General features: G+C 36.0%; 7 protein-coding genes and 1 long non-coding RNA gene across 13 annotated transcripts in view; 5 read left to right on the forward strand and 3 right to left on the reverse strand.

Moving 5' to 3' along the window:
* The window catches only part of LOC135643121 (proline-rich receptor-like protein kinase PERK1), a 4,176-nt gene extending 1,694 nt beyond the window's left edge, over positions 1-2,482 (forward strand). Inside the window, exons 3-8 of the mRNA XM_065159727.1 lie at positions 1-49; positions 166-236; positions 1,010-1,086; positions 1,353-1,500; positions 1,578-1,739; positions 2,023-2,482. The exon at positions 1-49 is cut by the window's left edge and continues 38 nt beyond it. Of these exons, the coding sequence (XP_065015799.1) occupies positions 1-49; positions 166-236; positions 1,010-1,086; positions 1,353-1,500; positions 1,578-1,739; positions 2,023-2,313 (798 nt within the window). The 3' untranslated portion in view covers positions 2,314-2,482. The remainder of the gene's footprint in view (positions 50-165; positions 237-1,009; positions 1,087-1,352; positions 1,501-1,577; positions 1,740-2,022) is intronic.
* A 499-nt stretch (positions 2,483-2,981) lies between these two features.
* LOC135642323 (ras-related protein Rab7) lies at positions 2,982-7,057 on the forward strand. Its single transcript, XM_065158375.1, has 7 exons — positions 2,982-3,145; positions 3,240-3,266; positions 3,362-3,461; positions 5,705-5,851; positions 5,946-6,026; positions 6,271-6,416; positions 6,721-7,057. The coding sequence occupies exons 1-7, from the start codon at positions 3,093-3,095 to the stop codon at positions 6,788-6,790; spliced, it is 624 nt and encodes a 207-aa protein (XP_065014447.1). The 5' UTR covers positions 2,982-3,092; the 3' UTR covers positions 6,791-7,057.
* Positions 7,058-8,330: 1,273 nt separating this feature from the next.
* Positions 8,331-12,015, reverse strand: LOC135642621 (rhomboid-like protein 11, chloroplastic). Of its 2 annotated transcripts, none has more exons than XM_065158915.1 (7): positions 11,790-12,015; positions 10,811-10,935; positions 10,129-10,214; positions 9,914-9,954; positions 9,654-9,820; positions 9,512-9,574; positions 8,331-8,610 (listed from the first exon to the last, which is right to left on the reverse strand). In XM_065158915.1, the coding sequence occupies exons 1-7, from the start codon at positions 11,998-12,000 to the stop codon at positions 8,434-8,436; spliced, it is 870 nt and encodes a 289-aa protein (XP_065014987.1). In that variant the 5' UTR covers positions 12,001-12,015; the 3' UTR covers positions 8,331-8,433. The 2 variants fall into 2 exon arrangements, with proteins under 2 accessions (XP_065014987.1, XP_065014988.1); XM_065158916.1 differs by having other exon boundaries at positions 11,696-11,974.
* A 538-nt stretch (positions 12,016-12,553) lies between these two features.
* LOC135643504 (uncharacterized) lies at positions 12,554-15,922 on the reverse strand. Of its 2 annotated transcripts, none has more exons than XM_065160536.1 (3): positions 14,869-15,922; positions 13,759-13,944; positions 12,554-13,082 (listed from the first exon to the last, which is right to left on the reverse strand). In XM_065160536.1, the coding sequence occupies exons 1-3, from the start codon at positions 15,334-15,336 to the stop codon at positions 12,810-12,812; spliced, it is 927 nt and encodes a 308-aa protein (XP_065016608.1). In that variant the 5' UTR covers positions 15,337-15,922; the 3' UTR covers positions 12,554-12,809. The 2 variants fall into 2 exon arrangements, with proteins under 2 accessions (XP_065016608.1, XP_065016606.1); XM_065160534.1 differs by having other exon boundaries at positions 12,554-13,088.
* A 175-nt stretch (positions 15,923-16,097) lies between these two features.
* Positions 16,098-17,123, forward strand: LOC135643506 (uncharacterized). The gene is made up of 3 exons (XR_010498283.1): positions 16,098-16,252; positions 16,425-16,511; positions 16,942-17,123. It is a non-coding gene; the product is annotated as an uncharacterized LOC135643506 (long non-coding RNA).
* Positions 17,124-17,234: 111 nt separating this feature from the next.
* On the forward strand, positions 17,235-18,826 carry LOC135643505 (uncharacterized). The gene is made up of 2 exons (XM_065160537.1): positions 17,235-18,371; positions 18,501-18,826. Exons 1-2 carry the CDS (start codon positions 18,234-18,236, stop codon positions 18,642-18,644), a joined length of 282 nt encoding a protein of 93 aa, XP_065016609.1. The 5' UTR covers positions 17,235-18,233; the 3' UTR covers positions 18,645-18,826.
* A 6,530-nt stretch (positions 18,827-25,356) lies between these two features.
* LOC103991664 (peroxisomal fatty acid beta-oxidation multifunctional protein) lies at positions 25,357-40,825 on the forward strand. The gene is made up of 18 exons (XM_009411183.3): positions 25,357-25,597; positions 25,776-25,847; positions 26,879-26,941; positions 27,042-27,098; positions 27,257-27,324; positions 27,421-27,502; positions 27,593-27,648; positions 29,338-29,640; positions 30,668-30,754; positions 31,454-31,628; positions 31,875-31,996; positions 35,129-35,292; positions 36,512-36,766; positions 38,750-38,871; positions 38,950-39,071; positions 39,685-39,833; positions 40,223-40,361; positions 40,635-40,825. The coding sequence occupies exons 1-18, from the start codon at positions 25,504-25,506 to the stop codon at positions 40,680-40,682; spliced, it is 2,178 nt and encodes a 725-aa protein (XP_009409458.2). The 5' UTR covers positions 25,357-25,503; the 3' UTR covers positions 40,683-40,825.
* An 18,289-nt stretch (positions 40,826-59,114) lies between these two features.
* LOC135642360 (transcription factor bHLH68-like) lies at positions 59,115-63,309 on the reverse strand. 4 transcript variants are annotated; one of them, XM_065158460.1, is made up of 9 exons: positions 62,901-63,309; positions 62,302-62,623; positions 62,121-62,195; positions 61,935-62,000; positions 61,716-61,781; positions 61,428-61,481; positions 59,900-59,944; positions 59,658-59,702; positions 59,115-59,572 (listed from the first exon to the last, which is right to left on the reverse strand). In XM_065158460.1, the coding sequence occupies exons 1-9, from the start codon at positions 63,125-63,127 to the stop codon at positions 59,441-59,443; spliced, it is 1,032 nt and encodes a 343-aa protein (XP_065014532.1). In that variant the 5' UTR covers positions 63,128-63,309; the 3' UTR covers positions 59,115-59,440. The 4 variants fall into 4 exon arrangements, with proteins under 4 accessions (XP_065014532.1, XP_065014531.1, XP_065014534.1 ...); XM_065158459.1 differs by having other exon boundaries at positions 62,898-63,309; XM_065158462.1 differs by lacking the exons at positions 59,115-59,572; positions 59,658-59,702; positions 59,900-59,944 and adding an exon at positions 59,999-60,133 and having other exon boundaries at positions 62,898-63,278.
* Positions 63,310-70,807: the final 7,498 nt, after the last annotated feature.

Below are 70,807 nucleotides of genomic sequence, written 5' to 3' on the forward strand. Positions count from 1 at the left end.
AAAATTGCATTAGGTTCTGCAAAGGGTCTAGCATATCTTCATGAGGACTGTGAGTTGTTTCTTGTATTTTATACCTTGTCATTTTTAAATGTTTTTTTATCATGTTGATTCCCATAACTGAAGTTGATTGGTTTTGGTCCTAATAAGGAGTATTTTCATTTGCAGGCCACCCTAAAATTATTCACCGTGACATTAAGTCAGCCAACATCCTTCTTGATTATAAGTTTGTGCCAAAGGTAAGCAAACATCTCTTGTAGTTGATCACAATTTACATAAAACACTCATCCAATCTTGTGTGCTTAATCACTTGAAACCTGGTTTATTGCATCAGTTTGTAATTTGGTGTTTGTCTGGCCAGACTAAGACTAAAAATCCAAATGGTGCAGACATGTGATCTGAGCTTGATCAGAATTGATTGGCCTTTGTTCGGATGAAATAGTCAAGTTGACGAAAATAATGACAGTCAAGCTGGCAATCCATGTAATATGCATTGTATTAAAATGAAACAACTAAGACTCTAGGTAATCAAAGAGGGATGACATCTCTCTTTGTGCAACTGACTCGCACGGTATCATCAGACAAAGACTTCATCTAATGAATTTTAGGAGCATTGTGACTGTGCTAATATTTTCACATCCTTTGACTCTTAAGTCAAGGCAATGTCCACTAATAGTTTTTTACTTTTTTTGTTCCATGTGAGTCGTACCCTTTTTTGAAATTTCAGCTTGATGTTTTATTTATTGTTTCCTTCAGCAAATGATGCCTTAATATAATAAGAAATCTCCCGAACATTTCTTCATGCCATTAGGTGAGAATCTATTTGAGTAAAAAGAAGAAATAGCTGGCTGTTTTTACCCTCTTTTGCCAGCCTTTAGATGTCAATCATGCTTTTGGTTGAATCCATCCTAATCAACCAGCATTTATTTTGCATGGTAGTTTTCTGTTAACTGCTTGCTAATTTATCTATAACTGTATTTGATTGATTCAAATGTATGTTCTGATTTTGCAGGTCGCAGATTTTGGGCTTGCAAAGTTTGCTTCTGATAATAAAACCCATGTTTCAACAAGAGTTATGGGAACATTTGGGTAAGCTTCAGTTCTTGTTACATTTTGCCTTGGCCTGAACTAGTTTGTTAAGTAGACTCAATGGATTGTCCTTCTAGGAACTTACTTTGTGATGGTTTGGGTCTTCAGTTCATGTGTTAGTGTTTGCACTATGATTAAGGATGTTCCTTTGATTATATTCCAAAATTGTAGTTTTTTGAATTCCTGGTATCGAGTGAGGTTTTCATGCTCTTGATTTCTTTGTCCCTTTAGTTTAACCTGTAGCCTCTGATTTTTTTTTTTTGCAGTTACCTGGCACCTGAATATGCATCTTCGGGCAAACTCACTGACAGATCAGATGTCTTTTCATTTGGTGTCATGCTTCTGGAGCTAATCACCGGACGGCGACCTGTTGATTCATCCCAATCTTTCATGGATGATAGCTTAGTTGACTGGGTTAGTATTTTGTATCAACCATTTTCTTCTTCTGCTTACCTTTCACACTTGACTCTTAAATTTTCTTGTAACTTCAGGCAAGGCCGTTGCTTACACGAGCTCTTGAGGATGGCAACTACGATGCCCTTGTTGATCCAAAGTTGGGAGAGAATTTTAACCCTAATGAGATGGCTCACATGATTGCCTGTGCAGCTGCATGTTTGCGTCACTTAGCACGGCGACGGCCAAGGATGGGCCAGGTACTGTCTCTATGTCTTTCTTCTTTAGCCGTTAAATAATTATCGTCATTTCCTCAAAATGTTTTTTCTGTTGTATCGTTGGTTTCATGATTTTGAAGTGATTATTTCCTACCAAACTTGGGACACTGGTAAATGAAATGCCTTTTTTGGTAGCTTGCATCTATATCTTGTTTGCTTTCTTTAAATCCAAATATTGAACTCATATCAGCCTTCATTGTACTATGAATGTTGATCACTATCTCTACATCCAGCTGACACTAAACTAATGATCGAAACTGAGCAGATCGTCCGTGCCTTAGAAGGAGATGTGTCTCTCGAAGATTTGAACGAGGGCAACAGACCAGGTCACAGCAGGTTGTACAGTTCGTATGGCAGCTCAGGCTCTGATTCTGGGCGGTATAACGAGGTTATGAAGAAGTTCAGAAAAATGGCATTGACGGCACAGGAATACGCCAGCAGCGAGTACAATGCACCGACCAGCCAGTATGCTCAGAATCCGTCAGCATCGAGTGGTGAAGATCAACACACACAGGAAACGGAGATGGGGAAGAAAGAAAGACCACCATGGTTATGACTTATGGTAGCAGCTTGTGAGGAACCTTGATTCTAATGTAAAGCAAAGCAAAAGAGATGGATGATATGATGTTCGTCATTTAACTATAGTTTCTGAATTTTTTTTTACAGATTCTTTTCGGTATATGTTTGTAAGTTTTGATCGAATAATGATGAAGTAACCGATTCATTTTACGGCAAATAACCAGTTAGATCAAATGAATAATCATGAATGACTTATATTGTATCTCGATATATCAGGCCATATAATTGCTTTAAATAATAATAAAAATAAATATCAATTAACATATCGATTTGTAAGCTCCATCTGATATGCTGAATTCATTGATATAAGCATAAATTACAGTATTGTTTTATCGAATTTGAAATGGATCCGAATAACAAAGTGAAGTTATTCGGGTCGGGCGTGAAGTTTGAATGCCCGAGTCATAATTAGCCATCATCGTCAACCTCACATCATTAACGTTATCATCACCAATATTGCAATCTCTATTTTAATCCCCTTCTATCTCTTGGCTACAACGAGAAGAGTTGCTCACGTTGCGACTGACGGCACAACTTACTTCACGTACGTCACACCCATCCACCAGCGCGCGACGTCCGTCTGTCGTAACCGATGTCGTTACTTAACTTCTCCTTTGCTATATATTAGATGTCCCGTCTCCTGAGGCCGGGCAGAAAATTCTAGGGCACGACCTCGTGGTGCGAAAACACCAAATCGTAGATCGCCAGGCCTCGAGGAGTTCGATTCGTGTCGGGATCGCTTCGGGGCTCGAATCCATGGCGTCTCGAAGACGAATGCTTCTCAAAGTCATCATCCTCGGGGACAGCGGGTGAGATTTCTATCCCGTTTGCGAGTAAAGAAAAAGAGTTCCTTTTGCCTATGTTTTTGGATCTTTGCTCAGTTGTAATTGCGTTTGTTGATAGGGTTGGGAAGACATCTCTGATGAATCAGTACGCTACTGGCCCTTCAGCTTTTGTTATTTTTTTTTTTCGGTTATGATTGATTTGTTGTTGTGGGCGATTTGGGGCTGAATTGTATTGGGTAGGTATGTGAACAAGAAGTTCAGTAACCAGTATAAGGCGACGATTGGAGCTGATTTCTTGACCAAAGAAGTCCAGATGGATGACAGATTGTTCACATTACAGGTTATTACACTTATATCCTCCTGTTTGGATCAGTTCCCTAGCACAACACTTAACAGAATTATAGGATTCCTTTTCTTTGATGTTCTGGTTTTTGTCCGACCTAGATTCCAGTTTTCAATCATGGTTGGTATTTTGAAAAATAATTAACGTTTGCAGAAGTTAGCCCTCCTGTTGAAACTAAAAGAACGTTTTTCAAGGCTTAATTTCCCACTACAGGTGGTAGACTCCAAGTTTAAACATTTTCTCTCGTCTTTGGGGATACTGTTTTTGTTTTTGTTTTGTACTTTATCCGAAAGGATGAGCTTTAATGTCATGGTAATGTGGCTTCTTTATGACTTGGGCAACTAAGCTTCAAATCACGAAAATAATCTTTTCACTTGTGGGGGTAATAATGTGTAGGTTGACCCTCCCTAATCCTTATACTTGCAAAACCTTAATGATGGTGTTACCCTCTTTGAGATTTTTACTATATATCATACTGGAATCACATGTTGTGCGCTAAGGCCCGAAAGCAACAAGTTTATTTCGAAAAATGTATTTTTGTGTGTCTTGGAACAATTAAATTAGTGTAAAGAGCATTAGATCCTCTAAATACTACCTAAACTTACAAAAGTACGTATATAATTACGAAAATAATGTTCCATTATGATTTCAGACCAGCTTCATCTTGATAAAAATAAGCCTGATTATCTTGCTTTGTGATCTTGGTAAATAAGAATTTTCAATTGATGAAGCATGAAAGGACCTCATCTCAGTGAGGCTTAGTTTATGAAGCTTCATGAAATATATGTATATTCTGAGAATCTAGCTTCCAGTTCATGTCAAGTGGGTAAACATGTGTTTTCTTTCGTCTTTTATAGTATACTTCAGTGTGCCAATTCCAGCTACTCTTTACTATGCTCAGGCTGTATATTGGTTTGTTTCGGCTGGTACACGCTGTATCATATTGACAAAATATTGATGCTCTCCCTGTTGCCTATGTTATGGCATTGACTGCAAGATTCATACATTCAAGAATGTTCAAACAATATTGATTGTATTTAAATGGTGATGAAGATGTTGTGATGTATCCGCTGGGATGCATTGATTATATGTACATCAGTGGCTGGTAGGACTAGCCTGGGTCTACTTTGTTTAATGGTCTAGAGTTTATTATGTCTTGAATGAATTCTTAAAGTAGATTTAAGAGAGGTCGGTATTTAGTTGATGTGCATAAGAAGAGTAAGCTTTTAAAGAAATCTACATGTAATTGACATTTGTCATCAAAGGATGTTTTTTCATTGGTGACATGGCCATACAAGAAAGTGAAAGTCAATTATTTAGTTTCTGAAAGTTATTCTTGACTAATTGCTGATGGCAGTTCATTGGTTAGTGATGGCTTTGAATCAGTTTTGATTCATTATTTCGTTGTTTTTTATTAGTTATTTGTTTTATTTATGGTGGGAAATAGTTCATGTAATTCATCTCAACTGGTGGGAAAAGAGGTTGCGTTTGTGTCCTTGCACTATTCCCTTAAAGTCCTTTATGATTTATGAGTGACCATCTGCTACCAGTTATGGAAATTGGAGTACCAAGTGCACTCTATAGGAATGCATTTAATTCCATTAATCAGCAGGCACATTTCTGTTTATTGGTCATCCCCGCAACTTACCTGTTATATCGTGAGTGTTCCTCACATTAAAGAAATAATAAATTTAATATCAGACAAATCTTAGGATTTCAGAGGATGCTGTCATGATTATCAGGATAGCATAGTTAGTTTACTTGTCTCAGTTATCTTTAACGAATTATGAGTACCAGTTTACAATATGAGAATAGGGTGGGAAACAGGCACTAGTTAGTTTACTTGTCTCAGTTATCTTTAACGAATTATGAGTACCAGTTTACAATATGGGAATAGGGTGGGAAACAGGCACTAGTTAGTTTACTTGTCTTAGTTATCTTTGACGAATTATGAGTACCAGTTTACAATATGAGAATAGGGTGGGAAACGGGCACTAGTGAAATTTGACCACTCTGCCATTCGGGATCAGGTATTTTGTCAAGCTCAAGTACGTGATATGATATATAATCAAATGATGTCCTATAAACAGAGAGGATATTTTGTTTTTGTGTGCAGCTATAGGCATTTGTTGATGACACTGTTTGATAAAATCATTGCTTAACATTTTTATTAAATTGTATTGTGTTCTTTCAGCCTAGTGTAATTCAATAGGCTGACTGTCTACTGTTATCTCTTTCAGATTTGGGACACGGCAGGGCAGGAAAGGTTCCAGAGTCTTGGTGTGGCTTTCTACCGTGGAGCTGATTGTTGTGTCCTTGTGTATGATGTTAATGTTATGAAATCATTTGACAATCTAAATAATTGGCGTGAGGAATTTCTTATTCAGGTAAATGATATTCAATTGTCTTAATTGATCTTTAGTGACACTCATAAATGAACATGTGATTATATAATATCCGCATTTGTCATCTAATTTTCAGGCTAGCCCATCTGATCCGGAGAACTTCCCTTTTATAGTGCTGGGCAACAAGATAGACATTGATGGTGGCAACAGCCGAGTGGTATGACACTAGTATTTTCCTTCTAATATGTATTGGAATTAAACAAAAATAGCAGAATGGTTGAAGCACTGTTTCATTCTCGTTATCCTTTGAGCCCAGACAAATTAGTTGAGGGAAAAGGAAAAGATTGGTTCAGCTAACTACTGTTAGATGATAAGACCTGAGTGGCTTGGGTTGTGGCGTGGAACCCTGCTAAGTGGTACCGTATATCTTACTATGCTTCTATCCCTTTCTGGGTTTTCAGGTTTCTGAGAAGAAAGCAAAGGCATGGTGTGCATCAAAGGGGAACATCCCCTATTTTGAGACATCTGCTAAAGAAGGATTCAATGTAGAAGCTGCTTTCCAATGTATCGCTAGGAATGCCCTGAAGAATGAACCAGAAGAAGATATGTAAGTATCTCTTGTGTTGTTTTAGTTTGGTTTGTGTGTTTATATATCGGCACATGTCTGACTGCTATCAAACTGGCCTAAAGTTACTTCCCTTAGAGTTCTTAAGCTGCTTGACACCCATGCCCAAAATCAAATATTTCAATAAAAAAAAACTAATTTCATAGGCAACTCACAAGGTTTGTAGCTTGCTATTTGCTGTGTGAATTTCTAGTAACTTCTTGTTTATCTCTCTCCCTTTTTCGTTTGGACTTGTTTTCTTTCTTTCTTGGTGTTAATTTCTCATTGCCATCTTCTTATGGTGAAGATATCTTCCCGATACGATTGATGTGGCTGGCGGTGCAAGACAGCAGCAGTCATCTGGTTGTGAATGCTAGATGGAGTCTACTTGTGTCGTTCCCTTCCAAGTTGGTTACCTTGCCAAATTAGTACTACTACCTCTATAACCTGTGCCATAATTCCTCGGTGATTGTTACTAGTTCATGTTGGGGTGTTCTTCCTCCCGGTTGTTGGTCTTGTTGGCTTCACAAGGAATTGATCTGTTATAGGATGAAATTTACTGTGGAACAGTGTGTAATAATTTCTGCTTTGTACCATAGCAACATCATTGCAGTGTTATACCAGCTTTTGTGCCATGTTTTGCACCCATCCAGTGTGATGTGAACCTTTATTTCCTTCCTCATTGCTTGCAACTGCAGATTTAACCTACATGAATCAGTTGTCCTTAGCAGATTAAGGTGTTTTAGAATATGATTAACCAACATGTTAACTAATGGATTATGATAAGTTGAACTGGATTTTGCTTTTTTGTTTTCTACCATGAAAGAAGTTAAAGAATATATTTGTATTAGGATCGAAAGTTAATTATTTTTTTTCAACTTTTTATCGACCTCGAAAGGTATAAAATGTCTCACTTCAATTGTCCATTTTCATTGAGTATTAACTTTCCATAGAACTTTATACATATTTATGAGATCTATGGAATTCCATTTACTTTTATTACTTTAAATTGAGGATCGACATCCCTCCTTCCTTCGGATTGAAATTTTATATGAAGTAAATGTGGAGGACAACGATACCTCCAAATCTGAGATACTTTGACCTCTTGAGCAAACTGTGCAAGTCAATTGGCAATACGATCACTCTCAAAATATGATCAAATTTATATTCCAAAAAATTCTCAACTAAATTTAGAATTTCTTTAGCAAAAACCACGGTAAGCTTGATAATAATTTTCGGGTCTGATTCAACTTTTATTCTTTATATTTCCAATGATAATGCATGCTCAATTCCAACTTTGGTAGCCAAAAGTTTAGCATTCCACACACATTTTGATCTGGTATGAATTTGCTTTACGGACAATGAATGAGGTAATCTTTGGAACATTTATTGTCTTCTCCATTATATCAATTTTGAAAGAATTTAAAGTTGGTATCAAATTGTGATTCTAATGTATTAGGACAAGAAAAGAACAAGTGCTTTTGTTCAGGAAACTCATCCTCACAAAGATAGCAACCATAAGAAGGACAAATGTTTAACTTGGCAAGTCTCACAAAAGTGGAGAGCCGATGGTGAAGAAGTTTCCACAAGAAAAAACACAAAGGATGAACCCTAAGAATCACAAGCGTTTTGAAACAATGCAATGTTGGTGTTGTTGTTCAGCATTCTGCTCAGAAGATCCAAAAACAATGTTCTAGTTCTCCGATAACTAAGATTGACAAATCACAACTCTTAAACTAGTCACGCTTCCACATGGCTTAAAAAGTAAAAAGAAATCTATCTTCGAGCAAAGATAAAGCTTCTTCATTACCCTGTATAGATGTTTCAGTGAACAAATGAACAGCTACTATCAGCAGCCTATTTTAACTCAAACATGAGGAACTGGGATGCCCAGACACAATGTTGGAGCTCAATAAGGGAGAAAACACCTGTGTTTTTGTGATTTACATTAACATACATCAATTACAGACAATTACAATGAAGGTTCTGGTAAATATAAAATGTTTTTCTAAGCGATACATCAACTTCTTTTGTTCTTGTCATCTTGGCCTGAAGGTTGGGAAGGAATGCGACTTACGAGCAATACCAAAGCAGCACCAATCAGAGCACCAGAGATATGAGCAATGTGATTAACAGCCATCAAGCCTCTTCCATATGTACCTGTCAGACTCGTCGAAGCTTGCGCCGCCTCCATGACCTATTAGAATTGCCAGTAAAATGATCAACACCGATGACAGAGGTCCCAAGCAATGTGTCGTTTGATGATCAAAGTAAGCACATCATGCTACAATGATTCGTGGGAAGAAACAACTTTTGCTGCGGTAACAAAAAAAGAGTGTCATTTTGCCCTGATGCAGTCTGTGTGTATGTCTCAGGCGCTCTTTTGAACTCATTCGACTAGAAGTACATCTTATAACTCACAACTCATCTGCTTGTGTGGCACAATTGATGCACATACTTCGGTCAACAACAAGAACTACCTAGAGAATGAGCAACACAATTCAGATTCAATGTTACATCAGGAAAATTGATGTCTTAAATTATCAACTAGCCATGGGTGGTGATAGGACAGGTAATCGCTAATCTGACCAAGCCAGACCTTTTTGCCCTGGTCTGTGAATGTCACAGACATGTAATATTATCTACCTTGGTATATCTTTCCTTGTATCATGCACCAATGATAGAGAAGTCGAAGAGTTGTGCACTAAGTCATAGAGAATTAGTAGAGTTGACCCGAAACGTCTAACTGCTTTCTCTAACTTGTATGACATCTAACTAGCTTTGAATTTCTAGAGTGCACAAAAGTTCTAGTATACCAGAAGTGAAATGAGATCAAAACATAATTTATATTAAAAGCAGTTGATGAAATTTACCATGGCTCACATAAACTTGGCCAGAAATTTAAGATCAACATTGAGAATTGAAGTCAGGTTGGTGATGGATCATAAATTTTGTAAATTGTTTTATGAAGCCTTGTCAACTTTATTTAGAGTTCTATGCCTGAACACATAATGATGGAAAAGTACTTCCACTACTTCACTAATCAGTATTGTAGTGCTTAAATAGCATTAACATTCTTTCAGAATCTCATTGTTTACCTTCTCAATTACAAACTGGCCGAGGATAAGAACCTCTATAATTTTTCTCCAATCCCACGACATCTGCAGCAATCAGGTCCACGCATTAGTTATATCTTAAAACTCCCAGGAACTGCTTCATGCAAGTAGTAATATATGTTACCTTCACCAGGACACTTATAACAAACAATCCAAAGACTGCACCAGATGCTCCCACAGACACTGCAGATTTTGGGAGAAGTAACCATGAGACAAGGTTAGCACCAGCACCAGCAAGAATGTATGAGATCCACAATGCAAAGTTCCCTTGTTCCTCTTCAACTAATTTTCCTGTTCAAGAAAAAGGATATATAAGTTAGAAATTGATAGAGAAACACCATGAGGAAATTATATAACATTTTAAACGAAGTCACAGACTCTTACCAAAAATATACAAAAAAAATAGGTTGCTGGAAAGATGGTTCCTGTAAAGTTTGAAAAGTAAGGCCTACAGTAAAAACAATTATTTTGATGTCATCATAATTAAAAAAGAAAACAGAACCATCTTATCAGCCAGGAAGACAACATAGCTTATGCACCTTGAGAATAACAGGCTCATAAAAAAAAATTGTTTCCCTATGCAGTATCGGAGAACTAACCAGTTAGCGTGACAGAATGTTGCCGTCACAAACTGGTACCACACTGGACAGATGTGGTACAGATAGAGGGATTTGATCTCCTGAAGCTGAAAAGGAAATTAAATTTTCAAACATTATAATTAATAAGTCTAAGTTCAAGAGATCAGGTATCATTCACATATCGCAAATGTATCATGCTATCCAACTAGCAAGGAAATAACTACTAAGAAAAGAGACAAGGAAACACTTGCACTTTCTAGATAAACATAAATCTTATTTACAACAACAACAACGAAGTCGTAAGTCTCAACTGTTTGAGATCGGTTACATGGATCTTTTATCATCATTGAGATTTGTAAAAAGTCATATATTTGGTTAGGTTCAGAATATTTAAATTTTTATTTACAGTTACTATTAAAGTCTTTTAAGGCCTTCCTCTACCTCTCCTCGTACCACTAACAGTAATCATTTCACCTCTTTTGACTATCGCATTTGGAGGCCTCGTAAACATAATCCAAAATCTTTAATGCAAAACACTATTAGCTCTTATAAAAAAATTATTAGTACCTAATAACTATTAGCTAATGCCATTTGAGAATCCCAAGATAGTACCGGACATTTACAAAATGATTTTGATGCACATTACTCAAGACCACAATAACAAGCCATAGATTCCAACTATAGGATTAAGAAGTATAGGTACCCGAAGTATGTGATCTGCCACATAAATGCCAAGGTTTAGTAGTAGTATCCAAAATACACCATTCACATTATGGTTTGGTCTTCTCTTCCCATCAAACTTCGCAAGCTCCAAGTCTGACGTTATATCTAATAGAAACCATTACAAATAGGCTAAATGAGCTGCTATAGAACAAGTTAGTGAAAAGAAGATAAAATTGTCCTTAACATCTGCCAAATAATATCATAGTCATAACAAGAGAAGGAAGGCCTGAAAATAAAGAAATCAAAAAAGAAGACTTGTGACTGATTTCTTTAGTGTAGTTAGCAAGCTATTCAACTGATGCACTCCAAAACTTTGTAAAATATGAACACAATGTATTAGTATGACAACATCAAAGCATCAATTAAAATTTATCATTGATAAACCTTATCCAGAAGATGTCTCTTAACAATTCCAGGTAGCACAAATTGTGACTATAATGTTAGAAAAGGTTCGCAAATCAAAGCCTGTTTTACATAAACTCAACCCAAGTAGTTATCTTCTCACACACAAGTATTTATTTGTCAATCCAAAGAAAACGTATGTAGAAGCAACATAATCATCTAGTCGTTCGTGGTATAGCCTCCTCCTCCTCCTCCACGGGTTTCCACTATTCTTATCATCGAGTGCAGCCAAAATAAATAGAGAGAAAATAACCCACTAAAAACCACCGGAAACGTAGGAGCTCACTCAAGGTCAAAGAACTATATCTTTCCAAGAACGTAAAGATATAGAATGCAAACGTGCTCCAACACGAAAAAGAACCAAAACCAATCGAAAGGAGCGCACTTTAGGGAGCCCAACAAATAGATCAAGGCAACGCTTCGAAAACGCCACCGTATCAACAGAAACATGATCGAACAAGACCTGAACCGGATCCTTTCATTCTGCAGCAGAAAGGGCGACGCCGGGCGGCGAAAAGAGCCACCTTTAGTCGAGAGGGGAAGCTACGGCGACCCACCGGGTAGAGGTCGAAGGCGGCGGCCGCGACGGCGGGAGGGCGCCACGCGGAGACACGGGGCGGGGCGAGGAGGCCGACCGCGGGCATCGGCGCGAGGGCGAGCAGGTAGCCCATCTCTTCCACTCCTTGGAGCGGCACAGCGGGGGCTTCGGCGCGGGTCGGCCTTATTTGGGCTTGAGGCGTATCGGATACCGGGCCATGATCCAATCATGAAGCTTGCTTGAGGATGGAGTTTGCACGATTCTTAACGTGTGATGACGCCCCCCCAAGAATCATATGCTGCCCAAAAAAAAGTTGCAGTGTCACGTGCAGCTCACATGCTTCTCTTTTTTTTCTTTTAATTTTTGAGGAAATTTGGGCAATGATATTAAGGAATGAATTAATTATACACGTTGAGAATTTATACTTTATCTCCAAAATCCACCATAGGAATTACCTGTTCATGCAGGTTTTATCACCTTTGATTTCAATAAAAATTTAGAAATGATTATATTTTGATTACATAATTATTTATCCCAAGAGTTTTAAAAAATGGATATATATATTTATAAACTCTAATATTTATTCCCTTTCACGTTGTAGGACAGTTTATGCAGTATTATATAAAATATTAATTAAACAACAAATATGTTCTAATACCATGAACAGGATTTTGAAGGAGTAATCATTTATCTCAAAATTTTGGTTCATAAGCATGAATACCATTAAAGGATTAGGCATTGTGTGTGATACTGTAAAATAGAATACATGATGGATCAACACAGTGCACCAAAATGCTGGTACCATTCTCCTTGATGGTGGTGACCAACTAAAAGAAATGTACTGTGAACTTTGAAATGAACATTACAACCAGACATAAACAAGGTGTTGACGACGAATAGTATTTTCTTGGACTAACAAATATGATCAACGGATCGATAGAACCACAATTGAGATGGATGAAACACTCTTTCTTCCTCTTGTTTCCATGACAGTGAGTGTAGAGGTTTCTGCAAGTTCCTGTGCCATCATGAACATTACTCATGTATAGGTGCATGAACGCTGGGCGAACTTTATCGGTTTGTTTTTACTGGAATCGGCCACAAGAAGACAGGTGATGTGCTTTCGGTGCTTCACCCTCACCAGCTTTCCGATCACATATCCCCGTGAAATGATATCAAAATCCAGGGCTAAAGGGACCTCCCCACCAGTGCTGGAGAGAGCCAAGCCTGCACCGGCACCATACAATGGCACCCTTTCTCCATGCAAGACAACTGACACTGTCCTATGGCTCTTCCTAGGTTGGTAATATTTCTGCAGCTGCAATTAGATAGAAAACAATGCATATTAGATTGATTCCCCAAAATACTATAGTTGTCAAAATCAAACTTTCTAACCTTTTAGCATATCGTTTTCTACATGATCAAGGCTTACAATCTGATACATGCATCTGTTAGTCGGTAGGTGTCAGCGAAGAAAGATACATAGCCATGAACCACAGGAATTGGGCTCTATGATGCTATCCATTGCATATTAATAACAGGGTATATTGAACTAGGACAGTTGACATGAAAGCATCACAGCATGAGGTATTTAAAACAAATAAATTCTACACATTGCAATTCGGTTTTAGCAGCCTTAAGAGTATCATTAAACATGTAACCATTCATCAATTCATAATAAGGCTAACAATTCTGAGCCGGCAACAAGGATGAACATGTGCAGGTCGATATGGAAAGTAATACTATGTGTCACTTCCATAACAAGAAAAATCTAATATTGCAACAGACTGTCAGCATCCGATAACAAGTGGAAAAAATGAATTGCCATATCATAGGATTAAAGGCAACAAGCACAGTCCTAGGCCAATTTCTTGTATTTCAAATGATGTTCTCCAAAGTTTTCTTTTTTCCTTCTTTTTTTCTATGGAGAAATTGGAAGAATTCTAAGTTTACTACTTCTGAAGCACAAAACAGATATATAAACTTGCCTGCCCGGTAGAGATTGTGATTTCTGAAAACATGAGATTGATCGGGCTTGAAGTTACATGAATGCCAAACATTGCAGCCGTATTGTACACACTTATCTTCAATGAACAGTTCACTGTGACCATCTTGGTTGGGACACCGGTGCTGTCGGTACCCTCTCCGGCGTAAAAATCATCCATCGACAAACTCTGGTGTCAAGAGAGTCGTTAAGTGAAGTATGTCGCCATGTAGCAGGCTCTAAGTTGCTATTTCTATGAAAAGTTTTACAAACACATATAGAATTTGATTTTTATTGTTGAAGGACATTATTTTGCATATACTTCAAATTAAAGTTTTATAAACAAGATGCACAAAAACATTTCTCGAAAAAATTAATACATGCAGCGGAAGACGACGATGAGGCATTGGAAACAAAGAACTGACCATAAAAGAGAATCCCTTGCTGATATACAAGCTAATTATTGCCAGCAAAATCATATATACAAACACCAACATAATAATTTGAAGCTCGATAAAGAAGAAAACCAAGGCCATAATTAAAGCCTCAACCAGACCATGAATTTCTCATATAAACCATATCGTGTTCCTCATCCACTAGAACTGATAATAATCAATCGCTTTGACAACCAATTTGAGACTTGTCTTATCAGATTCCAGTTATCAAAGCACCAAGCTCAACGATCTAGTCAGTTCCTGTAAGAACTAATCCTCCTTGGAATTCATAAGTCATCTAGTTATCGATCGACTCTGACCTTTTTCGACATGAGTAACAAATACTTCGATACTCAACTTCCAAAATAAGCTTCATTCTCTATCAGTACCAAATCATAAAAATCACAAATCCTTAGATTTGTAGCACAGCAGAGTAGTCACTGTGGTGGGAGACCTCCATTTCCTTGCTAATTTCAAGCAAATGGGAGCATCACTTCCTATGAATTACCCAATAGCTTCAAAGTAGTCCCTAAAAGGTTACTCTAGGAAGCACAAGAAGAAATGGAACTGTAAACAACAAACTTCAAACATTTGAGTCTCCTTCCTTGCATACAAAATGCTATAAGAAATAGTAAAGCAGCAAGAGAGACTACATCGATCATGAAGCCGATCGAGTATACCTTCACAATGACATCCGGCTTGTACGGCCGTGCGGCGCCCCATATGATAAGAGAAAAGACTGTGAACAGCAGGATGAAGCCGAGGAGCGCGAGAATGATCTGGCAACGGCGCGACAGCCCCTTGTCCTCGTCGAGATCATCATAAGACCCTTCTTCCTGTATGACATTGCACTCAGGCCACCCCATATCGTTCACCCTCTTCCTGTGTCCCTTCCGGCCCGACGAGGACCGGAAGGGCCCGGAGAACCGGCTCGCCGACGAGGTCCGCGAGTGGCGCCCGAAGGAAGGGTGTGAGGGGGACTCCATGGGGCTATTGTAAACAGGGGTAGCATGCATGGACGACGACTTGTCACCATCGTGAGAGTCCCGGGACGGGCTCTGCACGTAATAAGTCGGTCTCTTTGGAGACCGAGGCGGCGACGATGGGGCTAAGCTGGTAACGTCTGATTCAGACTTGGAATGCATCATCTTGTCCAAGAAGAATTCCTCTACTGGATTACTTCGAGTTGTACGAATGCGGCAAGACTACCTTAGATTTTGATCCAAGTTGCAGAGAGATGCCAAAGTTTCGAACTTTTAGCAGGAATTGACAAATTGACGAGCGTAGGATAAATGGAACAGAAACTTTCCTGAAATCTTTCGACTCGGAACGCCAAGAAACTTGAGAATTGCCGGGTGAATTCCTCGAAGCAGCAGAATTGGCGTCAGAGGCGCCTATAAATCATCAATCGCATGGAGTCGAGCCTTAAAAACTAGAGAAAGATCACAAATATCTAAGCTTTCATGAGAAACATAGGAGCAAAAGAACGTTCGAGATCAGGTGAACGCGGATTCGCAATTCGTAATACTGATCTTTGTGGAAACCAGGAATTCCGCTCGAAAGATGCGAACTTTGCCGCGCACGCGAGACCAGAGTAGAGTAGAGACAGGAAAGCTTGGGTGCTGTGGAAAGGCAAAAGCCCCGCTCGCGGCTAAAGACGGACCGACAAGCGTAGGAGAGACGCTCAGACGCGAAAGGATCTGAAGTTCATTGTCGGTCACAGTACAGTCAATCCAGTGGATTACATTTCTGTGGGACCCACTTAGTTCAGATAACTAACCAGCAGAAACGTGACACATCACCATATATAGAAGTTGGCTGCTTGGTGAGATGTAGGTGACTCGTGAAGTGGCGGTGGTTGTCAAAGCTCTCGGGAGTGGCTGGGAATTAGAAGCGTCGGCAGGATAATGGCTTCGCCTCTGTTTCCTCGTGTTCTTATTTCTCATTCATCTCTCCTTTGGCTTCTTCTGATCATTTCTTGCAGGGAGATATAATTTAATGGAAGCAAGCAAGATCGATGATTAGTCTCAAACAGATTACAAGTTTCATTTTGGTGGAGAAGAGGTAACCATTAGAATCACGCATTGTGGATATGATTCTAGAATGATCAGAAATCTATCACTAAATTACATGAACTATAACTGAAATCTCCGACCAAGCACTCATGCTTGTTAATTTGATTATGTTCCTGCTGTTCTTGCCATCAGTTAGTGCTAATGAAGAGGTCATTGTGCAGTGCAGAACACATACATGCAGGTGGTAGTTTGATCAAATCAAGTTTGCAGCGTGTGGAGTGAAGCTTTTTCTTGGAAATTTTGATGAGGTTGGTATGCAAATCTTCTCATAGTATGATTAAGCTGAATACTTCCTCTCATCATCACCTTGCAGTGTTGACCATCTGCTCCAAAAGGCATGCACTTATTTAGGATATACCTTTATGGTGTCATCATGAACTTTTATGTGAGATGAAGCTTATGATCCTCAGATGCATTCATTCACAAAAAGCATCTGGTTGGTTCACCTGTCCTTTTTATTTTTCTTGCAACATTATGCTAACTGGGAGACCAGAAGAAGTACCAGGAATCATCAAGCCAAAGGCTTGAGATGAAAAAGACACAACAACTACTTAGTGAAAGTATAAAGATCTTAATTATTGGCGTATTTTAATCACTAAACACTGTTACATGCATTGTTTGTGAGTTCAACGGTAGTGAGTTCACAGGTATAACTTGACCTAACTTTTAACATTGCAGGGCTTTTAACATTTAGCAGATCAGTAAGCTGGAGAGAAGGCATGACGTGCCCAAAGAAGACAGGTCAACTACTGCCTTCAAATGATGAACTCCTGCAAGAGGCATTGACCATGACACACCACCTATTGTGAAACACGAGGAACTGTAGCCATCTTTACTTGGGGCCACAGGAGACAAAGGTACCTGTCAGAAATAAGACCTGCAATTGCATGCTCATTTTAAATGCAGGAAATCTATGCAACAATCACCACCACAACAAACAGATCTTACACATTTAATAGTCTCAGTGGACCTGTAATTCTGAGTGGGTTAAAGTTTCATTCTATCATTTTTACACCCTGGTATTCCTCAACATGAAATCCATCTTGTGATCTTTAGCAGGTAAAAAAGGTCAGCAAGGACAAGGATAGAACCTGGAAGTCTGGAATTAGAGAATTGCATTGATTCAAAAAGTCCTGATGATGAATTTTATTTACTTAATTTGTTTATGTTCCTGTGATCTTTGGTGGAGATGTTATTATGTGATCAATCACATGTTATGCAAGAGTGATTTGTGGTAAACTTGAGTCTCCCTTCCATTTTAGTTCAAGATATATCTAGGAACTTACTAAAGATAGCCTCTTATAGGGTTGGGACTAAGCCAAGGAGAAATCTAACTTGAATACAAATCTTAATGTCTAGTGTAATATAAATGCCTTGGAAGTGCAGCTTTCACTGAGAACAGTAGAAAATAGAGGCCATGTATCACAAGGGATTCAAACCAACAAGCCTACAAAAGGACATTGAGTGTCTTAATTGTCCAAGTTAATGAGCATAGACATGAGTGCATCATTCTAAAGTTATCAATGTGTCCATGGGGAAAAGACTTCCTAGTTGGTAGGACAATTTGCAGAGTGATGGAGAAGGAAGAAGATTGAAGACTACAGCCTACCATCAATCTCCCCTTCAAGTGTAGAATCTTTGCATCCAGATGCATCACTTGACCCCCTCTAAGTTACATGTTGGTACCCCAACATAATCTGCCAGTGTCATCTTGTAATGCCTTCACTAGAAACAAACTAGAGAAAATGAATCATGCAATGAAAACTGTTGAATGAGTCCTATGGCACTGTTATTGTGAAGCATTTCTCTTATAAAACAACATTTATTCATGCAATTATGTAAATATAAGATTGTTGGTGCCCTGCTTTGTGCTGGGCAAGTCAGCATTAAGTGTGTTGGAGACTGCCAAGTTTGGAAGACCATACTGCAATTGGCTGGGGGGAGGGGAGGGAGGAAGAAGGGGAGTGAGAATGTTGGAGGGTAAGGCAATGATCCAGGACACAGACATGCCTGTGAAGATGCAGCTCCAAGCCATGTCCTCTGCCTCTCAGGCTCTTGACCTCTTTGATGTCCTAGACTGCAACAACACGGCTTGCTACATCAAGAAGGTATCTGTCTCCCTCTTCATTACCTCTCTGAAGTCTAAAAACCATATGAAAAAGGAAATCCCTACAGGCATCAGCATCATGATTCCCTTTCTGTTATTACTCTTTCACTTTGGGTGGTTCTTGTGCTAGGAGTTTGATCTAAGGTATGGGTTTGGATGGCAATGTGTGGTTGGCTCCAACTTTGGGTGCTGCTTCACTCACACAAAGGGCACCTTCATTTACTTCTGCTTGGAGACACTCCACTTCCTCATCTTCAAATGTTCTGCTGCTTGAGCCACCTATCAAACAGTCAAAATAGTTGGAATCCAATTGGGATAAAAAATGGAGATATCTGTGATGTGGGGCCAGTCTCTTCTTCCTCTAGCTCACACCTCAGGCAAGGATTTCATGCTTTAGGTCATCCATACATGTAACCAAGTTAAGGAGTACTAAAGTTTCTATCAAATTCAGAACCAGCTCATTACACCAATTTGGTTTCAATAATGTTCTGTAATTTCCAATAAGTTCACTTAGCCTTACTGTAACACAATCCAGATTTCTCCTCTTTTTATCTTGTGAAATGCACACTCTCAGGCACCAACAATTCTCACCTAATAGTTCTTACACAGTCAACAACATGACCTCACTGTCATCACTCCTTTGAATCACCAAATGATTAAGATAAACATTAATTAATTGGAACCCATTCTACCTATTCATCCATCATCCTCGGATGCCTTAGTGATAATCTCAATATATCTTGTCCAACTTTGTATGTGAATAATCATGAATTGCAATTGCAATATATTATCATGCACAAATACTAATTGGATTAGATAGAAAAAAAGAACAAACATGACAATTCCACAGAAAGAATTTTATGGAGCTGTTTCATGTATATTATGACATGGAACGCTATGCCAATGCATCCTTACTAGCAAATGCAAGATTTTCTTATTTATTTCGATCAGAAAGTATGAGAAATCATACCTGCAATAAATCTTGCTAAAACACAGAAATAATGAGTTTCTCGATGCAAGAAAAAGAAGCCCACCTCTTCCAGGTAACCATGGAGCTTCATAAACAACTCCAAGAAGGTGATAGAATGATAGCTCAATATCCTGCCATTTCAACTATATAACAACCCCAGATGCAATCTCTGATGAAGACCATCAGGCTTATGATGCTCAATTTTCAGTCTCTACAAAATGAAGGTGTCAATGCACTTGACTTACCAAATTCTTTCATCTTTCCATCATGAAATCCAGCAGATTAGTTCTACATGGTCATTATCTAGTAGGTTCTCAGAGCTGGCAAAAGTGCACAGAAAAACTAAATGAAGGTGTCAATGCACTTGACTGACCAAATTCTTTCAGCTGCTATTCATTTCATGAAATCCAGCAGAACAGTTCTACATGGTCATTATCTAATATGTTCTCAGAGCTGGCAAACGGAAAAAGTAAATCAACAGAAGTAAAAATACAAGAAGAAATATAACAATTTTTCAGTAGGTTGTGTTTTATGGTATCTGAATTTCTCTCAATTGCACAGAAGACCACAACAGGTCATGTACCTCGCACCTGCTGGAAGCCTTTACATGCCAGGCAGATAACCGCTAGTTGCTGTCATAAAGGCATTGAGATGCCTGCAAAAATTTAAAAGAGTAAGTGCCAGTAATTTGATCAAATACTGTGTGAACATGTGAAAAGCAAAAATGTCAGAATAGATAACTGTATGATCTGGTACACAATACTTGTGTCACTAGAGAAAATTTAGATTTTTGAGACAACCACAATGTGCTCTAATCATTGAGTAGTTGCAAAAATTAAAAACCATGTTTCACTTTCCCAAAAGAAGTCTTCACGACCAGACTTGCGAAACCTTTTTCCTTCAAATGATTCCAGGCTTGTTTGATACTAAGAGAAATTGAATGGGCAGTGTAATGATCCACCGGTATTAAGACTAAATTTTCAGTATCAATAGGCATCTCATGATGATAATAAACAATAAACTAATCAACCTATAACTGTTAGGCTTATCAAATTATCTACCACGTATGGAAGTAATTCAACAATAGACAGAATCAAATCCACCATCAATTTTGCTAAAGGGGATACCCTAACAAGCCAGAAGCCAAATGTAGTTCCTAGTCCCTGTCAACAGCAACACTAGCATCCACAGTAGGAATAACAGCTAAAGAATCTCCATTTGATCAGATCCCATGATTTGACAAAACTTTGGGACCTAGCTAAAAGGACTCTAAGCCTTCGGACAAGCAGTTAAATTGAAGGAAGCAGTGCCACCACATGTTGAGCAGCTTGTCAAACATTTGACAAACTTATATCTAGTAACATAGAATCATGAAAATCTGTGATCCAAATCAGGATTTTAACAACATTAAGCATGAAAAGTGCACAATGTACTTGAAGCAGTGTATGGTCAGTCAATTAATAACTTGGGCCATTTCACTTATAAGTCGACTAATCAACACTAACAGAAAAAGCTCAGATATGCCAGCCTGATGACATGTAGATAAAGAAGTTAAGAAAGATTAAACTGCAAATAATTGTTTTAAATAACAAGAGATGATAAACAACTATCAAATAAACCTTTCATGGCTGCATTCTTATGTGGACTAGTGACAAAAACAAAATACTAGAGCAAAAATAGAATCTTTATATGGAAGTACAAACAATAGCATATTATTTTCATAAGTAGAATTAAAATGTATAGCACCAGGAGCATCTCTCACAAGACATTGGTTGATCAGCATCAAGGAAAAAGAGAAAAAAAAAAGAGAGAAGAAAATTCCATACTAGTGAACTTGTTCTATCTATCGAAGAAAATGTTAAGTTTATACCACATTCTATAAGACATTCATTATTATTGCTATGAATCAACCGCCAAATCACATCACTAAACAAGAAATCGCTGTATGATTTAGCATTCTGCTGGTGTACTTCCCAAAGATATAAGCAAAGGATAATGCAACGTCAAAGTAGCATTAGATAATTACGAAGTTTTAACAAATGCAAGAAAAAATTTTCGTAACTCCAATAAATTTAGCATCTAATGCGAACATTTCAGTTAGAAATTTAAAGAGGCTTCAAGAATCTGGGAAAAAGGTACAGAGAAACTGAACACCTTGTGGAACTAATCCCCATCGTTGGGACTCCGCGGCGAGAACCGAACGCAGACGAGCGGAGGCAATCGCGCTGTGGAGAGGCAGCATCGACACCAAGCAATGCGAACTCACCGGTAATCTTCACAACCAACAACAGCCGTGCACGCGTGAAAATAAAATCTTTCCCAATCCCCAGAAAGAAACCTGTAGAAAATCAGATAAAGCAGAAAATGCCGCACCTTGGAGTGCAAGAACTGCGCCTCCTCAACGACGCGACCTGCCGCATCGATGGAGATGCCTCCGATTCGGTAATTTGCTTCTTCGAGGGCCTCAGCGCCATCAAAATCGTCCGAGCCGAAACCCTAGATCGCACCACGAAAGAGAAGGCCACCATTTTTCGTGTCAGCCTCCTCCGCCACGGAGCCTCGCGCACAAGGGGCGAAGTCTTGGGCTTCCCATTTCGTGATGTAGAATCTTGTCCGTCGATTTAGTGTAATCTCGATCACAATGGCCGGATGAGATAACTAGGTCGATTCTTCCTTGACCTTGTGGAGTCATGCGGCATCTATATGTGATGATGATGATGATTATTATTATTATTATTTTATTTATTTATTATTATTATTATTTATTTATTTATGAAACTAGGAACCAAAATTGAATCTCTCAGGTTTCGGTTCTCGAATTGAACCGGAAGCATCAATTCGTGTTCCGGTTCGATTTGAAATTTATTTTTTTATTTTTAAATTAAAAATAATTTAAAAATATAAAAATATAATTTTAGAAAAAGTAAAAAAATAGATGTATAACTATAATGACTATAATAATATTTAAAAAAAGTTCATAAAAAATAAAATTAAATATGTCTCTCAAGATTCAAACCCACGTTACATAACTATAAACTAAAATTTAACAATTATAAATTATATATGTGATTTATATTTATTTTTATCATATTTAATCTATTTGAAATTGGAACCAAAACTATCCGTTTCGATTTTTCAGAAATAGAAACTAAAATCGAACCATTGATTTTGGTTCTAATTTGATTTGAATGGAACTAATGTATTCAACCTAATGGGATCAGCTGATATCAGTGGTTATGGATCAATGTCTAGAATGTCTACGAGACATTCTAATCTCTATTCATGATGTTTTTGTTTGCAACCATGTGTGTCAATCACTGGCACGTCATCATAAAGTGTGACTCAGATTGTATGACGTTGCCATGTCACGGTGCGAGTCTTCGTTTACTCTGATGCTTTCAGATATGGTTGGAGGATGAGTCTTTCTTTGCGCACCATTGTCTTGAGCTTTCAATAACCAGCATGCATCACATTCCATGGAAAATGCTTATTGTAAGACCACATCACAAAAATTCAATGTGACACTTTTGTGGTCTCTACCATACACATTACCAAAGCAGATTCAAAAGTGGACTTTGACTACACTTGATTGTGGGTTCAGAAACTTCACTCGAAAGGGCAATGAACCTTCACAAGAAATCTCTTACCCACCTCCTCTTCAAAGACAAGGGACATGAGGAAGACATTGATCACTTTCTGAATTCAGTCAACATTTCTTATGAAGTTTCACATGATATTTCAGGTGTTCGCTAATAATAATCTGTACCGACTTTTTTTTTTCTTTCTTAGAAGATAGTTGATAACATAATTTAATCCAACATCTTGAATCTTAATAATATCTTTGTCAGCTAAAATAATTAATATAAGAAAAAATCTGTGAATCAATCCGATGTGATCCTGACCCGTGAAGTACAGACGTATCCACATTGACTCTTAGGTGGAAGTGTCGAGCTATCGAGTAATTCCAATATAAGAAATTTTTTTTTGATTTGATTCTTTTGACACTCAAGTTAACGATCAACGTTTCTTAATGGATGTGAATTTTTCTTAGAAAATGCATCTCTAGTGAGCACTGAGGATTAACTTTTATACTTAGTCTTAGAGAAAATAATCTATAACTATCTCAATGCCCTTCTCTTGCCGCTTTATTCGTATAAGTGAGTAGATAATTTTGAACGTTCTATTTTAACTTTTGTTTACGCGAGTAAATGAGTAGAGAATGATATAGATATTTTCTTTCTATGATAGTTTTCACATGATAATTACATGACGGATAATGGTTGACCGTTAATATATTATCTATCCGTTAATATATTTAAAATATAAATAAATTTAATATATGCTCACTAAATAAATATTTAATAAATTAAAAAAATATATTAAATATAATACTAAAAAAATAATTTAATATACAAAGGCATCATTATGGTAATCAAGCACCGTTATATGAGTTTAATCCTTAGCCTTTTCTATCTTATTTTGTAAATGAATTCTTTTGTAACTCTTTCATAATTTTAAATTCTTTTACTTGCTTAATTATATGAGTTTGAAACTTAGTCTTTTTTTCTATCTTATTTCACATATGAACTCTTATCATTCTTCCATCTTTCAATTGCACCTTTCAAGCACTAATTATTGGGTTGCTTTTGACTCTTTAGTCACTTGTCATATGGGTCCAATCCCTGTACTTCATTTCATCTCACACATCAAAGACTATAACGTTACATAATAAGTAAGACAAAAATAGTACATGATATCATTTATTAAGATAAACACATTTGTTATTAGGAAAAAAATGGAATAATTTTTCTTTCTTGTTTTACTTGATCATAATCATACTATCTATGTCTGTATACTTTTTCTTGTTTACAAACAAAATGTATGGTTATAATTTCCTTTTTTTTTCTATTATCTCACATTCTCAGTCCTATACTCCACCATCACCCCTAATTATAGGGACATACTCGTCTATTGCTAATTACAATTGGCCTTCTTATCTGTCATATTAGTAAGAAATGATTCTTAGATTTTATATAAACTTTTACTTTCATCCATGTAATCCAATGAATTGTTGTTTAAATCTCGAAAACAAGTTTTTTTTTTTTTGTTACCCATTTCAAAGGAAAAAAAAGATAAAATTACATCTACACATGTCCCTCTAAAGTCTGTGATTTCTATAATTAACCCTTTAAATTTGATTTCAGCATATATATATATATACAATTAAAAATTATGTAAATTAAGTTTAACATTTAAGTTGAAATTTTAATACATATGATATAAAAAGTATTTGTTAAATAAAATCAATATTTAATTATGAATAGTAATTTTCCAACGAATGTTATAAAAGAAAAGGATATTTTATATATATTACATTTATAAATGGAAAAAGAAATAGCATCATGTGACTTTACAAAGATGTAATCCATACTATAAAAGAAAAATCATGTCGAAGTCTTAAGTGAATCCAAAATGTTTGGTTGAGTCAATCTCATATGTAAATGTTATCCAATGTTAGCATGTCTTCTCGGAAATTGGCAAGCTCATCCCTGACATCACTGGGTCGTTTTCTTCCTGCACACTTCGAACAAATCATAACACCACACACGGCCTTATCCAATCATTTTCTGCCACATCATATCCAGCATGACTCAAAATGTATACGCTATTCGACACCGACAGCTGATTGGTTACCGATCCCCTCGTGTTGCGTGTTCCTCCTGAGTAGACCCTTCCTCATCTCCGCCGTTGAAACGTGCAGAAGATGTCATCGCACGGCCGAGATCGATCCTGGGCCATCGTATTGCGCTATGGCGTGCGACTTACCCCACGTGAGAAATGCTTTGTTCCCATTACGTTCTCTAGGTGAACCTTTCGCTAACCAGTACCGTCTACGTGGCTTAAAATTTGATCCAGTAACTCAATGCCACGTAAAAACTGTAACTTTATTAATTCTTTTTCGAGGTGGACAGTACCATCGTCCGGTGGCCCGATAAGTATCGCCGGGCGCCCGCATTTGAGGCGCGTTCTCAGGCTCTCTCGTTCTTGCTTCTCTTTGTTGATCGCTCTCGATCGCGTCTACGGCTCGACCTTCAATCCGGTCGGCGGAATTCCCAGAAGTGAAGTCGGAGGACTCTAGGTTCTTGATCCTCTTCTCGATCCGATGGCGGCCGTTCGGGTGACGATGGAGATTGGGAGTGATGGGGTGGCGGTCATCACCATCTGCAACCCTCCCGTTAACGCTTTGGCCCCCTCGAGTAGATCCCCGTCCTTTCTCTCTTGCTTTTCGTTTCTTGAGTTTTACCTGTTGATTTTCGTCAAAATTTCAAGGTTGGCAAGTCTTGAGGATTTACATGTTCTCGATCTGGTGAGGTAAAGAATTTACCTGCTTGTATACTGGAATTTTTTTTTTTCATCTTGGTTGGGTTCTTGTAGTTATTGCTGGGTTGAAGGAGAAGTACACGGAAGCGATGAATAGGAGTGACGTCAAAGCAATAGTGTTAACCGGTGAGGCTCTAATTTCATTTTTCATTTTTCATTTTGTTTTATGCGTTATGCATATGAAAAGTTCGTTGCAGATACAATCGGTGCCGTGTTAATTCGTTGAATGTGCTTTTGGGTTTTGCATGATCACGTTCTCTTTGTTACCGGTTGGGTTATTTTCTTCAATAAATACATTAAGTAGCTAGTAGGATGGCAAAATAGTTATGGAACTTGTAACCTTGAAGGGTTAGGAGCTTAGATAATACTCTGATCACAAGGCATGTAGGGAGGTGAGCAACCCCTTGACAATCATATTATCCTCCTTGTTGAATATGATTACTGTCCAAATCTTGCGAAATCCCAGTTTATCATCAGCAGAGTACCCAGGTTGATCAAACATATTTTCTGTGTCAATCTTAATCTTGTGATGGTGCCTGATATCACTACTTGATAGTGATTTCTCTAATTGTGTGTTTTCTCACCAAGTTGGATTTGCAGTTTGATGTTGGCGGATCAGCATCTATCATGTGTTAAATTTTTTCCAGATCACACGAAAGGTTTCTTATAAATACCATATCTGGTGCCAGAAATACTAGTTGGAGACGGGATTTGTGAACTCTGCACATTAAAAGATATAATTAAAAAAAAAATCTGTCCTCGTTCCGTGAATTTATGCCTTCAATCACCAGAAAATTTGGTTTAAGGAATTTCATGACCTGTCTTGTGAAGGAATGGAAAGAATATATTATGTATTTTGTTATTTGGTCAGTTTACTGATTGTTTCATAGGTTTAAAATGAAGAGGCAGATGAACTTCATGGGTCTCAAAATGTAACGAGCTATATCATCACTGTATCTCTGGATTTTGTTCATTTCCAGCCAAGTTTAAGTTGGAATTTTCTGATAAGTATGACATTTGATACTCTGTGTGCCATATTGGTGTATTTATAGGCATTGTTAGTCGTTGGGCCTTATAGAGTATTACAATATGCTCTTACATAATTTTCTTCCCTTTGTATGTGGATCTGATGCTGTATCCGATTCCTTTTCTGACAGGTGATGGTGGCAAGTTCTCTGGTGGTTTTGATATCAATGTTTTTACTGAAATTCATAAAACAGGTATTGATGAATAAAGGACATGAAACTAGTTATTTATCTTTGTTGGACAATCTATCTGATAACAAAACAGTGTTTTGACTAGTAAAACTGTGACTTGTAGGAAATCTATCGCTTCTACCAGATGTATCCGTCGAACTTGTGGTCAATACCATTGAAGGTTTGTTACTTCTACCACTATTTATTTGTTTAGAATTTTGCATACGTTGTTTGTTAGAACTTATAAAAAATTCTGAAGCACTCAGATCAGACATTTGTCTACAGTTGATGATTAGCTACTTTAAGGGCTTGCACTTTGATATTTTATTGGTTTTACAGATGCTCCAAAGCCTTCTGTTGCAGCTATCCAAGGTCTTGCACTTGGTGGTGGTCTGGAGATAGCAATGGTTTGTGCTTTTTTTAGGATTTAAAGTTTAATTATCTTGTCTTTCTAATGATCATCATATCTCTATCATTAAATGCTGTGTGTTAAATTTATTCAGGGTTGCCATGCACGAGTTTCTACGCCGGAAGCTCAACTTGGATTGCCAGAACTTAGCCTTGGGGTTATTCCTGGATTTGGAGGTAACAGATTTATGTCTTCCTCAAATTTTCTTGTGTTTTATTTGTATATTCTACTTCTCATGGTCTCACTAGTTTTTTGTTGCTTAAAAGGCACACAACGTCTTCCAAGGCTTGTGGGATTGCCAAAAGCTCTGGATATGATGCTGGTGAGTTGATGGATTTTCATGAAATATGATAATGTGGTTATTCAATGTGTGCAACTTAACCTTGATTTTGTTAGTGAAAACTTAGTATGTTTGACTATAGCTTTTTCCAATCCAATTTCTTTTGGTGATCTTAACTCTATCCAATCCAACTTGTTTTGGTTAACTTGGTAAACATATAAAATACTGTCAATAAATGAGCCTGAGATTGATGCAAGAAAATAGTTTTTAGTCCTCTTATAGTGCAAATTCTCGAGGAGGCTCTATGATCGGTTTACTTTTAGCTCATATTAGCACTATTGAATTTTGAAAATAAATAACTCACTACATTGGATTATAGATGAGTTTTAACTTGATCCATAAAGTTGACCAATGGTAGTATTTGTGACGAAGTAAAATTTGTGCGCTGGGTTTAAATTTTACGAGTAATAGGTGAGTTGAACCAAGATGAGGTGATACTGATACTGGTACTATTTAAAATCTGAAAATAAAGTCACCAAATTGAATTTCTTGATTTAAGCTCGAGATACTGGGTTTAACTTTTACAAGAACTAGGTGGGTTGAACGAAGAAGAGGTGTTAATCTTTAGTTTTGCATTGACCTCATAACTCTGCTGTCTAGATTTGCATCTCTACTTTTTATGAGAATCATAGCATGGATGAGTTTAACATTGGTTTTTGGAGTTCTCATGATGTTAGCTGCAAGCCAATCTACACATAAATCTAAAGGAACTAGCGCCTATTAAGCTTAAAGGATTGGGCCCATATAATTTTGGCCATTCTGATTTCTTATGCTGAGCAGATTAGACTAAACTAGAATTTCTCTCACTGACACTTCTATTAGATAGCTATTTTAGTTCAGTGTATTTCCACATTTCTTCTTCATCCATTTGTTGGAGTGTGGCTGCTTTATGTATTTTTCACCATAACTATTAGTGCTGCTTTTCTTTTGTTACTTAGCAACTAGAAGGATGATAGAATCTATTTTTCTTGCCTTCAAGCGTGCCCTTCTTTTTAACTAAGGGATGGTGTTTGAGGCTAAGTTCATATTTTTAAGATTTTGGGAGAAAACCGGAGGCCAAAATTGACAGATGTAAGAGATTAAAGAAAAGGGGAAATGGTTGAAAAAATAGTAAATACTCAGCAACTATTGATGCTTAAATGATGTTATATCTGTTAAAGAAATGTTTGGATGTAGTAAATACTGTCATTTAAATTTATGATTTATCAATTTGGAATGGTCTTTGTAAATATACGAAAGAAAAATTGAAAGGTGCATTACTTGTGTATTCTATGTCTATAGTTTAGTTATTTACGTTTTCTATATTAGTATTAACAGTTTGTTAAATTGGGCCTCCTGCACAAGAAACTGTCTTGTGCTCCTTTGACTAGATAATGGGTGAAGTCATTGCTATCTTTAAAAAATACTTGTATGCCATCATGAACCCCTTTCACAAAGGTAAACACCATGTGACTTAACTATATTTGATGTTATATCTGTAAACTCATAGATCTTTGTTGCTTTGTTTTTGACAACCATGATTTTATGAGTTGTGATATTATATGATTTTTCAAATGTAATGTTTTCCGAAATTGTTGAACTTTATATTATAAGCATTTCATAATAATTGTATTAAATTTTAGGTTACTTGTCATAGCTAGCTAAGAGCTAATTGTTGACATTCTAATGCAGCAATCAAAATCAATCATCGCTAAGGAAGGCGAAAAATATGGCCTTATTGATGCTATTGTTTCACCGGAGGATTTGCTCAAAATATCCCGATGCTGGGCTTTGGATATTGCTGAACGGCGTAAACCATGGATTAGTTCTCTTCGTCGGACTGATCGACTTGGTTCTCTTTCTGAAGCTTATGAAATTTTAAAGGCTGCTAGGCAACAGGTTAACAGGATTGCTCCAAATATGCCTCAGCACAAGGAATGCCTTGATTCAGTTGAGGAGGGTGTAAATTTTGGAGGATATGCTGGGGTGCTGAAGGTATGCATGTGATATTTTTGGGATAATCATTATACTATATATGGCTACTAAACACTATGCTGAGTCTGGTGCAAGAAACTTGATCGCTGGTTGCCAGTCTGTTGTCACTAAAACTTAAAACCTATTATGTTGTTTGTATTTCCTGTAGATCTTACCTAGAAACCTGAGAACAGTGCAGAATTTGGTGCCTTTATCTCCTTTTTCTTCTCTATTGCTTCTTAACTCTGGTGATATGGAAAGTATTTTCCTCCAAAAATTGTGAAAAATCCATTCCCTCTTTCCAGCAATGTGGCCACAGAGGATCTATGGACCTCCAACAGTCCCTCAGCCTCTGGGATAATTGTTGATAGGTTCCCTATTCTCTAGGTTCTCTGATGCAAGAAAATTTTGAATGCCAATGCTTTTCAAATGATGATGAAAAGCCCCCTCATCATCTATTTTTCTTAGAGAATATATTTTCTATAATGATCAGAAACACCAGTCTGATGTAATGCCAGAGAGCCCTATTTTGTATTCTTTACATGCCAGGAAATGCTTACTGGCACATGATGTGAGCAAATTGTCCACTCTCTATGTGGAATAGTTTACAGCAGAACCACAATGTTTGAAAAATGTGTTTGGGGGATGGGAGCTAGTTTAGGAAATCTCCATTAATTTTATCTTGCACAGTGACCAATCGTATCCACTGATGAGGCTGATGGGCATAAATTTTGTCCTATATTTTGCAATAATGATGTTCAGACATTGGAAGCTGCTTAATTGATTAGAACCTAGCATTTATTAGTCATTTTTAAGGTTTTTTTAGGTTTCGGTTAACTTAAACAAAATAACAATCTTTGTATTAACATGAAAAAACTCCAGGAACTTATGTTGTTGCTAAAACACGTTTTCCTTGTTTGAAGGGAAAAAAGGTTCTACCAATTATCACAAGATAATCAAACAGAGATGTCATCCTTCTTGAATTTGTTTATTTGATGTTCAATTTATGCTTAAAATATTGTTTCTAAGGTCAATATCTTAACTTCAGGAAGCAAAAGTTTTTAAGGAGTTGGTGCTTTCAAGTACTTCAAGAGGCCTTGTTCATGTCTTTTTTGCTCAACGGGCAACTTCAAAGGTAATTCTACTACATGTTCTGAATATTCTGTCTCTTATTTTGATATTTCTGCTTGTGAGTTAGGGATATGTTGCCTCTTTGAAATGAATAAGCTTCCTTGCTTCATGTTTTTTACTTGAGTCTCAGATTTCGAACAAAAACCTGAATGCTTTTAGACAAATTTCATCCTGAACGAGGTGTATATTTATCCTTCCTGATGCTTCTGCATTTACTTTATGCAGTAGAAGATTAGACAGCTTGAGCAGGACTTTAACATTATTACCTTATCTCCTTAGAGAGCCACCTTCTGATGTCTTGTTAAATTGTAACTGACTGCACGGATGAATATACTTCTTTCCTGGAAATTTTTTTCTGAATGTTTTCGCTATAATTTAAACACCAGGATTTTCTCTTCACATTCGTTGGTTGTCTGGAGTTAGGACAGTTTTTAAAGTCTTGGATGACTTTTAGTTTACAGTATGGATGTATACTCAAATGTTGTACTGGTTGTGATGTGTTTTATTAACATGAGTACGTTAAGGAGATCCAAATAGCAGAGTACTTCACATTCTACATCAATTTAACTTTTTCCCATTTTCTTATGCAACTTTGTTTAATTCTGTATCTGCATATATTCTTGGTTGAACTCTAGCATGTATCTGAAGTTCAACTTAATTTTTTTATTATTCTTAATCTTTCTTATTTAACTGTCTTGTGCAGGTACATAGTGTTACTGATGTTGGGCTTAGACCAAGGAAAATCAAAAGAGTTGCTGTAATTGGTGGTGGTTTGATGGGTTCTGGAATAGCTACTGCCCTGATCTTAAGTAATACGTCTGTCATCCTCAAGGAAATTGATTCCAACCTTTTGCAGAAGGGACTGAAAATGATACGGGGTAAGCATTTAAAATGATTAATCTTTCTTCTTAACTCCTGACTTTTTTTTTTTCTTTTTTCTCTAAATATGGGGGAATCTGCTAATAATTAATAATCACATAATTAATCTATTTATTTATTTTTGTTAGGGATCACTTAATGATTATGTTTTAGTACATGATGCAAATATTTTTTGTCTTTTGAGGTAAAATACATATTTTTGTTATATGATTCTAAGAAAATTGTTCTTTCACTTCTTGTGACAGCTAATCTTGAAGGCCTTGTGAAGAAAGGGTCGTTGACTCAGGACAAGATGAACAAGGCATTGTCACTTCTTAAGGGTGTATTGGATTACTCAGAGTTCAAGCATGTTGATATGGTTATAGAGGCGAGTCTCTAACTCCTAAACATATTTTGGCTAGTATACTGTAAATTAAAAACTTATAAGGTTTAAAATATCATACCGTACCGTCGTTTCGTCATTCGCTCAGTACGGTACGATACTATATACCGAGCGGTATACCGTTTGGTATTATATATATATATACAATATTTATATATAAAAGATTTTTTATATATAAAATATTTTTATAAAAGGTAACATCGTGTCGCCTTGGGGTGACGTCGTCGAGGCGACGCGACGTCGCCTTTATATATATATATATATATATATATATATATATATACTGTTCGGTAACGGATGGTCCGTGTATCGATCAACTGATAGACTGGTACGTACCGTCCGGTACAAGCGGTATTATTCGGAATTGTATACTTTGATTTGTTGCAGATGGATCTTGGACTTTTGTCTGAGATTTGCTGCAATTACTTGTTTTAGATTGTACAATTACCTTTTGGCCACAAAAAAGAAAAAGAAAAAATAAAGAAAGCAAGAAACTGCAGTGGTGCGCAATCCTTAGTCATCCTAGTGTTTCTGACAGGTATACTGTAATTATTTTTGTTCAAACATCAGGCAACACCTTTCCTTCCACTTATACACAACATTGCAGTCTCTCTTAGAAGTAGCATGCGACTCCTCTATCTTGTGTTCATTTTGATTTTCCTAGGAGTCCTGCTTTCTAGTTCTGTCTGCCTATTGTTACCTCAAAGAACAAAAAAATCTTGCCATTTGAACTTTCACTGTTACCTGGTATCCTCTCCAATTCCTCCTTATTTGCTACTATTATCATTTTCCTAATGTTTTCCTGCTCTCTTTTCCACCTTATAACTGCCTGCTTATGGCACTGCTGGAAACCTTACGTATGTTGTTACATTAGCAACCTTATGATGCTTAGGATATGCATTTCTGAATGTGAATGGCTTCATAATCCTTATTCAAAATATTTTGTTGTTGAATTAATTAATTTAGATGTAGATTACCATGGATTGTAGTGCTTTTTGTTAATTTTAAATAAACTTCCAGAATTTGAAAAGAATACAGATGAATATTAGGTATCCTTACCACTCTCCTTATATTTCAAAAACTAGCTCATCACCTACCTGTTCATTATAGGCTTTTCCCATGAGACACAAAGACTAGGGGAATACTGTGACTTTCCAGGGAGAAGAACATATACTTTGAACTGAGACTGAAGTGAATCAATCAGAACTAAAATTGATTTGGTCATGATGGATCTAAGTACATCTTGCATAGACTTGGTCCCTTTAAATGAAAAAATATTTAAAAAACATTTGAGATTAAGTGATTGAATTTCAAGAAGAATCCAAGCAGGGTTTTTAATTTTGAATAATACCACCTAGTACGGGCAGTACGTACCGTTCGATAGCATATCGATACGCAGACTGCTCGCTACCAGGCAAAACGCTCAATAACGCCCCGTATCGGATGATACAGGAGTATATCGGGTGGTAATAGTCGAAATTTCAACCATTACCGCCCCGCACAACTCAATAACGATTGATTTCGATCGTTACCGCTCGACACAGCTCGGTAACGATCGAAATCGATCGTTATTGATATGTGACAATACTCCAATGGTCAAAATGACCGTTGGAGCCCCTTTTCATGGGTTTTTAAACTCATCTTCTCCCATATTTCACTCTTACACTCTCTTAAACTACCGCAAACTCATTTTCTCACATTTTCACTCTCTTAAACTATACAAAGCAACGATTTATGAATTGAATCAAGACTAATTTGGGAAGAATAAGAGGAAGAACTTTTTAATCAAGAGGTATGCATTTTACACATAGACCGAGGAGCAATATTTTACACATGTCACCCAAGATTCAGATCATGGAACTCGATAAGGTACTGGTCAAGTTTATGCATGGAAGGGGAAGGGGAAGAGGAAGGGGAAGACTGTAGATAAATTTGAACAGATGCAACATAGTCTATATGATGTAGACACAGAACAAAGCTCATCGTATTCATAGCCGTCGTATTATAAAGAATCATGCGACCAACAGCAATACGGTGATAATTGGTCATACTTCTTCGAGCAACAGTATTATACAAAGCAGCATATCAGTAACAAAAAAAGAAGCTCAAACATTCACCAATTTATGCCTCAGGAGCTGCCTCGGACAAATATGATTCATGACGATCAACCTACGATCATCACCATATTGACGCACTAATGTATACGGTGTATCAATACTCTATGTCGTGAGATCAATTTCATGATTGAGTCCAACAAATATATCATATTGATTTGTAGATTTATAGGATCGAGGACCCCGATCCACCACCCGTGGAGACTTGTCGTTGGTTTTGGTGGTAGAATTAGGTATATCTACATATATGATTATTTAATTCATTTGAATTTTAAAATTTATATTGTAACAAAATAATCTAACAATTCAAATGATTTTTCTATAAATATTTTAATATTTACGGAAGGACAATCCGTAACGGACCGAAATACGAACCTTGCACAAGGTTGTTCCTTAAAGTTCGAAAAAGATATGTGATACTATTCTTACCTAATTTACATTGATTTTACTAAACTTATACTATTAATATATTTATTTTTAACTTAAAAAACCTATCCTAACTTTTTTTTTTTAGGTATTTTTTGAGGATTTTACACATAAATTAGGTGTATCGCTTGGTACGCCTTAGCATACCACTCGGTATACAGTACCGAACCATACCGAGCGAAGCTCGAAACTCCGGTACGGTACGAAATTTCAATCCTTGGATCCAAGTACATCATGCATAGACTTGGTCATGCCTTTCATAGCAGTCCGAAGTTTTTCGGTGCTGTTGCAGTCTTGTAATTCTGATATAGGATCAGTCAGTTTGGGCCTAGATCAGTTAGTTTGAAAAATGATGCTTTGCAGATATCTTGGCCTAGTTCAGCTAATGTTAGGGATCACTTAAGTCTGTTTCTTTAGATGTTGATACATTCAAGCTAGAATTTTCTAACCAACCAGTGTTTTTATTCTTTTGTTAGTGCAGTTAAAAAAATTACATCTTCAGAAACTTTGATTATTTTATTTTCTTATATGAGTTTCTTTTTTAGGATTGCTATAACAATTTTTCTTGTTTTTCTAGGCTGTTATTGAAAAGGTTTCACTGAAACAGTCAATATTTGCTGATCTTGAAAAAGCTTGTCCTCCACATTGCATTTTGGCAAGCAACACATCCACTATTGATCTTAATATTGTTGGTGAGAAGACTCGTTCGCAAGACCGAATCATTGGGGCTCATTTTTTCAGGTCTGTGACAAATATTCCTGCATTAATATGAGGAAAATTATCACTGGGGCTCATTAATATGTACATAATAGAGAGGATGGTTAAGGGCATTGTTATTCAAAACAAATATGCGAAAATTATCAATGAAAAACATAAGAGGAACAATTCTGAACATTTTTGAGAAATAATAATTTGTAAATTTATTTTACCTTTTTTGTTATGCGTTGAAGGGTAATTTTACTAAGGCATTTGTAGTTTATTTATGTTTATGCTATTGTTGGAACTGTGGGGAAGTAGTAGGTTCCAATATCAACTCCAACAGCTTTTGTTGCCAGATGCACCCAAGCAAGGTTTAAATATTTGGACCAGTACCAGCATCTGAACTTGGCAGGACCAATGTACTTGTTGGATGGATTACTGATACTGGCTTTACAGACCTTTAATAGTATATGTTTTTTGTATATCATTGATAAATTGTGTTACTGTTGCACATTTACCTGGTTGAACTGGTATGTAATGCTTAGTCTACCATGATATCTTTTTATATGCAATCAAGATTCAAGAACATCAAGATAGGCAAGTATTAGGAGACACTAACTACTCTTGTTAGACGTGATACATGAACGTCCATTTAATACAGTCAATGTAATGTTCAATGAAATTTCAACTAAATTAGCAAACATAAGGGAATGATGTTTTTATGCATTAATGTGTTATTTTGGTTGAAAGCCTTGAGAATATTATTTAGTTTGGCATTAAGGTCTGTTTGGTTGCAAGAAAAAGGGTGAAAATTTTTTTGTAAGATTTTTTTTTCATGATAAGTTTAAATCGTATGTAAAGGAAATTTATTGTCGGTGAAAGCATACATGCCACCATTTGGAGTCAAAAACTACTGTTAAGATATATTGTATGTGAATAAATGACAAATAACATAAAATTCTTTGCAAATATGTGTATACACATACGCGTGCACACACACACACACACACACACACTATAAATAAATAAATAAATAAATAAATATATATATATATATATATATATATATATATATATATATATATATAGTGTCTGTGTTTCTTAGCATTGCCAATCTGCATAAGATTCATATTCATGATCATGGTTTGTCTTCTCCATTTAATATTTACTTGGATAGCCTTCTAATATTTACTATATCTTGCTACATTTCACAGGATTGAAAATTTTATATTGTTTTCTTATCATGTTATATATTGTGCAGTCCTGCTCATGTGATGCCTCTGCTAGAAATTGTCCGGACAGACAAGACATCTCCACAAGTAATCCTTGATCTCATGACCATTGGGAAGGCTATAAGAAAGGTTCCTGTTGTGGTGGGCAACTGCACTGGCTTTGCAGTTAACCGAACATTCTTCCCTTATACCCAAGGGGCACAATTGTTAGTCCATCTAGGTGTGGATGTGTTCAGAATTGATAGGGTTGTCAGCAGTTTTGGCATGCCAATGGGCCCTTTTCAGTAAGCTTATTTCTCCATACTGCTATAAACTATTTTTTAAACTTGAAATTCAATGAATTACCATAATTCATAAATAGTGATAGTAAGGGATCCATACTTGGTTCTTTTGTGAGGTTGGTTTCTTTATTTATTATCCAGATTGTGCTAGCGGTAAGGTCTTCTCCTTTTGTAACTGTCATAGGAATTCAATCACAAGTATATATATATATATATATATATATATATATATATATATATATATATATATATATATATATATGCACATCTAGCTCCACATACACACATATATTTGTATCCATGTTTTTATAATTGCTGTGTATGAGTTTATATATGAAATTATCTTATCTTCATTGGCAGTTACAATATCTACTGCAGCGTACAGTTTTGACTGTTCCAACACAACATATAGCAACTGTAGAAAGTGATAGGTTAGCAGAAATAAGTATAAAAGTGTTGCCTACTAATTGCATCTCTATTTACATTGTAGACTTCAGACATGTTATTTTCTTATAGTCACCACTTGCCTGCTTTTCAAGAATTTGTACCTATAGAACTGAGGGTTTCTTGTCAGCTTGGTTTGGATTGTGTACTTACCTATCGAACTTTGTAACCTCTCATCTTACTTGGTTGTCATGAGTTTGATAGTGAGTTTGAGTGTTAGAAAATTGGCTTAAGGAGATAACAAAATGGAGAAAAGATATAGCACCATTCTTTTCATTAACAATTTATAAGATAATCGATACACAGACTCTAAAGAAGCTTCCATATACAGAGCATTAGACTCAAAACTTTATAAGGCTTCCTAAAAGTAAACAAAAATTTACAATCATGTTTAGCACATTCATGTCTTGTCTGATCACAATGGAGATGTATCTTACTATCTTTGCTTCCTTTATCTTTGGTTGGACTGGCCTTTGATCTTCTTTTCATGCCTACTATTCCAAAGTTTTGATCCTAGGAGGATACTTGGAAGAGAATGATTCCCTTGTTCAGGCAAATTATGTTTTCTTATGGATGCTTATACTTTATGGTTTCTTTTATATACAATGACTCCCCATGTATAAAGCCAGTATGCAAGCAGAGCATGTGATTTATCAGTATCTATTCCTTTCTCCTATGTGTTGAGCCTTACAATCCATTTCAGATCACATGAATTTGTCACGAGTGCTTTCTTCAATATGCTTTCCTCCTCTTTACTACATCATCATTCTTAGAATTGTGCTTCTTGAGTTTGATTTGTTCATGCAAGACTTCAATCCAAAATTTACTTCCTATTGCATTTGAAATTTTGATATGCTCTGTCTCAGTTACAAAATTTATTTATCCTCTTCTATCTGTCGCATTCTTTTTAATTTATGTGACTTGTTCTCCCAAAGCATCTGATCATTCCTGGCTCTAGAGAGTGTTGTATTTCTTCTTAAAATTGTATCACCTGACTTCAAATCTGAACAAAGGTCAATATCATCAACTATAACAGGACTCTTTTAACAGCACTTTAAACTCTATTAATCTCAAATCACAACACAATTATTTTTAAATCGATTAAAATATTCTAAGCTCCTAATGAATAATGATCAGCTAAACTAAATTCTAATCTACCTAAAGTAATTTTTAAATAATAATCTCGAATCGATAGAATAAGACCTATCAGTCATTAACTGTAGAAATACCCCATCTAAGAGCATCCTAGACATAAAATCAAGTTGAACTAACATAGGACTCACCTGTATTCACTGAACTCATCATGCACAAAGTTGAAACTAATATTTGCAAAGGGCTACATCAGGTAGCAGTGTATTTAACATCTTGATAGACCATACTAACTTCTCTACTGTGGTTTGGGATGTTTAGGATTTCAAGAATTTCACAGTTATTACAAGAATTCCAGTAGGATATCCAGTTCTTATAAAAGAACATTAAGTGGTGTTTTTTTAAGTTTACAACTTTCCACTAATTTGAGTTGTTGTGATGCCATTTGAGCAGACTTCAAGATGTGGCCGGATATGGGGTGGCTTTGGCAGTGAAGGATATATATGATTCTGCCTTCCGGGGTCGAACATTTCAGTCACAACTGGTTGAGTTGATGGTAAAAAGTGGCAGAAATGGTATCAATCAGTCTCATTCACATTATTTCATTTGATAATGTCATCGCTTTGGCATTTCATTGAGCTTTTTGCTGACAGGCAAGAATAATGGAAAGGGATACTACATATATGAAAAGGGACAGAAGCCAAAGCCTGATCCTAGCATCCAAGCCATCATAGAGGAATCTAGAAGGCTTGCCAATGTTATGCCTGGTGGAAAGGTACACACTAAAATAAGCCCTCATCTATCTTTTATATGAGATTTTCCCAAGAATTTGTCATATATATATATATATATATATATATATATATATATATATATATATATATATATATATATATATATACACATATTCAAATCAAATGGATCTGCAATTCAGAGCATTCATGTTTATATACCATGTAGAGTGTAACAGGTTTGAGGCCTCGACTTGTTATACTAGAATTCTGTATAAGTTCTTATATTCCAAATTGACGTGAATTGAACTCTTGTATGCATGAGAATATAACGTGTATTCTGAAGAAGCTAAGAATCGAGGTAGATAGCAGGGTATGCAATCCAAATATGATATCGAATTGGATTGAAGAATTAGTCAAGATGGATACTGAAGTGGCCTTGATGGTAACAAGGGCAGTTTACAAAGAAACCAAAACAGATTTGTGATACGGATTGCAAATCCACTTTTTCTTACACATGGTAGATTGATGTATGGGTATTTATGTGGTTGTGTATGTCATCCATGTAGGTGGTATACTGGTACGTCTTGGTGGCTATGCTCAACTTGAATATTTAGGTGGATACATAAGAATTAATTTTGATTGTTCTCTTTGTAGCCTATTACTATCAATGATCAAGAAGTTCTGGAGATGATATTCTTTCCAGTGGTGAACGAGGCTTGCAGGGTCATGGATGAAGGTGTTGTAATTCGAGCTTCAGACCTTGATATTTCATCCGTTCTTGGTATGGGTTTTCCCAGATACAGGTGAGTACGTTTAAATGCAGTTACATGCTCCGGCCATGCTTATATATGTATTTGCACTGATTTGCACACAATGATCCATGCCTATATTGTAGATGCATATTTTGTAATACTTGAGCTTTTGCAAACTTTTCCTAACTCAATATAAATCAATATGCCATCATGTACTGCATTCTTAAATCGGTGTTGTACTTGTAAATAAGAAAAGTGGAACCGAAAAACATGAAATTACTCTTGTACGTAGGCTTTTATTATGTAGGATTAACATTATATGCTTCTATTAACATGATAATATTGGTTTATTTTGATGGTTCTTCTAATCTGATTTGCACACGGTGACTTAAAGTTTATACCGTGAATTAACATCCTGATTATTTGGTTTTTATTTGAAGGGGTGGAATTATATTTTGGGCTGACACTATTGGGTCTGGTTACATATATGCGAAGCTCAACAAATGGGCTAATTCATATGGTAACTTCTTCAAACCCTCAGCATACCTGGAAGAAAGAGCCACCAAAGGACTTCCATTGGTAAGAAACTAAACCATCTTAAATACATATTTGCATGGGTTACATATTTTTGTGCTGAATCCTGAAGAATAATTCTCTTAATAATTTTTTATATATATAAGTATGCTCACTCCATTTGCAAAATGCCAAGAAGAATTGAAAACGCAAGTCATCATTTTTTGATGGTCATCTGAATTCGGATATTATGTGATTTATCGGGAGGCATTCATCTTGTTCTTATTCCAGCTCTCACTTAATTCTGGAATATCATTTTTTTGTCCTTTTTGTCTGCAGAGCATGGTAAATGTGTCGGGGTCACAACAGTGGAGGTCTCGTATGTGATCCTCTTTGCGTACCAACCATTCCTTTCGCATCCAAATGTTGCAGTTAGCCGAAGTGCAGCAAATAAGATATTGTTGACTTGTTTTAGTTTAATAATACTGTTTAAATATTTTGTTTATCGAATCTGGAAAATTTTCATGCTACTTCACCAGTTTCTTGATGTCATGTTGACCTGCACCGGTATTCTCCGTCGTAGCCGGGTCAAAGGGGTTTGCAAGGATGAATGTGCACCCGTGTATTGCTAAGAAAATTTTGATGTTTCTACAGCTATGACAAGTTCGTTAGGAAATCAAAAGAATCGCCCGACACTTGCCATCCAATCATGTATCTGCTCCTTCGCTCCTTCCCCCCCGGCGTGATTGGTCTCCGACACGAATTGCCTGTCTTGCTATTGTTCGCAACCAGAGATATGTGGAGCGTTAACGAGGCAAAATGTAATCAGAATAAAAGAAAAACTAAAATGATGTGAATGTCAGTTGGGTCGCGTCAGTGAAGACCAAATCTCCTCTTGAATCGGACTTCTGATACGAGTCATATTATGTCGTTCAGCTATAGCGGCGAGAGAAAGGGGGTGGGGTGAGACCAAACGAGGAGAGCGAACGCATCATCCCGAGGCGGCCCCGCTCATAGTCCTCGGTGAGTTACCAATCTTGACTTACCCAAAGAATATCAATTTTTCATCCTGAAGTTACTGTCCCTGTTTATTTCATCATCAGACACATCTTATAATGGCAAATTTATTTCATATTCTATTATTTTATTTTATTTTTTGAAACTCGAATCTGAAATCCATAGCGAAGAGCATGACTAATCAATGTAGTCTATGTTCTCTTATTCAGGTGCAAAATACGTGTTGACACCGGTAAGTAATACAATCAAAATATGAGATTCTTGATAGCAACGATACATTGATGATGCATATAAATTATACTAAAGGAGCAATATCTATCTATGAGTCTAATTACCTCATATAACAAGATACTGCCAAGCATAGCTACAAGACACCGTCCATACGTATTTCACTTGTATATTCTCTAAGTTACTGTGTCAGAAATGCTAAGTCTCGTAATAAAGTCACAGGTATGCAGCATGAACACCGATTCCTTCTTATGAGATGAATCCTTTTTCGATGATTTTTCTTTTTTAGCTTCTGCTCCTTGGACCACTCTTTTACTAAGCCTAATTCACATTACAAGTTCTGTTTCTCGAGCTTCTCCAACTCATTACAGGGGACTTAATTTCTCGAACCTTTTCTCCATCTAACCAATCTAATAATAATGTACCTGTCAATTGACAACCCTCCGAAGAACTTGTTTCATTTAGAATCACACTTGTATTCTCTTCTCTTTGCTTATTGCTCACTTCAGTGAAATGATCTGTCATTTCGAGATCACTCTCCTTCCACTCATTTCCAAGCAAATGGAAACCCTAAACCTTTCGGCTTTCCACTAACCTCACCTTTGATTGACATCTACAACTTCGAAGCATGTAAACACAAAGATCACCGAACCCCCAGTTTATCACAATTTCTTCAAACATTTGCTACTTTAGTTACCAGTGATCATCACTGATTACCCATCACAAGATTTGCTACATTCAGACCAGTACATGCCTTCTTTTTGCTCCATTGCTCCTCCTCCATGGCACCGCCCTTCTATCATGCCTATTCTAGGTTTTCCCTTCGCCTCTGTTTCTTTTCCCGGGCCATGTAAATGCAATACCCTAGACCTCTCAGCTTTCCTGAATCTCGACTCCAACATCTACGACCCGGAAGCAGGTCAGCCCAACAATCATCGGAACCCTTATTGTTCAGAGTCAAACCCCCTTGATTCTTGAGGTGCAACAAGTCCATCGCCAACCCCAATGGTCGGCGAAAGGCGGACACCGCACCATGGCCAACAACTTTCAAGAAACAGAACAAGACACCTCTCAGCTCTCTTGAACCCGGACTATGCACGACGATCGCCGAAACCCTACATCTCCACAAGCAAATTCGTTCAAAGAAAGGTGATCGCACCACGATAAAAAAACCCACGAGCCACAGAAGAAAACGTGAGGGGGAGGCGGATAATGATTGAGAATTGATTTATAATAGTTATGCATGAAAGTTATTATATTCTAGATAGTTATAAGCATGTTAAAAAAAAAATGACTCATCATCTAGAAGTTATGGTACCTAACTCAATCATGATGGAATGAGATAATTACTTCTATGTTTTATAAATAAGATCATAGTTCATGAAGTAAGAATATCTTATAAGTGTTCTTGTCTTATCTCTTATTTAAATACTACAACGGTTTTTTTAATTATATTATAATATTATATCTTTATCGTTTTCTTGCTTTTTCATCCCCAACATTTGTGGTATCAGAGTTAAGTTTCAATCTGAACTAGACATTATGGCATTTAATGATAATTCCATGTCACAACCCCTTATTCCCATCAAATGTTATGAATTTTGGAGTATCTATTCAAGTCTCAAGATCTTTGGGACTTAATAGAGAATGAATACCAGATGAAGAAATCAGGCTGAGGGAGAATAGAAAGAATGACTCAAAGACATTGTTCTTCATTCAACAAGTTGTAAACGAAACAATCTTATCAAGAATTGTAGCAATGACAACCTCAAAGCAAGTTTAGTTGATACTTCAAAATGAATTTCAATACTCAACAAGGGTGATTACGGTAAAACTTCAAACCCTTCGTCGTGAGTTTGAAATTTTGTTTATGAAAAGCAATGAATCGGTGCAATATTTTCTTTCTCGAGTGACTGAAATTATTAGTCAAATGAAATCTTATGGTGAACACCTTCCTGATCATATAATTATTGTAAAAGTTTTGAAAAGTTTAACTCTGAAATTTGATCATGTTGTTCCCGTAATTGAGGAGTCGAAAGATTTATCTATATTTCGAAGTTAAGGAGAGTCTTTTATTTTAAAAGAAGATAAAAAATCAACAGGAAGAGGATGTGACAGAGGAGGATTTCGTGGTAGAGGAAATGGAGGAGGAAGAGGACACTTTGATTGACTTGATGAACAAAAACAATCAAATTATGATAAAAAAAAATTATAAGAGTGGAATTCAATGTCACTATTGTAAAAAGTTTGATCACACGAAGGTAGATTACTAGAAAAGAGAAAAGTAAGTAAGCTATACGGAGGAAAATAAAAAAAATAATAAGTTATTTATGACTCATTCATAAGTTAATAATATCTCAAATGATATTTGGTTTCTAGATAGTGGAAGTTCTAATCATATGTGAGCCATAAAATCAATATTTAGAAATATTGATAAAACTCATAAGTTGAAAGTTAGACTTGGAGATAACAAGCAAATCCAACTAGAAGGGAAAGGAACAATTGAGGTGAAGACAAATCAAGGGAAAGTAAAATACCTTGATAATATTTTCTATGTTCCTAGTTTATCGCATAACTTGTTGAGTATTGGCCAATTGATAGATGATGGATATTCAGTTATATTTGATGATGGTTCATGCACTATTAAAGATAAAAAATCTGGTTTGATTACGGTAAATGTTTGTATGACACAAAATAAGATGTTTCCACTTATATTTCAAATATTGAAAAGCATGCTCTTATCTAAACTCAAAAGAATGAGTTTAATTTATGACATTTAAGATATGAACACCTTAATATTAAGGGTTTAAGATTGTTAAATAAAAAAGAAATGGTTTTCAGATTGCCTAAAATTAATACGTTTAATATATGTGAATGATGCATTTATGACAAACAAAATAAAAAAATATTTTCTATTGGAAAAGCATCTAATTGTCTTGAATTAATTCATGTTGACTTACATGGATGTATGAATATAAAATCATTTGGTGGAAGTCAATATTTCCTATTATTTACTGATGATTAGAGTCATGAGTTGTGTATATTTTCTAGAACCGAAATATGAAATATTTGATAATTTGTAAAAATTTAAGGCACTTGTAGAAAGGCAAAAAGGTAGATACATAAAGACACTTCAGACAAATAGAGATGGTGAATTTTTATCTAATGAGTTTAATTTTTTTTGTAAAGAAAATAATATTCGTAGAGAATTGATAGCACTATATATACTGTAGCAAAATGGTGTAGCTAAACATAAGAATCGAACTATTATTGAAATGACAAGAAGTTTGCTTAAAGAAAAACACATTCCAAATTAGTTTTGGGCAGAAGTAGTTGGAACAGTAATTTATTTGTTGAATATTTCACCAACAAATGATATTATGAATCAAACTCTATTTAAGATTTGGTATTGGTATAAAACCCAAGTTTCAGTCATCTAAGAATTTTTTATTGTATTGTTTATGCTTTGGTGAATTTACAAAACCATCACAAGTTTGATGAAAAATACATCTTAATTAGTTATTCCTTACAATCCAAAGCCTATCAATTATATAATCATGTTAGTAGCAAAGTTAATATTAACAAAAATATTATGTTTGATGGAATGGCAAGTTGGAATTGGGAGATCAATAAAGGTGGAACACAAATTCATATTCTAGTAGAACTGGACACTCCACATAATCAAATGACAGATCCTACTCTAACAAGTTCATTGTTAACCTCACCCAATAGTAGTTCAAATTCTGATTCCTCATATGAAACCCCTCCAAGAAATTTCAGATCACTAATAGAAATTTATGACTCAACATTTGTTTTGTTTATTTTAGATCCTATAACTTTTGAGGAAGCAATTGAAAAAGAGGAGTGACAAAAATCAATCAAATGAGGAAATCAAGTTAATTGAGAAGAATGAAACTTGGGAGCTAAAGGATCTACTGAAAGAAAAGAAAGCTATTAGATTAAAATAGGTGCTCAAAATAAAGTTTAATACAGATGGAAGTATCCAAAAGCATAAGGCTCTGTTTGTAACAAAAGGATATTTATAGCAATAAGGTATTGATTTTGATGATACATTTTCTCGAAACTGTGAGAACTTTCTTGGCTTTAGTTGCTCAATTGAGTTGGGCTGTTTATCAATTTGATGTGAAATCTATATTTTTTAAATGGAGATTTACACGAAGAGATTTTTCTTACTCAACCTTAAGGTTTTTTGGTTAAAGGACATGAATAAAAGGTGTATAAGATAAAGAAAGCTCTTTATGAGCTTAAACAAGCTCCAAGGGCATGATATAGTAAAATTGATTATTATTTTCATCAAAATAGATTTAAGAGGAGCTATAATGAACTTACTCTTTATCTAAAGAAGGAAGATGAATATAATATTTTAATGATTTGCCTTTATGTTGATGATATTATATATATTGGTTCATCTAACTCTTTTATGACAGAATTAAAAAAATACATGATTAATAAGTTTGAAATGTCAAATCTAGGTCTACTACATTATTTTCTTGGGTTACAACATCAATAGCAACAACTGTGTTATCGACATCTGAAGTAGAATATGTAGCTGCAACATCAATAGCTTGTTAAGTAATATGGCTTAGAAGACTTCTAGAAGATCTTCATCAAGAACAAAAAGAAGCAACGAAAATATTTTGTGACAATAAAGCCACAATTGCAATGACGAAGAATCCAACATTTCATAGAACAACGAAGCATATAGAGATACGCTATCATTTCATCCGGAATCTTGTAGCAAATAGAGTCATAGCAATGAAATACTGTGGAACATATGAACAAGTTACAGATATCTTCACCAAGTCGCTTCCAGTTCAAAAGCATATTTATTTCATATCACAAATTGGTGTATGTAACTATAAATCAAGGAGGAGTGTTGAGAATTGATTCATAGTAGTTATTTAGAAAGTTACCATATTCTAGATAGTTATATGCATGTTTTAATAAATGACCCATGATCAAAACGTTATAGGGTAGTTTCTACACCTAACTCAATCATGAGTGACATGATGGAGTGAGGTAGTTATCTCTAGGTCCTATAAATAGAACAACAATTCATGAAGCAAGATATAGTGTATACACTTAGGAGTATCTTGTAAGTGTTCTTGTCATACCTCTTATTTAAATACTATAATGGTTTTCTTGATCGAAATAATTTTTTTTAATTATATCGTAATATTATATCTTTATCGTTTCCTTGATCCTCCATCCCCAATATTGTGAATGGTTTTGGGGGCTATGGAACGAGGTGGATCTGGCTCGCGTCGACAACCCAGGAGGGGCATTCTTGAGCTCGGAGCTCTAAACTTCATATTTCGCTCCTCCACATCGAATCAGATCTCGACGATCATCCTTCGCACATCGCTCCTCGAATGGCTGCCCATCGCGAAGAGAAGTGAAGGTGAATAGAGAGAGAGGGAGCTTTTATAGTTGGTAAGTGGCGCCTCCTTATGCAATAGACGATCAGGATCGCTATCTTATTAGAGAGAGTAGATCTCTTCGATTGATTTAAGTAGGGGCTAAGGAATCCCAAATATAATATTCGTCAATTTTAAGTACTAAATTTTGATGGATTTTTTTTTTCTAATTTAGAAAAAGTAATTTATGCTCTTAATTTTAACATATACAAGTCAAGGTTAGAAATCATTTATATTTTTAATTATTTATACTTCTGCAGTAATTTGTATATATTACACAAAGCTAAAAAGAAAGAGAAAATTGAGAATCATTATTCTACCAAATTCCAAGTAGCCAATCTATATCTTCAGTACGCCTCTGAACACTGAAGGACATTTTTATCCAACATAAACATCAAAGCATGGTAAACAGTAGAAAAAGCTCAGAAGAAATAGCGTTATTTAGACAGTAGCCGCAACAAAGGGGATTCCAACATCATCAAGAAGGTATCACAACCATATTGTATCACCCTGTAACGATGCTAGGCTGATACTTATGCTAGAAATAACAGCAAATTGTGGTGAACCCAAATGCTACCAGAGAGCCATGAGGATCTCATCAGCAGCACCAGATATGGTAAATTCTCCACCTTCTTCAATGTTTGCAACCTTCACCACAAGGTCGTCAGCGAGGAGAGGAAACCTCCTCGATCGAGTTCCCAGTCCTTTATCCGAGAGATCCAGTTCCAAGCAAGAGCCCGAGTGTCGGTGCCAGAGCCATCAAGCTAGGAACCTCGGATGCTTGTTCTCGGTAAACGTCTTCGCCCATGCCTTCATCACCAAGGGATCGTTAACTGCATGAAATTTGCATAGCAACAAGTTTAAGAAAGAGTATAATGGTTTTAGTGAAGCAGAACAATAATGTATCGGTCTTCCAACTCAATTACACAATGTATTTATTATGTCTGTGATGTGAAGAATGCTTAATCTTGTTATACAATATGCTTATCAGCCTTCTTCGATAACTTGATTGCTTAACACAGAAAATGGTATTCTTTCTCGCAAATGCAATGTGGTGAGGATGGGATTTCATCCTTGGACCAGCTATCAAATAGTTGTAAGCATAAAAACTGTTATAATGTATATATAACGAGAAAACACTTTTATGCAATGATTGAAACCAAATAACATTAGATCAGTTTTACAATACGTATCTTTAGATGTTATATGAAAAAGGAGAACTAATCTGCAAAGAGAACTAGACTCTCATTCCCCTCTCTTCCTATCCTTTCATAGGACCACTTAGATTAATGATTAATGGAGATTGAGAGAGAAATTATAATTTCTCAATTGTGTCCTCTATATTATACGTTATTTAGTCCCTAGAGGTCATGTCTATTTATAAGTGAGAGCAGAGGGTCTATGATAAGTTATTATGAGAGTTCCTCCCATCAAAGACATCTCCTAAGGAATCCTAAGTAAGAAATCACACGAATCTAATCAGGATTGGTGATTATGTAGACTAAAAAAAACTCGCTGAATCAGAGTTCGGATACGTCCAATCGTGATCAACTTTATTTGATATGAAATCTGGGTTCAAGAAAGAGGTTCTGACATGGTTTTAATTTTCTTTTTTTATTACCAGCTCCTTGAGTAGTAGTCATAAAATTATATAAGCTTCTTACCTTAATCTCAATTTTTCTTGAATACATATACTAATTAACTCGTTCAAGTCTTACTTATTCTTATTTATATTATAATGAATCTTGAATGGGTCAAACTAAGAAGGTAGAGAATTAAGAATGAACTACATGAAGAAAGACTCATCAACATTTATGCATAATGCTTCAAGTTTTATAGTTTTATCATCCATATTGAGGATATGATCTTGAATTCCTTGAGTGCCATCATATTGAGTCATAGTTAATTCTTTCATTAATGTGCTAGCCAATGACTTGTCAACATATTTAAATATCTTTAATAACCTTTAAATATTCCTGTGCGCTAGTTCAAATCGATAATTAAGTCTTTATATTATTTACAATCATCATTCTTATGAACATTAAACTAAGTTTATCAGATCTTTCCCAAGCTTTCATTTCATTAACTTATTCCACAATACTTTCATCAATCAAGTTTACGGGCTTTTCAGCAAGCTAAGTCAAGATCTAATACGCCTATGTGAATTACACATGCTCTAACTATTCTGAATAATTTAATCTAAAGAGTACAGGAATACTAGAAGCATAAGAATATATGGATGGAAGAACCACTGCAAAATATAAAATAAATTAGATGAACTGTTGATATCATCCATACTTCACCTTTGGGTGAAATATTGATATGTCTAGTGTTCACTCAAGATCATTTATAGAGAACTGATATCATCCTTGTGGAATAGAGTTGCCACCTTCAGGTATGCAACCATAAACTGTAAAGATATCCAAAATAATATCATCCTACTCCATCACGTAATTATTTAAAGTAGATTCTCTTTTGGGATTATCTAAATCTCATAATTATATATGTCACTGTGAATATTATTTCCTTATCATTTAGGACTAATTTCTTAATGTAATTTTATAAGTTATTGGTCTAAGTTACTTTAGTGGCTACAATACTAATACAATAATATGAAATACAGTTTAAAATATCCTATAAATGATAAGACTTTTATTATAATTCATATCCCAAAAGTTTATCATCTCAGGCAACTTTAGCAGCTACAAGTCAAATAAAACTTAGGAAGATGAGCTACAAATAATATTCATCAAATTTTTTAATTTAATTTATGTTAAACAATTCAATAATAGAATAACAACCATAATAATTATTGAATATTAATCAATAAAAGAAAAAAAACTCATATGATACTCATGATAATATGCTTATGAAAGATTGAAAGATAGATGTTATTTCACAATTTCAAAGAAATATCCAAGAACAATTATTGGATTTTATTTACCATATGTAAAATGTAATCAATAAGTCATATGAGAAAACTATAAAAGAAAATCATAATTTATATTTTTAATCTAAAATTAAATTCAATCAAATAATCAAAATATAATCATGATCAAATTCAATCATAATTATTATATTTATTAATTTTATAATTAAGGATATAAATTAAAAATTTTTAATTTCATAAGGGAAAATCTATAATTTTATTGAAAGGATATAAGGTGAACTTATGATATTTCTAAAGGGAAAAACTATCAAAATACTAAAAGACATTAATAAAATGCACAAGAGCAAAATTATAATTTGACTGAAAGAAAATCCTAAGATAAAATTATAATTTTATCAAAAACCCTAATCTGCTTGCGTCATCGCCTACACGGTTGTTGCTTGTGTGCGGTTGTTGGCTATACGACTAAGGTCGGTGCAGCCCTCGCTTATGCACAACTGCCCCTCTACACTACCAACCTAGCGCGCGACCATCGTTTGAGCGTGGTCATTGCCTGGGCACGGCTTGTGCCCGCGCGCGATCACCACTTAGGCGCGGCTTGCCCACGTATGGCTATCACCTGGGTACAGCTTGTGTTGGGCTAAAAGCCCATGAATTCAGCCCATAGTAGGCTTTAAAAGCCCACAACCCACCCCCCCTTTCAAGTCAAACCCTAGATCAAATTAGGGGGGTGTGGTGGCTACGAAAAAGAGGGTAAAAAACTACAGAAACGAGGTAGATTTTGGCAGCAACTATGTGATTCCAAAAATTAAGAGAAAAGGGCAGAAAAATTAGAAAAAGAAAGAAAATAAAATAAGGACAACACAAAGAGGCTATTCTTAATCATCCAGACATTATTCTCATCTCAAGTTAGATCAGATCTATAGTAAATTCTTGCTGTGATTACTTGAGGTGAATTTAGATATTATGCACAGTGATGTGATCCTTGTATCTTAGTTATTCTCTTATGATTGTTGCTAGGGTTTTGGGCAAGAGATTGAGATTTGTATATTCATTATTCTTATAGTGGATTATCTCTAGTTTGCCCCATGATTTTTACTCTTCACATTAGAGGGGTTTTTCACGTAAATCTTGGTGTTCTTTTTTATTATGATTCTATTTAATTCTACTGCGTGTTATGGTCTGCTAATATTTATTCATATACAAAAGTTTGTTTCTCTTTATATCCACATCAAAGCAAAGTTTTGGTGATTTAATTTTTGTGTTTGAACATGGAGATCAGTAGTGTTTCTCGTATGATTAGCTTGAATGAAAACAATTGGACGATATGGAAACTTAGAATGAATAATCTTTTGTATTGCAAAGATTTGTATAGACCTTTGCAGGGGGATACTACAAAGCCAGCAATTATGATAAATGATAAGTGGAAGAGGTTAGATCAAAAAATAGTTGGGTTTATTCGATAGTAGCACGATGACAGTATCTTTCACCATATTTCTATTGAAAGTTCTGCATATTCTTTTTGAAAAAAGTTAGAATGTCTCTATGAAAGAAAAATAACTGGCAACAAAGCTTTCTTGATTAGAAAACTTATGAATCTGAAATATAAAGAGGGTGCTTCTATTGCTGAGCATTTGAATGAAATGTAGAGTATCACTAACCAGTTATCCTCTATGAAAATGTCTCTTGATAATGAGTTGTAAACATTGTTACTTCTCAGTTCTTTACTAGAAAGTTGGGAGACACTAGTAGTTTCCCTAAGTAATTCTGCGCTAGATGGTGTTGTCACTATGAGTCAAGTAACAAACAGTTTGTTGAATGAGGAGTTGAGAAGAAAGAATTCAATAATATCTTAGAATGATTCACAAGCACTTATCTCAGAGAACAGAGGAAGGTCAAAGTCTAAGGATAGAAACAGTTCATGCATGGGTAGAAGCAAGTCAAGATCAAAAAAAGATATTATTTACTATAACTATAGTGGTGAGAAAGGACATTACAAGAATCAATGTAAGCAACCTAAGAAGAGCAAGAAAAAGGGAAAAGAAGTGGAGTCTACAAAGTCAAAAGATAATACTACAGCTATAGTGCAGGGTGGTGATTATTTGATTTTGTCTCCTACTGATGATATTTTTTTTTATATGTGTTAGGATCTTGAGTTGGTGATTGACACATGTGCTTCTTATCATGTTACACCACGGAGGAAGTTTTTGGCTACATACATGTTTGGAAATTTTAATATTATCAAGATAGGTAACTATGACACGATAGACATCATTGGCATAGGTGATATCCATATAAAGACCAAACTTAGTTGCAAGTTGGCGCTTAAGGATATGAGGTATGTGATTGACTTGAGGCTAAATTTAATTTCAGTTAGAAGACTATATGATTAAGACTATAATAGCAAATTTCATAAAGGGTAATGAAAGCTCAGTAAGGGTTCTCTTATTATGGCTAGTGGAAAGAAATATCACACTTTGTACAAGTTGTGGGCCAAAGCTTGTGGTGAGCAGTTAAATACTACTGAGAAAGACTTCAATATGGAGTTATGGCATAGGCGATTGGGAATACATGAGCGAGAAGGGACTACAAGCTCTTTTCAAGAGAGAGATACTACTAGACCTCAAAAGTATATATTTGAACCATTTTATTGATTGTTTGGTTGGTAAACAACACGGAGTTTCATTTGCTAGTCCTACTTTATCTTGAAAAATACATGCCTTAGACCATGTTTATATAGATGTATATGGTCGTTTGAGAACAAAAACTCCTGGTAGATCTGTTAATATTTTTTGCAACAGTTGTGCACTTTATTTTATCACTTTTATAGATGATTTTTTCAGAAAAGCTTGGGCATATGCTATGAATACCAAAGATCAGGTTATTAATGTCTTCAAAGAGTTTCATGCCAGGGTTGAAAGAAAGACAGAAAGACAATTGAAATGTATAAAGATCATATAATGGTGGTAAGTATATAGAATTATTTAATAATTATTGTAGATCACATAGTATACAATATGAGATGACAGTTCCTAATACACCTCAGTATAATGCAATTACAGAGAGGATGAACTGCACCATCATGGAAAAGATCAGATGTATGTTTTCTTAGGCCAAGCTACCCAAAAAGTTTTAGAGTGAGGCTTTGAGGACTGCAGTTAATGTGATCAACTTATCACCATATACATCCCTAGATAGTGATGTTGTAGAGTATATATGGTTAGAGAAAGATTTCATATAGGCATTTGAGAGTGTTTGGTTGTCGTGTATTTGCACATGTTCCAAACAATAAGAGGTCCAAGTTGGATGGTAAGAATAAATAATGTATTTTTCTTAGCTACTCACATGATAAGTTTGGTTATAGACTTTGAGATCCAGAAAAGCAGAAGATGTTTAGAAGCAGAGATGTAGTCTTCTTTGAGGATCAAACCTTTGAGGATTTGAAGAAGAAGACACTAGCTAAGACTTCTGCAGAAGGATTAGCATATTATGACCCAGTTATTCCTCCAGTATATCAGGGTGATAGAGGAAATGTGTAGGAAGATGGTGTAGAGCTTGATGTTGATCTACTTGCAGGACATGTTGAGCAAGAAGAAGTTTGGGAGCAGCTTCTCGTAGAACCTTAGTTGAGAAGATCTTCTAGATAATATCAACCTTCCATAAGATACTCTATAGATTAGTATGAGATGCTTACTGAAGCAGGTGAACCGAAGTATTACCAAGAATTAGTTGAAAGTGAACAGAAAACGAAATGATTAATTGCTATACAGGAAGAGATGAATACTCTTTAAAAGAACCACACTTATGATTTGGTGCTATTATCAAATAGAATGAAGGCCTTGAAGAATAAGTACATTTTCAGGTTGAAGACTTAAGAATATCATTCTCAACATAAAGCTAGATTGATCGTGACAGGCTTTGGTCAAAAGAAAGGTATTGACTTTGAAGATATTTTTTTTCTTATTATTAAAATATCTTCTATTCGTGTTGCTCTTGGTATTGCTGCTAGCCAAGACTTAGAGGTTGAGTAGTTAGATGTGAAGACAGCTTTCCTTCATGATGATTTGGAGGAGAAAATTTATATGAAGTAATCGGAAGGTTTTAAAGTCAAAAGTAAAGATAACTTTGTCTGCAAGTTAAGGAAGAGCTTATATGGGCTAAAGCAAGCTCTAAGATAGTGGTACAGAAAGTTTGATTTATTTATGACAGAAAATTGATACAAAAGAACGGTTTCAATCATTGTATATACATCAAATGGCTTGGTAAGAATTTTATTATTCTCTTACTTTATGTTGTTGATATGTTGGAAAAGATATGTATACAATTGACAAGTTGAAAAAGAAACTAAGTGAGTCTTTTGCAATGAAGTACATGAGGCCAGTAAAGCAAATACTGGGTATGTAGATTTCCTGTGATAGAAAAAATAAGAAGATTTGATTATCACAAGAGAACTACTTCGAGAAGGTATTTAAAAGGTTTAGTATGAGCAATGCAAAGTTAGTTGGTTCTCCTTTTGTAGGTTACTTCAAGTTGTGCTCAAAACACAATCCATCAAGTGATAAGAAGAAGAAGAAAATGCAAAAGGTTCCTTACGCTTCAGTAGTTGGAAGTTTAATGTATGCAATGGTGTATACAAGACCGGACATCACATATGCAGTGGGTGTTACTAGTAGATTTCTTGCAAACCCAAGCAAAGAGTATTGAGTAGTAGTGAAGTGTATTTTTAGATATCTCAAAGGAAACTCTAAGGTTTGTTTAAGCTTTGGAGGTAGACCACCTATGTTGACGGGTTATATAGATGTAGATATGGTAAGAGATATTGATACAAGGAAGTCTATATCAGGTTTTGTACTCACTTTTGTAGGGGGAGATGTGTCATAGCAATCCATACTACAAAGGTGTATTGTTCTCTCCACCATAGAGGTAGAATATATTGCTACTACAGATATTTGCAAAGAAATATTATGGATGAAAGAATTCTTACAAAAATTGGGGCTAAAATAGAAAAATTAAGTGGTGTATTGTGACAGCCAGAGTGTCATCCATTTGTATAAGAACCCAACTTTTCATTCAAAGTCAAAGCATATAAATGTCAAATACCATTGGATTCGAAATGTACTTGAAGAGAAGCAGTTGTAGCTTCAAAAAATTCACACAGATGATAACGGAGCAGACATATTAACAAAAACCTTACAAAAAGAAAGACAGGAGATATACCAACAGTTGACCGATATGACTTCACATTAAAGAGTCTTAGGACAACCTCTCTTATGTGCTGAAGGAGAAGGTTGTTGAGCTTAAGCCTATGAATTCAGCCCATAATGAGTTTTAACAACCCACGACCCACCACCCTTTCAAGTCAAACCCTAGATCAAATTAGGGGGGTGTGGTGATTACGAAAAAGAGAATGAAAAACTGTAGTAACGAGGTAGATTTTAATAGTAGCTACGTGATTCCAAAAATTAGGAGAAAAAAACATAAAAATAAGAGAAAGAAAGAAAAGAAAATAAGGACAACACAGAGAGGTTGTTCTCAATTATCTAAACAATATTCTCAGCTCAAGTTAGATCAGATCTACAATAGATTCTTACTGTGATTACTTGGGGAGAATTTAGATATTATGCATAGTGACGTGATCCTTATACCCTAGTTATTCTCTTGTGATTGTTGCTAGGATTTTAGGTAAGAGATTAAGATTTATATATTTATTATTCTTATAGTGGATTATCTCTAATTTGCCCCGTGGACTTTACCCTTCATATTGGATTAGTTTTTCATGTAAATCTTGGTATTCTATTTGATTATGATTCCATTTAATTCCGCTGCATATTATGGCCTGCTAGAATTTATTCATATACAAAAGTTTGTTTATCTTTATATCCCATCAGCTTATGCCCATGCATGGTTGCCGCTTGGATGCGGTTGCTTCCCTCGTGCGGTTCGTAGTCGTCGCCAGTGGCCCACAACCGTTGTTGTTATTGCGGCGCATACACTGCCCGATGTAACCGTTGCCGCCAGCAGATCCACTAGTTGTATGCAACAAGGTCGGCAACGGTGCTGCATGATGACCATTGTTGCTTCGTGATCATTGAAGATCACATTACAAAAAAATCTAACATTGCCTATAAACAAGCGATAAAACAGAAAAGATAGGAATTTAGATCGATAAAATATAGATTGCTCAAACATTATAAATCAGAAAACAACTGATCTAAAGTATTTGATTTCAAGAACCTAGGCTCTAATACCAAATTGTAAATATAAAAACTATTATATGCTATATGTAATGCAGAAAAACGTTTATGCTAGGTTTGAAATAAAAAAATATTAAATCGATTTTATGATGTATATCTTTTAATATTATCTGAAAAAAGATTTCTATGTAATTTGCAAAGGCACCATCTTTAGATCCAAAATCACTGTTAATCTGTAAGGAGAATCAGATCCAAAATCTCTTCCTATTATTTCATAAGACCATTTAGATTGATAGTCCATAAAAGTTAAGAAAAAAACTATAATCTTTTATCTGTATCTTCTATATTATGCGTTATTTAACCTTTAGATGTTTTGTATATTTATAAGATAAAACAGAGGATCTAAGATAAGTGAGAATTCATCTCTAGAAAATTTTCTAAGAAATTTTATTATATTATGAACTTCTTTTCTATGATTAATCTTTATCATCATAATCTAATTAGTTCTATTATATAAGATCGTGTAACGATAATATTAATCTAACAATTAGGTAGAAAAAAAAATCGCTGAATCGATACATCCGATCGTGATCGACTTTACTCGATATGAAATCTGGGTTCAGGGTTCCGACATGGTTTCCACCGGTCGATTTATCGCCAGATTTTTTAAAACGAAGGTAAAGAAACAGATCAAGAAAGTAGGAACATATATTGAATGCATTTGACGAGGAAAAAGAGAGCTCACCTGCACCTGCAGACTCTGCAGGCGCCGGGGACGCCGAAGACGATCACCTTCTTGCCGGCGGCGAGGGAATGGAGGGACAACTGCTGCATCTGGCCGTTCTCGTCGAACCACGCCAACGTCCCCTCCGGTGCCATTCTTCCCCGTTCTGTCTGCTCCGTTCTGCTTCGCCTCCTCTTATAGACGAATTGACGCCCGATATGGAAATCAATGCCATTTATTCTTTCCCCTTTAAGCTTTATTTCGGGTTTTGGAGGTCATGCGCTACCATTAGTTGAGTAACATTTTCCTGCGTGGTCCGGGACACAGAACACCCTGATCTCTCACACACAAGATGAGTATTACCAGCCATGTCACGTATCTACATCATGTCGTCATATATATATACAACAACAACATTTATATTTTTAGAAAAATGGCTTCTTCAATGGAAACAAATTATTAATCTTATATTTTTTGCACTTGATATCTGAAAGTAATCTGAAAAAAAGGAAAAGAAACAGAGAAAACATTCCCTTTTTCATACTTCCTAAAGCAATTTTTATTTATTCCAATAAATTCTTCCTTCTTATTTCCTTGCATTGTGTGGCGGGTCGATTCACATGACATAGGTTCTCTGTGCACGCACACAGGCATACACGGTCGGGGCGGTCATTTTACCGTGTTGCGGTGAGCCGATGCGTAGCTTTGTTATTATTGCAAACAGTAGGCTTATTATTATGCCAACCAGATTTGTCTTCTAATATTCTTCATCATCACAGTAGAAGACAGCAAAACCACACATCAAACATTCTCCACTGAGCATTAGAGCTGCATCCACTCCCACCTTTTTCTTGTCTCTGATGTTGCCCGAACCAAGCAAAAGAAAGAAAGGAGTCCTGCGAGTTTGGGTGAACAGCGGTTGGAACATTAGACTGCAGTAACAAGAAGGAACTCACCAAAGTGAACTTACAGAAACCTGATGGTAATCCAAAGCAACATCATCGAACACAGATTGCCTGACGCAGGTTCGTGTCTGAACCCCGGCACATTAGCGTTTTGTCTCAGGAAAAGCCAGCAAATATGATGCGGGTTAATTTGGGGGAATCGGTGGCTTTCCGGCGACAACCAAGTCCTTGATTCCACATCGCTGAAGAAGGGAATGAAGGTTGGTGGCGAAGAAATCACTGAAGCGTGTCTTCGCCACCTTGTAGTCGCCGTCTTCCACCACGAGTCCATCGAGTAGTTCTGCATCGCTGCTACTCCTCTACCATCGGAGTACCAGTGTTCTCCGGAAGAACCTGAACGGTTCTCTTACCTTTAGCTTCCATTGCAGAACAAAGAGGAAAAAGCCAGCCAAAGTAATGTACTAGTAGAAAAGCCTTTCTCTGTTCGATTCTTTGTGGAGGAAGCCCATCCATGTAGACCAAGTTCGCAGTTATCCCCATACAAAGGAATGATGAAGGTGAGACGCAAGCGACGTGGGGATGCCAGTGAACTGTAGCTTAACCAAACAACGGACACAGATCACCAAAATGCGGCGTTACCGGGACGATGGTGGCGCCGGCAGGGAGGATCATCCGGCTGCCCGATTCCGTAGCAACGAAATCTTTCTGGAAAAGCAAGCTAAGCGATCGATACGGATCAATAGCATATGGGGATGGATTGGGACGTTTCCGTGGCTTTGCCCGCATGCCCATGACGACCATCGCCGTCTCGCTCCAGTTCGACACGGCCGTCGCCAAGAACAATCGCCGAGCCGAGAGAGGAAGGAGACAAGACGAAGGACCCGAAGCCCACGTGGTTTAGTTGGAAGTCTTTGTCATCCCAACTGCCAATGGGAGACGACATTATAGCGATGAATTATAATGGACTTTGAGATAAGTACAAGTAGAAAAGAATAAATATCCAATTCCAATTTGGAATTAGGGATGTCTTATTTATTATATGATAATATATTGAAATTTTTTGAATATTCATATCTAAAAATGAGATTCCTACAATTATAATCATTAAAAATAATTAAGACCGTAAGAAATTGGAGCTGTAGTTTACATGTCCGAAGGCCACCACATAAAGACATGTAATGTGGAGGACATTCTAATCAACCACAAAAGATGGCAAATCATGCAGCAAATATTATCAATAACAGCATTTCCCAGAAAGATGTATGATTAAATCAAACACCAGAAAGGATAAGCATTCAGCCAGGTTGACCACTTTGACTGGAACTAAAGCAAGGAAGAATATATATATATATATATATATATATATATATATATATATATATATATATATGATTACTTACTTCTGTATGATTGATGGATGAGATAGAGAAGGACAAAGTGAAACCCTAAACAACAAATAGTTACATCTTGAGGCATTTAAGAAGCTGCATGCTGAGCAGACTGCAGTAAGATGTAGACCAATATGGCATTCTAGACCTAAACCTAGAAGCTTGTGTCTTGAGTTTATGGCGTACAAGGGCCACCTGCTGCTGCACGACCTGATCTCTTCTTGGCATGCTCAATATTTTTATGTCTGTCATCCATAACATCATTAGCAATCAGCCTTCAGGCTTAGCAGAGTGACTGCTAGTGATGTTATGTCCACCTGCAGTCCCCAGGCAGGCAAAGAACCCTGCAAGCCTCGTCTCATCAGAAGCCTCCGCCGAGAGCCGGAGCCCAGAAATCAGCGCCGTTGTCACTCCCAACGTGCATGGTGAAGGAGACCGGCACCAGGCACAACCCTCGACTCCTGAGGTCCTTCTTCGGCTCCTCGCAGCGCTCCTGCCGTAAGCAACAGTGAAACCGAAGGAATCAATCTTCTGCAGTCGATCCCTGCAATATACTGAGTACATCAGCGTAAAAGTACCTGATCTTGTGGCCCGCTTCTCTTCATCCCACCTCCATCCGAGAACTGCATGCCACGGGAATGATGATAACATTAGGGAATTGTCAGTGTCACGAATACTTAGGTGTGAAGCTGTAAAGCTGATCCAACTTTGTTCTCTCAAAGCCTTTATGTTGTAAAGGAGCTTTAGCTAATGGAGTTATTTATCTATGACACAAAGCTTAGGTACTTGTTAAGGTGGGAAGAGATCCAATGAGATATACCTGAGCAGGGTCTTCAGATAATGAGCAGCTCGTGTTTCCTCGTGCCTGCAAACACCGGAGCCGAGGTTGAGCAACATCAACTTGTGCAGCTATTACGACATCAGTCATAGCTACCTTCTTTTGAGGGAAGAGAAAGGACAGGAATGTGGACGTGGCATGCATCTAGAGGACGAGAAGGGGTGGTGCGCCTTAAGTCACACACTCTTAAGTCGCAGTTTAGCTATACTGCTTTGACTAAAGGGAAAAAAGAAAAGGGATATATTACACACTTACTAACTATGCAAGCAAATACTAAGAAAAAGGATATGATTATACCTTAAAATGTGCGAATTTTCGAAAAAAATATTATTATTTTTAGTTTTTCTCAAAGATCTTCTTTTTCATATATCCCAAAAAATATTCCTCCTTTGCTATAGACTCTAAAATATACCTCCTTTGCTATAGATCAGTTCAATTCTTCAGTTATAATAATTTTAAATATATTTATATTAATTAAAAAAATTATAATTGATATAAAAGTCTCTCTATTTTGTTGTTCTTATTCCTAAATAATTATCTGAAATATTATTTTTTATAGATAAGCTAGTTTATATGGGGTTTCAAACCTATTTACCTCAGTTACAATGTTTTTAAATAGAGTTACAGTATATTAGTGGAGGTTCAAAAAAACATTCTATGTCAATTCAAAAATATTATAACTCACAATATAAATCCTATATATGGGGATTGGATCTATTCATCTTATGGATTGGGTTATCGGTCTAGTTATCCTATCAGGGGATATTTCAACAATGTCAACAAATAGGAGATGCTCTTTGGGAAATATGAATCAATGACACCTCTCAGATAAAATTAAAGAAGAAATTTTTTTTTCGAGAATTCGCCCATTGAAAATCACTATAGTATAATAATGGAGGAAGTCCATCTAACCAAAGAGAACTCAACAAAGGAGATGAAAAAGAATGATTCCTATTACTACTGTATCTATTTTGTTGAGCAGGAATGAGCAGTCATCTTTCATGATTTTATAACCATCAACACTGAAGAACAATTTCATCGTCTCAAAATAAAATTTGTCCCAGAATTAAGATCCATGTATGTGCATGAGATGACAACAAAAAAGCTATATGAATAAAAAAATCATATCTTTGTAGATCATAATCATAAATGAATAAGACAATATATTAATCTACAATGCCAACATTACCCATACATTGAGGGAAGCCTATTGTGTAGCTGATCGATTAGCTAATGCCGGTGGAGTATCTTTTTCTTTGTTGATATAGCCAATTCCCTGCTTAGTAAAGTTCATTTTGAGCTGTGATTGCAGATGCTTCTATTAAGATGTTAATTTTGCTTGCTAAATTTCTTTGTGGAAGATAAGAAACATGCAAGCTTTCAGAAAATCTAACACTTGCTAATAGTTTGGAGCGTTATTATGTGCGTTTGTATCGACGTGTGTCTGTGCTTCATGCGTTTGAGAGAGAGAGAGAGGATGGTGGGGAATGGCGAGTATGATGACACTTACAGGCTGCCTCATGTTGCCTGATGCACTGCCTTGCAGGTACGGCGAGCTGAGAGCCTAAATGAAAGAGAAGGTTGTTTGAGGCTACAAGACACCAATAACTAAAAGATACTGCATAAAACAAACACCCATGCTATGTATGCTGTCCATTTGCTTTTACTGCGTGCACACCCTCCCTTTCTTTTTAGCTTCACTTGCTTTCAGCGTGTGAGGACCGGAGAGAGCGAGAGAGAGAGAGAGAGAGAGAGAGAGAGAGAGAGAGAGAAAGAGAGAGAGAGAAGAGACTTGGACCTCAATTTGACTCTGGAGGAATCTGATGTAGCCAATGGCTTCTTGCAATACAGACGCAGTGTCAGTCTGAAAAGGAGTTCCATGTCAGATCTCCGTTGCTCAAACAACAAAGCAGAATGAAAAGAAAAAAATACAAAGTAGATTTCCAATAGTAAAGGAAATTGGAATCTCCAATACGAACTTGAAGACCTGTATCTGCTGCATGGTGTAGTAATATACCTTTCCGAAGGGGGAGACTAACTGGTGAAGTGCTGTTATTCGATCCCCTAACTTCTCCTTCCTCACCTGAAAAGCAAACAAGAAAACATGAGATCAATGGCCATTTCTTTTGCTTCTTTGATCATGGTAATTAAACTCTTTTTAGCTTCAAGTTTGCTTGTAGATTAGTGGTTAGCAGAGACAGACCTTGAGAGTAGATTTTGGAGAAAAAGATCCCTGAACCCTAGCCTTCTTGTTTGGAGCAGTTTCTGTGCTGTTGCACTGTCGAAGGTAAGACAACTTCAGAGAAACATACAGAAGGATCCAAATACGAAGCTTATAATCCTAGGAAAAGGAGAACGCATTGAATCCACAGTAGTTCTCTTACCTCCGACGAATTGTCTGGTTGGCGACGTGCCATGTTCGAGAAGTCCAATATGTTAGTGCTGAAACTGGTTGTGATACAGGATCTTGGAGATGAAGCCGGTAGGATTTGACCCCATGCAGATCTAGAGACCTGGATCCCTTCGTTCCCATGGCTATGCACATATCCACTTCCAGAGTACTCCTGCTTCATGTCAGCTATATGCGCAGTAGCTGAGGGGAACAGTACCTCATCACGCGGGTCATCACTACTCATCATCTTCTTGGTCTGGAAAGGAGTCCAACCATACTTCTCTTCTTCTCCCACAAGTCCTCCCCTGGAAGATCTGCATCGAAGCAGCAAAACAAGATTAGAAACTAAGAATTGTTTGGGTTTTTGTATGCAGGAAAGAGTGATTGACTTGTAAATGCAAATCTGAAACCAATTAATCTTCTTTCTTGTCCGGAAAACAAAAGAATTGTTTAGATCTCGGTGGAGGCATCTCAGCAAAAACTCATCTTAATCATGAAAACTCAGCATATATCACAATTATTGTCAACACACACAGAGAGAGAGAGAGAGAGAGAGAGAGAGAGAGAGAGAGAGAGAGAGAGAGTTACAACAATAGCTGGCACCATGACTCCAACAAGTCATGGCTATCTTGCCAAGGTGAGATCTCGGTATCGGAAGGCTGTGGGTTCTGCGGGAAGACCGAAGGGGAAGAAGAGGCAGGCAGTAGAGGAAAGGGTAGCTCAGGAGGTGGCTTCATATTGTTCGTGCTCCAGCAGTTTGGACTTCCCTCCATCATCTGCTGCTGCACCAGAGAGCTCCGAAACACTCCTCTATTCATGCCTCAACTTTTGGGGGTCTACTTCTGCTTCAGATCTCCTTGTGCTTCCACACTCCCAAGTCAATCCTCAGAAGTTTTGCTTCTCCTGTCTCAATGGATCATAGCTGAGAGAAGAACGAAAACCCAGGCCATGTTTGGAGGAACCTTAAGACATGAGGGTAGGGAGCCTTTTGTTTTCTTGTTCCCTTTCTCTCTCCTTAGTCTCTTATATTTTCTTTTACTTACTTTTATTCTCGCCCCCCTCACTTTTTTCACTGCTTTTGCTTTATGATAAAGTAGAGCAAAAAGGCAGTGGCAGTGCCTTCAGACCAGGAGTGGGTTGAAACTTTAAGGAGGTGTCCGAAGGTATATTTAGGACCAAGGGTTGGCAACATAGGCATAGGGATATGAGTAGTAGCATTCTTAAAACCTCTACTTACCCAACTGATCTAATGGGATTGAGACATGATGACACATGAATCCTCCCTTGGAAAAGGAAGAGTGAAGTATCAGGTAAGCATGATAAAAGCAAGATGACTGTGCACTTGAAATGAATCATATAAATGGGTTGACTTGAATCATGATTTGGCAAGAATGGACTCGAAGCTAACTTCTGTGGTGTTCTCATAGCAAGGCTGTGGAGAATGTGCCCCCACTGCAAATGGTCAAGTGTGTGTGTGTCAAGCAACATCATAGTTGCTGCTTAATTATGAGGAAGTCTGATCCATTGATAAATCACATGTTATCTCGATCGGCAATTTTCACTTCCTCCTGTGTTTCTTACGGCAAGAAATGCTTTAACTATGAGAAATCAATCGTAATAGTTCTTCTGGAGCCTTTGTCACCTGCAGTCATGTATTGTATAAAATATGTATACAAGGAGCCAAAACCTAAGGCTGTAGACTTAATCATAGGTGATTTTGGCCTGCTGCCACATTGTGATCTAATAATTGCAAGTGTTTAAGGCATTAGGCAACAAATCACTAGAGAGTTGCACATATCATAGATGGGCCAAACAAGTTAATTGATTGCTAGTGTTGGATTGTTTTGATGCTCAAAACATTCCCTTGGGCACACAAACAGGCATAAACAAGGAAGGAGAGGCCTTAAAAGCCGAGCTGGGGGGCGGGTTTCAGGGAGAGGAGGATAACAGTGTGTGTTGTGGGACTACGGGGTTCGTGAAACCCGTACCCTGTTTGCAATCTTTGTCGGAAACCTTGTGTCTTCTCTCTCTCTCTCTCTCTCTCTCATACATGGAGGGAGAAGAGTCCTTTGGGTTTTGTTTACTCCTTTTCCTCTCGACGCTTTTCATCCATGAACACTTCTATTACTTGTCTTTATCTGCCAACCCCAATATTCCTTTCTAGATCGTAGCACTCTCACTTTCTTTCACCTTCTTCTTGTGAGTTGTCATAGTGCAGTTTTAGGTTGCAGAAACTATGAAGTCGAGTGCAACCTAAAACCCTGGAGATAAGAGAGAGAGAGAGAGAGAGAGAGAGAGAGAGAGAGAGACTTTGTTTCAAAAGTGATGAGTTAAGCACCTCGTTTGTCTTTTTTATTATTTCTGTATAAAAGTTTTTTTTTCTTCTCTTCTTACTTATTTTGAGTGGTTAAATTAAGGAGAGAGACAGATAGAGAGAGAAATATTGCGTTATCATTTTGAAAAGCGAGGATAAATTTTGAAAAAATACAAATATATTTTTTATCCTATTATTTGGATTAGATATGATTATAAATGTTTATTTGTATCTGAATCCAACCATCCAAAATCTTCTAAATACATATACGAACATAAGTTTAGATCCAATTACATGCATATATTTATAAAAATATAAAATTATGTGTAATAATCTGAAAATATAAAACTTATTTGATTGGTTTTTAAGTAAATTATATATATTATACTTATTTTATTTTCCAATCTACTTTATATTTAAATTATAAAATTGATATATTTTTTGTATTAGCTTTTGAATTATTTGTTTATCGTAAAGTCACTTAGATCATTATATAAAACAAAATAAATCTAACTCTGATTAAAACGAGAAAATAAGTTTTGTCGAGAAACATCTACACAGGATCGACGAAAATACAGTTTTATTTCTTTAAAGCTCTTTATTTAATTTCTTGTATTCGAAAGTTAGGTTTTCTATTTTTTCATAACATTGTATGATATCTAAAATAATATGAATCTGATTTCCCCATCATCAATGCTTATCCATTTTTTTTTCACAGCCGAAATGATACACCCGAAGAAAAAAATTGATTGAAGCTTCACACTAATTCATCCATTCGTTCCCCACCTCCAAATTTGCTTCACCTCTCACTTTCACTTTTGCTTCTGTTACTTTAGCCAAGTTTTCAACCCTTGAAATAATGGCTCACTGACTGACTTCAAACTCGGGTGTCAACTTGCCTTTGTACTTGAAGTTAAATCAAGAATGGGGACAAAATTCCTTTGTTGAAATTTGATGCTTGGGGACGACGAGCTTTAGGCCATGAGAAAGATGGTGGAACCAACAATCTCTTTCATTGTGAGAAGTCAAGTCTGTGGCATACTGACCAAAGTCACCATCCAATTGGCCAAATAGTAGTGTTTGTATTCTTGGCATTAATTTCAAGTATTTAGGGTTCTCACACAAACATTGGAATGATGGCAAGTCAATTTTTTCTTATTGCTTACACCAAGTTCTATTATTGCACTTAATTTTTCAGTTTTCCTCTTTTTTTTTTGTATTTGAATTGATTTTTTATCTATTGAAATGTTGGGCTAAAATGCTTTAACACTTCCATTCCAGTGTATCATAAGATGTCAACCATTATGTTGGCTTTTTTTTATAGAAGATTCAATCATTGAAATCTGAATCCCAATTAATTATTCTAACTTTATCATTTAGTTGATGACATGAGAGATTTCAATCCTTATTTCTAAAATTTTGATATGAAAAACTTTTCGAATACAAGAATATCTATCTCCCTTTGTATTTACAATCACATTAACTCAAATATAAAATTAACAATTTTGTTAATAGTTATCAGCATTAAGTTAATTTTTAACAAAATAATGTAATTTATTATTTCCAACTTCGATTTTGAATCCAATTTTATGAACTAAATATATTGAGAGAACAAGCTGTTTCAATTCTAATTATTTTTATTTCAATTTCCACATAGTGTCTACCAAATAAAATGCATGAATTAATCTACAGAATATTCTCTCTCCTTGGTATAATATTATTGTACACAAAATATATTTCATAAAAAAAGTGAAAAAAGTGTAATTGTTTTCTGGTCAACAGTTGAGGTGTGATTGCCTACCCAAACAGGAGAAGCATACAAAACAATGTTGTCCAAAAATTCATGTCCTCTAGAGCTAGCATTATAGTGTTATTTCCCCTAGAATTCTCCAAGAAGCTATTGTATGTCTTTTTCCTACACTCACAGCTATCTCACTATTCTTCCATGTGTGGCCAAACAAGAGAACGCAGGTCTGTATGCATGTGAATTGATCCTTGAGGATCTGATGCCATATTAAATAATCCATATGTTCCTATCAATCCTTTTCCTTCCCATGGCATTTGGAATAATCTATTTCTCTTCCTTGTGATTCCACCTAAATAACACATCCACCTTCTGGATGCTTCTTGTTTCTTCTTCTTTATCCCTTTTACATGCATGATTGTAATGAATTATCATCATCATGTTCAGATCCCACTCAAGAATTCTAACATCTAAAAACTCTTTCATCTCTTTTAAATATTCTGGTGGTTTTTGATATATATTTATGTATATATATATATATTTATGTATGTATATATATATCCAAAGTAACCTTCATCTATAGCCTCTTTGTGACCAAAGTTTACCTAGTGTTGACAATTCTCTCATGCTTTTGCCCCAAATCCTACTTTGCATTAAAGAAACAATGAAGGCTCATGATTCCATTGCCTAAGGGTACTTAATCTCCTGCCTTTGAAACCTTTTGACCTCAGTCTATCCACATCAATTTAAAATCACAATGTGTTACTCTTTGCCTAATATCCTTCATTAAATATTGATGCCTACTATCTCATAGGCTATGATGATAATTTGGTTGCTTTTGATCTACTAGACCTAAGAATTAAATTAGTAAAAAGCCTCAGACCAAGAGTTGACTTCCTTAAAATCTTATGTGCATAAGTTGGTCACATGTGGAGTGTAATTGCAAAACTTGAAATTTAATGTTTTAATCAGAACAGATAAACCATGTTGAAGAACAGAAGATGGAGGAGATTTTATTACTTAATTGCAGTTGCATTTCTTTGCCCATATTTTATATTGAAAATTGACTTTATATTTTCCATGGTATTATATTAGATTAGTTGAGATAGGTACTTTGTTGGAATGATATGTACTAGCAATTTGCCATCATTTGATCTGTCCAATCCCATCCAATGGCAGCAGAGCAGCACATCCAATCCCAACGCTGCTTTGAGATGCACGTCAAAACCTGATTGATGCTACCTCGTGGTCTCAGAGAAGGCCCAAACATAAGCATTTGGGCCCAACAACATCCACATTGAGAGTTCCTTTTGCATGGAAGAGCTCAGTGCATGATTTGGCCATACCGTACTCGTCACGTTGCGGGGCCTTCACGATAAGTACATGCACTACATGTCATGTGCCCTCTAGTCACATGTATATGGCTTGGCCGAGCCACCAGGCGGGGGAGAACGGCTTCCTCTTGGATTGAATACGTAGGGCTCCCCTAGTCGAATGTGTCTGCCTACTGTGGAACCCGCGCAGCTGACGAATGGGAAGCCCTACTTCTCTGGCTGGTGAACGGGACGCCACACAGGAGCGGTACTTGGATTTGGAGGGTTTGGTTCCCGTCAGACAGCAGCACGGACTCCTACTGGTCGGTGGATGGTGTGGGCCCCACAAATGACATGATCGATGGGACGATCTTGAGATTCGTGCGACGCGTCGATCGGACGATCCCCATTTTTTGTTGTCTGATCATAGTGGCGCGGACGAGTCCATCTCACAAACTTTGCATCTCATGTTCATTGGATGTTATCTCAGTTGCAGGAAGACGATGACTGCATCAGGTTTCGGCAACTCTTGGCATCGGACCTACTTTGGCACCAGCAAAAGGCCCTCTCACTGTAGTATGGGAAGAACTCTCTGTTGTGCTCTGGAAATTGTCATGGCAGATGAGATACCATATAAAACCAGAAAAATTAGCAGAAGAAAAGAAATTTTTTTTTATTACAATTATCCTGAACAGTTAAAGGATACACCACCACGCAATACTGGCTATGGACCAAAAGGAACTGCACGATCACAGACATTTTATCTCACCGACAACAATTAAACATATAGTTCTTGGTGGAGCACACCACGTTGGCAAAAGCATAGTCTTTCTCCTCTTCTGCTTGGATCTCTTTATTTCTATAGTGAATTAATAGGATTTAATAACTAGTCATAATTAATCAAATAAGATATATTATAAATTTAATTTAATTTTAATTATGATTATTGATAAATAAAATCAAAAATATAATTATGATAAAATTTCTTAAGATGATGGGAGAGACTTGTCTAATTATTTTTTCAATACGTTCTAATCTTATCTATAAACAGATAAAACATTCTAGGGATTATTATTATTTTTTAATCTTATCTTAGTCTCTATTTCATTACTTATAGTAGTTATGTAAAAAATATATGAAGAAAAAAGAAACGGTGTCTAATTCTCCTTACAGATCGATATTGTTATAACTTTTGAATTAGACGATGATGCGCCAATAGATTTGATAAAAAAAATTTAAATAGTATCAGAAGGCCTACATATAAATTTTGATATATGGTTATTTGATTTTAGTTTTTGACATTAATGTATATACATATTATAGTTGAATATAATCAAAAATTATTTATTTTTATTTTTAAATTTATATTTATGTATATGCATACTATAGTTGAATATCATAATAGTATTCTAGACAAATTATATGAGTCATTATGGAGAAATACTAATAAGGGAGTATAATATTGATAATATACAATTATTACGACTTGTATTGGTAATGTTATTTAATATAGTATTATTATATTTATTAGATTTATTAACCTATTTTATAAAATTCATATTCATGTCTAAAATATATTTCAAAACTTTTATAGGCTAATTTAGTAAAATTATTTTTAAATAAATTTATTTATTTATTTTGATTTTAATTTTTTAATATTCTTAATAATTAATGGATCAAGTAAAAAAAAATTAGATTATGTGATTTTATTTAATTGGATAAAATATATTATAGATCTGATTAGATTTTGATTATAATTATCAACCAATAAAAAGATAGTCATAAAATTATGATTATGATGAGAGAGATTCTCTTAATTATTTATCTTAGATCCTATGCTCTTTTATATAAATAGATTTAACCTCCTAACGACTCAATACATGATATAACCTCCAAATAATTTCAAAAATAGAGCCAAAAGATGTCTCATCCTAGGTTTCCTAAGTCTTGGCGGTACTACCATCATTATTGGGTAGTATCATCGCCTGCCAAACTAACACAGGTGGTACCACTACCCAGTCTAGGTAGTACCACCATCTGACACTAACAATATCACTGCTCAAGTTTCCTAGAGACATACACTGTCTCACAGGTGGTTTCATCGCTTGACATGGCTGTACCATTGGGATAACTTCAGAATATTGAATTTGGCTTTCAATAGACCCAATTCAATCTTGATTTAAGCCCAATTGGCCCCTAATCAAGTTGGCATGGTTATACCCAAAATCAACTCAATTACGACCTAATTTACTTCGATCAAGATATGATCGATTACAAATACGAATCCTATATTGTCCAGTATGTCATTGGTTCATCTGGTGCTTCATCCGATCCTTCGACGCATCGTCCCCTCTTACAGATTGTCTAATTAGCATGTTGACCTTCCGTAACATTCGATCTCCTTGACACGATGTCCAATCCTTCGGCCCAATGCCTAAACTCATAGCACGAAATTCTTCTGGCACGTTGACCAATCCTCAGCCCAATGTCCAATTTTCTGACATGATCTACTCCGGCCCAATGTCCGATTCTTCCTACTTCAATCGATTTACTTTTCCATGATCGAAGTTAGTCCTACATCACTCAAACGTTGATTCGATCATAACTTCATTAATTGATTTCATCATCAAAATTTGAGATTCAACAATTTTTCCTTATTTGATGATAGTAACTAATTAATGATAAAGTTTAAGCTAAACTCCCCATATCAATATGTTATAACGAAATAAACCTTGAATTCAAAAATAATAACCTTCTAGTCATAAAATTGAATTCAAGTCAAAGCATTTTTAATCATAAATCATAGTGATCATATGCAATGTATTATATTAAAGTAATCTTTACTTGCTTCATATGTATATCAGTGCATACATCATCATAAGTTGAAGTATCATATGTATATCATTGCATACATCATCATAAGTTGAAGTATTACATGTATAATTCTAAATCATCATGCATAATTTCAACATATAAAATCATCAATACTTTAGGCATATCATGATTCAAAATTTTAAATCATCATCATAACTTCTCCCCCTTCGTCATCAACAAAAAAGGAGAAAAGTATAACTAGCAAATTTTACAACATGCAAAATAGCAAGTTTTTTAGATGTGAAAGTTAGTA

Source organism: Musa acuminata, chromosome BXJ3-7 (assembly GCF_036884655.1).
Source record: "Musa acuminata AAA Group cultivar baxijiao chromosome BXJ3-7, Cavendish_Baxijiao_AAA, whole genome shotgun sequence".
In the NCBI taxonomy this organism is placed as follows: domain Eukaryota; kingdom Viridiplantae; phylum Streptophyta; class Magnoliopsida; order Zingiberales; family Musaceae; genus Musa; species Musa acuminata.

Excerpts from the sequence above, each read along its gene's own strand:
- LOC135642323 (XM_065158375.1), top strand. The coding sequence starts at position 3,093 with ATGGCGTCTCGAAGACGAATGCTTCTCAAAGTCATCATCCTCGGGGAC. Across the intron at positions 3,146-3,239 it reads ATCATCCTCGGGGACAGCGG|GGTTGGGAAGACATCTCTGA; the intron begins GTGAGATTTCTA and ends GTTTGTTGATAG. Across the intron at positions 3,267-3,361 it reads AAGACATCTCTGATGAATCA|GTATGTGAACAAGAAGTTCA; the intron begins GTACGCTACTGG and ends TGTATTGGGTAG.
- LOC135642621 (XM_065158915.1), bottom strand. The coding sequence starts at position 12,000 with ATGATTGGATCATGGCCCGGTATCCGATACGCCTCAAGCCCAAATAAG. Across the intron at positions 10,215-10,810 it reads TGGCAGATCACATACTTCGG|CTTCAGGAGATCAAATCCCT; the intron begins GTACCTATACTT and ends TTTCCTTTTCAG. Across the intron at positions 9,575-9,653 it reads TTATAAGTGTCCTGGTGAAG|ATGTCGTGGGATTGGAGAAA; the intron begins GTAACATATATT and ends TGATTGCTGCAG.
- LOC135643504 (XM_065160534.1), bottom strand. The coding sequence starts at position 15,336 with ATGATGCATTCCAAGTCTGAATCAGACGTTACCAGCTTAGCCCCATCG. Across the intron at positions 13,945-14,868 it reads AGCCGGATGTCATTGTGAAG|AGTTTGTCGATGGATGATTT; the intron begins GTATACTCGATC and ends TCTTGACACCAG. Across the intron at positions 13,089-13,758 it reads TCACAATCTCTACCGGGCAG|CTGCAGAAATATTACCAACC; the intron begins GCAAGTTTATAT and ends ATCTAATTGCAG.
- LOC135643505 (XM_065160537.1), top strand. The coding sequence starts at position 18,234 with ATGTTGGAGGGTAAGGCAATGATCCAGGACACAGACATGCCTGTGAAG. Across the intron at positions 18,372-18,500 it reads CGGCTTGCTACATCAAGAAG|GAGTTTGATCTAAGGTATGG; the intron begins GTATCTGTCTCC and ends TTCTTGTGCTAG.
- LOC103991664 (XM_009411183.3), top strand. The coding sequence starts at position 25,504 with ATGGCGGCCGTTCGGGTGACGATGGAGATTGGGAGTGATGGGGTGGCG. Across the intron at positions 25,598-25,775 it reads TAACGCTTTGGCCCCCTCGA|TTATTGCTGGGTTGAAGGAG; the intron begins GTAGATCCCCGT and ends GGGTTCTTGTAG. Across the intron at positions 31,629-31,874 it reads GGGACTGAAAATGATACGGG|CTAATCTTGAAGGCCTTGTG; the intron begins GTAAGCATTTAA and ends TTCTTGTGACAG.
- LOC135642360 (XM_065158459.1), bottom strand. The coding sequence starts at position 63,127 with ATGAATAGAGGAGTGTTTCGGAGCTCTCTGGTGCAGCAGCAGATGATG. Across the intron at positions 59,703-59,899 it reads TATCTGAAGACCCTGCTCAG|TTCTCGGATGGAGGTGGGAT; the intron begins GTATATCTCATT and ends CGTGGCATGCAG. Across the intron at positions 59,573-59,657 it reads GAAGCGGGCCACAAGATCAG|GAGCGCTGCGAGGAGCCGAA; the intron begins GTACTTTTACGC and ends TGCTTACGGCAG.